At 44.6% G+C, this 72,089-nt stretch overlaps 1 protein-coding gene across 1 annotated transcript; it reads right to left on the bottom strand.

Moving 5' to 3' along the window:
- Positions 1-19,812: 19,812 nt before the first annotated feature.
- On the bottom strand, positions 19,813-58,685 carry SLC30A8 (solute carrier family 30 member 8). Its single transcript, XM_045006829.1, has 8 exons — positions 58,606-58,685; positions 41,647-41,843; positions 31,783-31,929; positions 29,821-29,974; positions 29,440-29,629; positions 28,908-29,013; positions 21,240-21,374; positions 19,813-20,843 (listed from the first exon to the last, which is right to left on the bottom strand). Exons 1-8 carry the CDS (start codon positions 58,683-58,685, stop codon positions 20,698-20,700), a joined length of 1,155 nt encoding a protein of 384 aa, XP_044862764.1. The 3' UTR covers positions 19,813-20,697.
- Positions 58,686-72,089: the final 13,404 nt, after the last annotated feature.

Consider the following 72,089-nt stretch of genomic DNA (forward strand, 5'->3'; position numbering starts at 1 on the left):
CCTTCCCCTACCCTGAAAACCCCAGGGGGTGGGGCAGAGGGGTTAGCTGTGCAGCCTGGCTGTGCCGTTGGTCAGTATCTGTGTATCTCAAACTTCCAGGTGTAGGTAATTTAATTAAAGTTGTCTGAAGATCTCTATTAGGTTTGTGAGTAGGATATCAAGCATACATTTGCATGTGTCTATTTTTGTCTGGGTTGAGGAGGGTGCAACCAAAAATTGTAACTCAAAGGGAGGGTGGGCTCAGCTCAAAAAGTTTGAAAACTGCTGGTCTAAGGAAATATTTCAGTGGAATAATTCACAGTCTTCTGTTCTCTACATTCTGAATATTCTTCCCGTTTTATTCTTTAGCCCCACATCTCATATGCAAATTCACCGCTACAAACTTTTATTATAAAAGCTGCCAATTACCTACGTAATGTTGTGTGAGGGCTTTAGCAGATGAAACAAATTCTCTCTGTGTGAACAAGATTAGGACAGTGCTTGTATGCAGTGGATTGGTGGACACATATTTTAGTTTGATTAGGAAGAGAATATCTGGAGTGCCCTTTTAGTTCAACATTAATATTCAAAGTATTCAACTGGCATGTAGTCCTGAGGCCTGAAAATACTGTCAACTTCCAAGAGTTTCCATAAAATTGTACTGGTTTCGGCAACCTCTGATTAAAAGTGTCACACCCCTGCTCTCTTTTTCTTCCCTCCTCATTGGGAATTACTAAAATAGTTAATCATTTTCTTTTTCATAATCAGCTTTTGTAGCCCTGTTTAATTCTTGCAGAGCCAAATCTGCTGGCTGTACTCATGTGAATAGTTCCATTGGTTTCATCTAGACCAGAGGTTCTCAAGCTGGGGAGCATGGAATGTATTCTGGGGGTTGGGAAAAGCTTTAGAAAAAAAACGTCCTGCACACATTTTACCTACCGCAATGAATAACTAGCAAAGCTGATTTCTCCAGACAGATCAGGTCCTCGATGGTGCTGTGCATTTTGATAGATTTCTGTTAAGCTTGCATAGCATTACACAAAGTCGTTGCCATCTGTACATTAATCCATTTGCTATGATGCGGTGTGCACATTTAATTGTAAGCATCGACCACAATTGAGTTTTACTTTTGCTCTTCTTACAATGGATCATTGGCTCTGTTTGAATCAATGCCTTACTGTTTTTAATATTTAGTGAAAGTTGCATGTTGATTTCTTGTATTGGTATATGTACTCGTATGGCGGGAGGGGCATATAAACTATTATAGACATAAAGAAGAGGGGGTGCAATCAAATAAGTTTGAGAACCACTGATCTAGACAATTTGTCTGAGTACAGACAGCAGAGTCAGACCCTCAGTGACACCATTGCCACTTCCATGGCAGTTGAAATGTCATAAATTGTATCATGAATAGCCGTCAAATCTGGACTGTGTGAAATGAGCCGGCTGATACCGGTGGATCTCCCCATAACACTGAGGTAGCTTAGTAATAAGCAATGTTTGGACAGGAAATGATTAAACTCTTTTGTAAGAGAGTGAAATTGGTCCGAGTTCTGTAGAAGCTTCCAAAACTGACTCTGGTGGTTCACTTGAGAATACTTCCATTACTTCTGGGGGAATTCTGCACCACTGCACTTGTGCAGAATTTATATCCCCTCCAGATTTCTTTGCTTCCTTGCAGAAAAATGACTTTTTGATGGGGAAGCAAAGGGAAGCCACAAGAGCAGTCATGCAACCCTTCCCAACAGTATGTATCGGGGGCCCAGGGCAGCTGGCAGAGAGGCAAATCACTGTGGGGTTGAGGACAGGACTGGGGAAGACCTGGCTGGTGGCTCCTACCCTGCACCGGGCTCAGCTGCTAGTCCCAGCTGGGCTGGCGAGGATGGGACCTCCTCTTCCTCTGCACAGCATCCAGGGCTGGGTCAGACCCACCCCCAGATTTCTCCCCCAGCTACAGAAAGCTCTACAAACTCCCCCGATCCCCGCTTCCTGCACCCATTGCTCCTCAGCTTCAGGGGGAGGGATCTCTGTACAGGGAGATGATCCTCCATGCATCCAGACCCCCTCATATCCAGATCCTCCTGCCGAGTCTCATCCCCCACACTCAGAACCCCCTCAATAAGCCCCACTGCCCCTGCACCTGAACCACCCAGGCGAGCCACCCACACCCCACTGAGCCCAACTCCCCCAGCATCTGGACCCTCCACTGAGCCCCCAACACCCAGACCCCCCTGCCGAGCTCTATCCCCGCCACACCCAGACCCCCTCACTTAAACCCAACTACTTTCATTAGACCCCCCTGCAGAGTTCCATTACTGTTGCACCCAGAACCCCACAACAAGCCCCAGTGCGTCCAGATCCCCGCCACACCCGGATCCCCCACTGAGCTGCCCGCACCCAGATTGCCCCACACAGAACCCCCTCAACCCACACCTGGACCACCCCACACACTAAGCCCCTGCACACTTGGATCCTGCCTTGCTGAGCCTCCTTGCCCACATCTGGTGCACCTGGCACAGCGAGGCAGGGCACTGGGGTGTTTCTGGGGCAGGCTCAGTCCTTGCACTGTCTCAGGGTTGTATGCGACCCGGGGAGAGGTGTCCCGGGGGCGGGGGGAGGAAGCTGCACAGTGATCTCCCACCTCTGGGCAACCAGTGGCCTGTGCTCCCCACATTTATTTGACAAAATTTGCTGAATTTTTCAGAATTTTAAAATATTGGGTGCAGAATTTTTACATTTTTGGCACAGAATACCCTCAGGCGTATTCTATAGAGATTTTTAAAAGCCAGGTCAGATAGCGCATAGTCAACAAGCATAAGGAACTGTGATGTACTTCGTTAAGCTTCAAGCTCAAATGTTAATGTCTAATATTAATTCTGATTAGCAACTTGCTACCTGGCTGCTGATTTAATGGTTTATAGACTTTGCGATAGTGCTTATTAATATAGTATCTGAGCACCTGATACATTAACAGATATAGTCTCAACTCCCCTCTGAGGTAGGCACTAGTACCTCCATTTTACAGACAGGGAAACTAAGTCACAGAGAAATTAACTGACTTGACTGAGGTCACACAGGAAGTCTGTGAGAAAGCTGGCATGAGAACCCTAGTCTCCTGATTCTATGGCCACTATCTTACCCACAAGCCCGTCTCTCCTCTCTCATTTCCAATATTGAGAAGAGACAGCCTAGACCAGTGCAACCAGGAGGTTGTCTTCGCAGCTGTCAGATTTGTTATCTCTGCAACCGCCTGTGCTGTAAATACCTGCTCTTAAGCATTCCATCTGCCATGAGAAATTCCCTTGAAATCAATAAGTAATGGGAGGTATATGCTAGGTGAAGCTGACAGCATGATCAAAATTTCATTTCTATTAAGAAAAAAAAATAATGTTGCCAAGTGGGTCTGCTTGTGGTAATAAGCAATACAGTTTGTAGTAAGTGTTGTAAGGCTCAGAACTCAAGATTGGAACCAGCTCAACATGGTCTTGTAACCATAATCTGTGCAATGGCCTATTGAATATGCCTACTGAAGTCAATAGAAACTCTTCCTTAATTTCAGCAGGAGCAGAACAGGACACGTATTAGGTCATTTTAAAGAGAGATGTATCAATGCTCTGCTGTTTACTGATATCTGAGTGAATTTCTGCTGGCTGTTCTCCCCTATGATAACAGATTTCTCTCTTAATAGACAACAAAATGCTCACTGTGGCATGACCTTCACCAAACATAAGAACATAAGAACGGCGTACTGAGTCAGACCAATGGTCCATCTAGCCCAGTATCCTGTCTACTGACAGTGGCCAATGCCAGGTGCCCCAGAGGGAGTGAACCTAACAGGTAATGATCAAGTGATCTCTCTCCTGCCATCCATCCCCACCCTCTGACAAACAGAGGCTAGGAACACCATTCCTCTCCATTCTGAGAATTTACCATTTATTCCTACCCTTTGTTGCATGTCTTTTAACCAGTTCTCAATCCATGAAAGGACCTTCCCTTTTGTCCCATGACAACTTAATTTTTGTAAAAGCCTGTGGTGAGGGACCTTGTCAAAGGCTTTCTGGAAATCTAAGTACACTATGTCCACTGGATCCCCCTTGTCCACATGTTTGTTGACCCTTTCAAAGAACTCTAATAGATTAGGAAGACACGATTTCCCTTTATAGAAACAATGTTGACTTTTGCCCAACAATTTATGCTCTTCTAGGTGTCTGACAATTTTATTCTTTACTATTGTTTCAACTAATTTGCCCAGTACTGACGTTAGACTTACCGGTCTGTAATTGCCGGGATCACCTCTAGAGCCCTTTTTAAATATTGGCGTTACATTAGCTATCTTCCAGTCATTGGGTACAGAAGCCAATTTAAAGGACAGGTTACAAACCCTAGTTAATAGTTCCGCAACTTCACATTTGAGTTCTTTCAGAATTCTTGGGTGAATGCCATCTGGTCCCGGTGACTTGTTAATGTTAAGTTTATCAATTAATTCCCAAACCTCCTCTAGTGACACTTCAATCTGTGACAGTTCCTCAGATTTGTCACCTACAAAAGCCGTCTCAGGTTTGGGAATCTCCTTAACATCCTCAGCTGTGACGACTGAAGCAAAGAATTCGTTTAGTTTCTCCGCAATGACTTTATCGTCTTTAAGCGCTCCTTTTGTATCTCGATCATCCAGGGGCCCCACTGGTTGTTTAGCAGGCTTCCTGCTTCTGATGTACTTAAAAAACATTTTGTTATTACCTTCTGAGTTTTTGGCTAGCCGTTCTTCAAACTCCTCTTTGGCTTTTCTTATTACATTTTTACACTAAATTTGGCAGTGTTTATGCTCCTTTCTATTTACCTCACTGGGATTTGACTTCCACTTTTTAAAAGATGCCTTTTTATCTCTCATTGCTTCTTTTACATGGTTGTTAAGCCACGGTGGCTCTTTTTTAGTTCTTTTACTGTGTTTCTTAATTTGGGGTATACATTTAAGTTGGGCCTCTATTATGGTGTCTTTAAAAAACGCCCATGCAGCTTGCAGGGATTTCACTTTAGTCACTGTACCTTTTAATTTCTGTTTAACTAACCCCCTCATTTTTGCATAGTTCCCCTTTTTTAAATTAAATGACACAGTGTTGGGCTGTTGAGATGTTCTTCCCACCACAGGGATGTTAAATGTTATTATATTATGGTCACTATTTCCAAGCAGTCCTGTTATAGTTACCTCTTGGACCAGCTCCTGTGCTCCACTCAGGACTAAATCGAAAGTTGCCTCTCCCATTGTGGGTTCCGGTACCCTGCTCCAAGAAGCAGTCATTTAAAGTATCGAGAAATTTTGTCTCTGCATTTCGTCCTGAGGTAACATGTTCCCAGTCAATATGGGGATAATTGAAATCCCCCACTATTATTGAGTTCTTAATTTGGACAGCCTCTCTAATTTCCCTTAGCATTTCATCATCACTATCACTATCCTGGTCAGGTGGTCAATAATAGATCCCTAATGTTATATTCTTATTAGAGCATGAAATTACTATCCATAGAGATTCTATGGAACATGTGGATTCACTTAAGTTTTTTACTTCATTTGATTCTACATTTTCTTTCACATATAGTGCCACTTCCCTCCAGCACAACCTGTTCTGTCCTTCCGATATATTTTGTATTTATGTATATTTTGAATGATTGTGTCCCATTGATTGTCCTCAGTCCACCAGGTTTCTGTGATGCCTATTATATCAATATCCTCCTTTATCACGAGGCACTCTAGTTCACCCATCTTATTATTTAGACTTCTAGCATTTGTGTACAAGCGCTTTAAAAACTTGTCACTCTTTATTTGTCTGCCCTTTTCTGATGTGTCTGATTTTTTATGTGAATGTTTCTTGTCTGATCTGGCCCTTACATTATCCTCTTCCATCCTCTGCTCCTGACTATAACTCAGAGAATCTCTATCAATAGACTCTCCTCTAAGAGAAGTCTCTGTCCGATCCACATGCTCCTCTGCAGCAGTCGGCTTTCCCCCATCTCCTAGTTTAAAAACTGCTCTGCAACCTTTTTAATGTTAAGTACCAGCGGTCTGGTTCCACTCTGGTTTAGGTGGAGCCCATCTCTCCTGTATAGGCTCCCCCATCCCAAAAGTTTCCCCAATTCCTAATGAATCTAAACCCCTCTTCTCTACACCATCGTCTCATCCACTCATTGAGACTCTGAAGCTCTGCCTACCTAGCTGGCCCTGTGTGTGGAACTGGGAGCATTTCTAAGAATGCCACCATAGAGGTCCTGGATTTCAGTCTCTTCCCTAGCAACCTACATTTGGCCTCCAGGACGTCTCTCCTACCCTTCCCTATGTCATTGGTACCTACATGTACCACGACCACCGGCTCCTCCCCAGCACTACACACATGTCTATCCCGATGCCTCGCGAGATCTGCAACCTTTGCACCAGGCAGGCAAGTCACCATACGGTTCTCCCGGTCATCACAAACCCAGCCATCAAATGTGTTTTTCTAATTCCACTGAAACAAGAGTAATAATAATAATCTCTGTTTATGGCTTGACCATGGTCATTTTTATCATCGTTCCTGCGTGTGCTTCTCTTAATGATCAGTATGATGGAAAAAATGTAGCCAGCAAAGCAAACAGGTGCCCTTTCCCATGAGTTTCAGTGGGAGTTCTGCACACAGATGCTAAAGTGCCCCCCCTGTTGGAATAGAGACCTGGGTCATGCTAGATTATGTGTCTACCTTACTACCACTCTGTGGCGACCAGTCCCCAAATGGCACTCTCAAGGGATGAACTCACAATCCTGGCTTTAGCAGGCCAATGCTCAAACCACCAAGCTATCCCTCCCCCACCACTGTTCCACTAGCCTGCAGTGTAAGGAGTTGCTTATAGGCTGGAATAGAACATTAGCATTACAGAAGTCTCTACGCATGTTAACTAGTAATCTGATTACATACTCAGTGACAAACAAAATCTCATCATAACTGTTTTGTCTCACTATGTGCATTCAAGGAACCAATGAGTGCATCCTCCCCTATTCCCCTAGGAGAGCCCAGTGTCCCAGGAGAGAGGCAAGGGAGAAGACCAGAATATACACTGTTCCCGTGTGTGCTTAGCAGTGGGCTCACTGATGTTGCAAGGTAGAAGGCATTCTGCTTAAGGAGTCAAAATGCCTGAGCAGAATGCCTCCCAGTGCTCCTACTGGAGCAGGGCAGATCTACACTGTCCCTTACTGTGTGTTCTGCCTAAGCGAACAGGTGAACACTCAGATACATGAGTTACCATGGCAAAGAATTTGTGCCCGACTACCACAGTCACTGTAGCAAGCGGTATAAGTGCTAAGTACCAACGGCAGCAAAATCCAAGTTGTGCAGCCGTATCCAAGTTGTATCAGTGAATGCAAGCAATTTCAGCTCCCTGAAATTCTATTATATACCTGAGTGACTCTAAGAGCAACCGAAAGCTATGCCCTGACTTTACAGGTCTGGGTAATCACAAGAGAGGCAAAGCAGATTTTCCAGATTCTTTGTGATTGAAAATGGAAAGGTAGCTTGTCACTTACTTGAAGCTGCAGCACCAGCAAAAACAGAGGCAGCAGAAGCAACATTCTGACCAGGCCAAAATTAGAACAACAAGCTTTCTTATCATCTGAGGGTTTGGTTACCATTGGATAGTCTCCTCTGGAGGATATTCATAGCACTTCTGATTTTTCAGCTCTAGCTGTAACAACTAGAGCTGGGCAAAGTTAATAAAATGTTGAAATTTCAATGAAAGTTTAAAATGTCAATATTTAAAAATCAGAAAAAAATCACTAATTTAATGAATTTTTCATTTTTTAAAATTTAGTAAGAATATGAGACTTACAAGAATTTTATAATAAAACAGAATGATTTCCTAATACCTGTAGGACATTATTCTTAACATCCAGGTATGTGGCAGAATGCAAGGATGTATTTGATTGTGTGAGAAATACCAGGAATATCAAGTCTTGTCTTCTGATTTAGGTCTCTTGGAAGCCCCAGGAAGCAGCAGAGTTATTGTATCTTTTCATTAGAAGATATTTCTCCCAAGTGCTTACTAGATGTTTGAGTTCAATAAGTGGTAATAAAACAAAAAACACAATTTTTAAAAGCCTGAATAAAAATAATTTCCTCATTCAGCTGATCTATTGTCTTTTCACTAATATCTGTGATGTCATAATCCTACTCGTCCTCCGGTGGCCTATAGATTCCTGGATCATCAATGTTTATTTTCAGTAAGTCTTGAAAATAAAGACTGGAAGAAAGCTAATGTTTTGCCCGTATTTAACAAGAGTACCTGGGATGACCTGGCTGATTATAGGCATGTCAGCCTGACATCAATCCTGGGCAAGATAATGGAGCTGCTGATATGGAACTCAAGTAATAAAGAATTAAAAGAGAGTAACATATTTAATGACAGTTTACATGGGCTTATGGAAAACAGATCCTGCACTAACCTGATTTTTTTTCTTAGATTACAGGGTTGGTTGAGAAAGGTAAGAGTGTTGATGTAATATAGTTAGACTTCTGTAAGGCATTTGACTCGGTACTGCATGACATTCTGATTACAAAATTAGAATGATATCAAGTTAACATGGCACACATTAAATGGATTAAAAGCTGGGTAACTGTTAGGTCTCAAAATTGTAATTGGGGAATCACCATTGAATGGGTGTGTTTCCAGTGGGGCCCCACAAGGAGTGGTTCTTGGCCCTCTGTTATTAAATTTATAAATTTATTAATGACCTGGAAGAAATTTATTAATGACCTGATAAAGTTTGCAGATGACAGAAAAATTGGGGGAGTGGTAAATAATGAAGATGACGGGTCACTGATACAGAATGATCTTGATCTCTTGATCAGCTGCACACAAGTAAATATGAATTTTAATCAGTGTTCTCTCTAATTTTTCCCACCCATGTGCAGCATGAATTTTGTTATGCGCACCAATACAGAGGTGATGTGGGCTGAGGACGAGATTTAGGGTGCGGGGGGGGTGAGCTCCAGTTGGGGGTGCAGGCTCTAGGATGGGGCAGGGATGAGGGGCTCAGGGCTGAGGCAGGTGGTTGGTGTGGGGGGGGATGAGGGCTCTGGCTGGGGGTGTGGGCTCTAGGGTGGGGCAGGGATGAGGGGTTGGGGATGCAGCTGCCCCAGGGCTGCGATGGGGAGAGAGAACTCCCCCCCAACTCTCTCTCCCCACAGCAGCATCTGGGCTGAGAGGGAGGGGTGCCTCTCCCTGCTGCGCGGGTCCAGGCTGGGGCTGGGTTGGGGCCATGGTAGAGGTGCCTCTCCCACGGCTGCAGCAGGTCCGGGCTAGGCCTGGGTTGGGGATGGGGGAGGGGTGCATCTCTCCCAGCTGCAGCAGGTCCAGGCCAGGCTGGGTTGGGGATGAGGGAGGGGTGTGGTTCCCCCAGCTGCGGCAGGTTTGGGCCAAGCTGGGTTTGGGCCAAGGGAGGGGCACGTCTCCCCTGACTACAGCAGGTCTGTGGATGGACCGGTTGGGTTTTGGGCTGGGGGAGAGGAATCCATATTGGATATCAATGTGTACAAATATCAATGTGTACATCTAGGAACAAAGAATGTAGGCCATACTTACACAATAGAAGACTCTATCTTGCAGATTTGGTGGTTGTGGTGGATAATCAGCTCAACCTGAGTTCCCCAATGTGACTCTGTGGCTAAGAGGACTATTGCAATCCTTGGATGCATTAAAACGGGATTCTTGAGTAGCAGCAGTGAGGTTAGTTTTCCTCTGTATTTGTCACAGGTGTGACCACTGCTGGAACATTGTGTCCAGTTCTGATGCCCACAATTCAAGAGGGATGTTGATAAATTGGCAAGGGTTCAGAGAAGAGCCACAAGAATGATTAAAGGATTAGAAAACCTGCCTTATGGTGATAGACTAAAGGAGCTCAATATTTAGCTTAAAAGAGAAGGTTAAGAGAAGACTTGATCACAATCTATAAATACCTTCCCGAGGAATAAATATTAAAGAATGGTCTCTTCAGCCTATCAAAGAAAGGTATAAAACAATCTGTTGGCTGGATGTGAAAGCTAGATCAATTCAGACTGGAAATAAGATGTACATTTTTAACAGAGAGAGTAAATTAACAACTGGAACAACTTACCAAGGGTGGTGGTGGATTCTCCATCACTGGCAAATTTTAAATCAAGACTAGATATTTTTTTCAAAAGTTATTCTTTAGAAATTATTTTGGGGAATTTCTACGGCCAGTGTTATACAGGAGGTCAGACTAGATGATCACACTGGCCTTGGAAATGATGAATCTATTAATTGTCCCAGAAAAAAATTAGAGGTAGACAAGACTTAAATTTCTAATGTTAAAATAAAAAGCAGACACCCCCCTCCACCAACATTTCACCCACCTTTATACATCATTAAGAAAAAGGAAACAAGTACTATCTCTTCTCTTTTTGCAAGTCACCTTTAGAATAATTCTGATGGAATCAAACTATTCAGTACCATAGCCAAGACTAAGACTTTTCCCACTTCAAATTTAAGACTGCATTGGCTTTTCTGGCCATCTTAATCTGTTTCTAGCAATAAACTGTTGTACAGCTAAACATAATACCACTCCGCATTGATTACGTTCTTTCAGTAATGTTTTGTTACATAAACTGAGAAAAATCAAATAAACTCCCTCATGTTTTGCTGCCCTATATTTAATAACTCAGCTAACTTTTAAAAAAATATATGTTCAGTGTTGTATTGCTCATTTAAACAGTTAGTGCTTTGGCAAGGGAATGTGGTAAATTAGCTTCTATATGTTATTCAGTGGCAGATCCAGGATATGATTGACTGCTGGGGTTGATCCAAGCCAGCATATCCACGGAGTGAAAATCCTTATGAACCATGAAGATGGTCTTCTCTGGAACAGAAATTTCATTCCACAGCTAATGCTGAAGTAGTTTCCTATCTCTTCTTTCATGGTGAAGTCTGGTGCCATAGGGGAAAATGAGAGCAACCAGCATCACTGCTTCTTGAAACTTTCAGATTGTACAATTCTCTCTGGACCCCAGACTCATGTCAGTGAATTGTGACATTCCCAAGTGGGACATTAGCATCAGGGATCAAACTCAAGACATTTGGATATCAAAGCAGGAACCTCTCTTGCCTAAGCTAAAAGAGCCATCTCTTAACTCAAAGCCAGTAGCAAATTCAAAGCTCTAGCTGGTGCAGGCAATAGAAGGAAACAGAGAGCCACATGGTATGTGTGGGTTACACAAGCAATGGGTGGGAAGAGAGCCTGCAATATGCCCTTGATCCAGTGTGGAAGCTGGGCTTGCACTTTGCTCTGTTGTCCCCTGAGACCAGTTGTGCAGCTTCACTCTGAGATGCCTGCCAGCAGCTGCTCCCAAGTAAAATAATCCAGGATAAAATCCAGAAGTTCAATTAAAGGAGATTTTTACTGGCAAATTTGCAGAAGTGGTGGGTAAACCATGAAATAAAACAATATGCTATAGACAAATGCTGTAAAACATACCACTGTGTTAGAACTTAAGATACACAGGAGTATTTAGGAGATACCTGAAAAATCCCACATGGTGGAGTAGAATCTTTTTCCCAGCCTAGGGGATCTCTCTGTTCCCCTTGAGTATGGTTTCCTGTCCCATGTTGTAGATTGGCGTATTGTCAGTAGAGCTCCATTTTCCTTATTTGCAAAGAGATTGTGAAGGTGCACCATCCATGCAGAACTTTCTCTCCATTCCAAGCATGGAGCATTTACAGGGTCAGGTCTGTCATTGGCAGATGAGAGAAAGGACTTGGTTGTAGGACTATAAATAGGATTCTTTATGTAGGCCTCACACAGACCCTGTATTCCCTTCTGGCTACTTGTATCTCCCAGACTAACTGTGCTGCCTGGTTTCAGGGCACAGGCTCTCCCTAAGTCCTTGCATGAACTAAGCTATCACGGAAGAAACTATTGACCATAGAATCATAGATTGTTAGGGTTTGAAGGGACCTCAAGAGATCATCTAGTCCAACCCCCTGCTCAAAGCAGGACCAATCCCCAAATGGCCCCCTCAAGGATTGAACTCACAACCCTGGGTTTAGCAGGCCAATGCTCAAACCACTGAGCTATCCCTCCCCCCAAATACAGGACCATGATACAGGACTCACAGCAAACATCTTTTTCCCTCCCACCAGACCTCCTTCAGATCCAGCAAGACACACATACCATCACCTTCCAAAACCCATCCTCATAAGTGTATGCTCTGCTCATAGAGGAAGGGTGACTTCCCTTATTCCCCCTTATCTAGTTTAAAAGCTTTGTGTCTAACTTTCACAGGTGCTGAGTACTTGCTAGTCCAATGCAAATCAATGGGCACTGTGGATGCTCAGAAATTCTAGAAATAAGGCCCTTAAATGCCAAACAATACCTTTGAGACAGACCTTTTTTTGTCAGGTATCACAGTTCCTCTGAGATCAGCCATGAAAAATTAACAGGGATTTCTCCCTCCCTCTTCCAGTAGTAAAACAGCCTTTTAAATACAAACTACACAGGTAAGAGATCTCAGGAATATTGAGGCAGGATGGGCTGGTGTGAAGGGTGCTGGCTTAGGAGTTAAGGGATCTAGTTTCTATTCCCGGATCTGTCGTTAACCTGGTGTAGGTCCTTAGGAAAGTCAAGTCGCCTCTCTGTACCGTGTTTCCTTTCCAATGCATTGTTGGTCTTCTCTATGGAGACTGTGAGACAAGGACTGTCTCTCAGTGTGCGCTTGTACAGTATCTAGCACAAACCTCAAGCTGCCACATAATACAAATAATAATATTTAAAGATCATATTGGCTCACAAGTTTAGTCCAACACCAGAACCGATCCAGTAAGAGTTATCTGTCACAGCCAGTGTTGACCTTCTGTCAGACTCCTGCTGTTTAAACTCAGCAGGTGACTAAAGGTTTCTGATTTCTGCTAAAATAATATCTTCCATAAATGTGTGTGATGGATCAGTTCTAAAAGTTCTTACAATAAGGAAAAGAAAAAGAAAAAGCCCAAACTTTTTCTTTTTAAGGGAACAAATTTAATGATTTCCAATAATGTATTTAATTGGTAAATGTAGTTTAGTAGGACAAGGGGAGTTGTTAACTTTCATTTCACTTTCAGCATGACACTCCAGCGTAATTCCCATTGGATGATCTATTTGCATATTTGGAGGTGAATAGCCTCCTTTGGGTTAGATTATACTTGTTCAGTTCATTTCTGGGCATTTCCCTGATGCTGATCACCATAGTATCTGAGGCCCGTAAAGTTATGTCTACATTGCAAAGAAAATTCTATGGCGCCAAGTTTCAGAGCTTCCTAGGTCAATTTACTTGGTTTCGTGGGGCTCAGGCTGCAAGGATAAAAATAGCAGTGACAATGTTCCCACTGGGGCTGGAGCCCAGGCTCTGAAACCCAGCAAGTGGCAGTAGGAGATGAAATCCAGCTGGGGAGACATGCCCATAGAGAAGAATGCAAGCAGGAGGCAACCAATTAACAATTCCCATGAGACTGCAATAATATTTCAGACTCAAAATATTTCTGGTTCAGGGCATTCCATTTTTTGACAAAAATATCAAAAAGCAGACACTTTTTATGGAAAATTCTGTTTAGTCAAATACCTAGTTTTCCAGTGAAAACCAGTTTGACAGAATTTTTTTGACTAGACCTAGTTTTAAAAGCCCAGTTGGGGGAAAATGGGAAGTGGCCCAAGTTTGAAAGATTCCATATGTGGGCTGCCGTAAACGTTGGCACTACCATAGAAAACTAGTGGGTGTCAAAATGCTACCAAATCCGAATTCTTCCTTCACACTGGTGACATTTACATCCATTCTGAACTCTCTCTGCACAGGTGTAAGGGACTATGCAAGGTGCAAGACAATGTGGGATCAGAACCTGGGTTGTTGGAAAGATTTTGTGGGGATGCAGAAAGATGAGGAATCATATGGGAGAAACTGAGATGTAAGCCTGCCACGGAGGGCCAGATTCTAATCTTCATCCACAGTAATGGCACTGAAATCCAAGGCTTTACTTTGGATTTACACCAGTGTAAACTAAATGAGAGTCTGGCTGTCCCCTCTTGATCATGCGCTTTTTACTCAAAATCACTTTGCTTTTTATTTTTTCATCTCAAATTCCATCTATTTTTCTGATTGCGCCAATCAGATTATGTCAAGTATCAGCGGGTAGCCATGTTAGACTGTATCCACAAAAACAACAAGGAGTCTGGTGGCACCTTAAAGACTAACAGATGTATTTGGGCATAAGCAGACTCGTTGTTTTAATCAGATTATGGATATTGGAGCAGATTTCATTAGGACAGGATTCATAGCTGTGTTATAAAAACATAGTTCACACTGGTTTCTGAGTACTCATCGGCATGTATGTAAAACCTGTGTTAGGTTTCCATTCCAGAAGAATACTGCTTTACTAGCGCCCTTGCTAGGATATTCGGCTGATCTCCAAATACCTCTGTGCCTGTGATATATTCTTGCTAGATGCTGCCCTTCTGACACAAAGTGGATAATAAACTTTCAAACAAAAATCAGGATTTTGCTAGAATCCACATATTTACTGAGTCAACTGCCCTTTAATGTCTCCCTCCTTTCTTTTAGCATTAAATACTGACACACAGGATCCTCCGGGTAATGAGAAGTAATGTAGTGTTGAATAACCCTTTACTCCTCAAGAATGGTGATGAGGCAGTTAGGCATCTGAGTGCCTTCAATTCCTTTTTGCTTACTGAGGTGGGAAAAGGGTGTTATTTTTCTTAGCTGAAAGAAAACATCAGCAGGCATTAGCGCACTGAACAGCTGCTTCTGTTGAAACTGAACAATTCTTGCCTGCTAGAACACTTCAGTAGGCAATTCTGAGCATTCTCTTGGCCTCTTAAGGTTTTAAATAATTTACATACAAATTAAATGTATAGTCTTTGCTTGAAGTGGGCCAATAAATGATGGCTGGAAGGGCGTATCACCCATCCTAAAGTCACATTATTATCACTCTGATATTGCCTCAGGGCCAGCTGAGCTCCCTATTGTGCTGAGCATTGTACAGACAGAGGGGGAGAAAGTCTCTTCCCTAAAGATCTCACAATTTAAATAGGCCCAGAAGTCAGAGTGATGGCTGTCAAGTGTCATTAGTGCATATGGTGGAAAAACAGTAGTGCCTATGATGAAAATGTAGTGCCAAATGTCAGTAGTGCCTATGATAAAAAAAATGGGTGGGGGTTTGTTTAGAGGAAATTAGCTAGATGGAAAGACAAAGGAGGGAAATGAGGAAAGGGGCAACAGCACAGGGGAGAGGAGAGGGAAAAGGAAGGGGGGAGCATGGCGGAGTGAGACTGAGGTGAAGAGAATGTGAGGAAGAGAGTGGGTGGGGCTTGAGACAAACAGCCAATTAGCACAGGGGAGAGAGAATGTACAGAGTCAAAACTACAAAATACAGCCTGATGACATCAGTGAAAATGGTATCCCAGACATAAACATTGCTTAATATTTAGGCTGCCACTTGCTTTCATTGGGGAAAAGGTCCTATGACTTGGTCTGTTCTCAGAGATTAGGAATATAGAAACTGCCACACTGGGTCAGACTAATGTTCCACCTAGTCCAGTCTCATGTCTACACAGCACACCTTGCAGTGCCGTGGTCGCTCTCTATTACCGGGAGACAACTCTCCTGGTGACAAAACCAAACCACCCCAAACCGGGCGTGGTAGCGTTATCGCTGGGTGCCGCAAGCGCTATCTATACTGGTGCTTTTCAGTGCTCAAACTTTTGTCGCTCACCAGTGTGTTTGTTACACCCCCGAGCAACAAAATTTTTAGCACAAAAAGCGCCAGTGTAGACAGAGCTTTCCAGCACCAGATGCTTCAGAGGAAGCTCAAGATACTCCCCTCACTCCCCATAATGGACAGGTATGGACTAATCTGCACATAGGTGAAGTTTCTTCCTGGCCTCAGTCATTAATATAGCTTTATGCCTTGAAGCTTGACAGTTTATATCTCTTAAAATATTTTTTACATTGTTTAAATGTAATTCCATCAAAATACCAGTACCTGGTTCTTTTTGTCACTGGGGGGCATGATGAAGAGTACAGCTTTCGATGTGTGAATATTTATGGTCATAATGCAAACTCCTTTGACCCCTCCCTTGCCTCCTTAACCTCAAGCCCTGCAGAGAGGGTTAAGTTTCAAACCCGAAGTTACTATAATAAGTGAAAGAGAGTCACCCAAAACAGTCTCTGTATAATGTATGAGCTGTAAAATGAGAAAGATGAGTGTAATGTATATAAACTTCAGTGTTACAAACTGAACTTCACAGAAAGTTAGCTAGGTTAAGAATCGGGCCACTGTGATGCTAGAAACCCTTCTGTTTCACAATACCTCCAGGAATGGATTCAGAGACATTGAATATGGGCTGCCTGAAGCCACTGTCCAAAATTAAAGCGGTGAAAGAACATTCTGGAGGTGACCAGAGGAATGCAAAGTTAATATAAGCAGAGAGAGCTAGAAATTGGTCCTGGAGTTCTCTCCACCGGTCTCTTTATAGTGGAGTAGTGTTTCTGCAGAGGCTCTCATCCCAAACGAATCAGAAAACATTCTGGAGACAACTCTGTAACAAGTCAGTATCCTGGAAATATCAGAATGGAAAAGGGCCATGGATAAACCACACTTCACTGTTTCACACTGGTGCATGAACAAAGTGAAACTGTCAACTGTGTCACCACCTACAATATTCATAGCACCAGATCAGTTTACATCTGAGTGAAAATGGGATCTCATCCTTCAAACCTTAATCATAACTCCCACTAGTTTTTATCTGCTTCTGCAAGTGAATGTTGGGGAATTTCTACAAAACTGAGTTGCTATCAACTTCCTGTTTTAGCTTTTGCTGCAAATGTGTGGTCAGTTCTTCTGGCTGGAAATAAGAGCTCTACTGTAGATAGAAATTAATCCAATCTGGCCTCAGCTCTTCCATATCGCACCTGCCCTGCCTACTATTATCCAGTACTGCATATCTGACTCTCTAGGATAGCCTATTGCAGAGTTTTTCAGCAGACTATGTCTAAGATTCCCAAAGGGGTCTGCACTTCCATTCGACATTTTTTAGGGGTCTGCCAATGAAATTTTTTTTGAAAATCACTGGTGCATTGCCAGCTCAAAATGAATATGGCTGACACCTGGCTTCTTATTTTCCCTCTCAAATCTTTGCCACCACTTTTCTCCACTTCTCTTTTCACTGCTATTATCCTTCCTATCATCAATGCTCATAACCTTGAATCAGCTTGAACTCTTTCCTCCTCCTCTTCCCACATATCCTGACAGTCACAAAATCTTACTGCTTCATCCTCCAAAACACAGTGACAATCTCTTTGGGGTCCTGCTTGCCAACACACTTTCCCATACCCTAGTCATGCCATTGGTCAGTTGATGTAACCTCCTCTTCTTTAGCCTCTCTAATTCTCACATTCCTTCCTTACAGAATATTGTTACCAAAATAATCTTCCTTGGCAGACCACACCACTTGCCTGTTCGAACCCCACCACTAACTCCCCTTTGCCCTTAAGTTTCTTGTCCTCACTTCTATGGGTCTACTAATCTCCACCTTGGCCTAGATCTCCAAACTTGTTCTTGCTATATCCTAACTTCCCATCCTGTTTGGGTTTTTTTTCCCACATCAATTGCCAAGATCTTTTCTGTAGTGCCCCTGGTCCTAATTCCTAATGGGTCAGGTCCACATCCTCACCTCATTCAAATCACTTTTAAAGACACTTCTTCTACCATGCCCACAAACACTAACCCAAACCAATTAATTGCCCTTTCAATCCAGGGTTCAAGATGTAGGGGTTCCTTTTAAACAATATAACACATAATCAGCTCAAGCCCCCACCCAGTAACCTGGGAAAATTACACACCACCCCGAAGCAATACTTCCCTACTCGCAAGCACAGAGTCTGAGTGTAGAAAAGAAACTTTTAATAAAAGGAGGGAAGTAACTCGACATGAATTTGGGAAAACACTGCAAATAGGGTTCATAAACATAAACCATGAGCAAAAGACCCATCCCCAAGTAAGTTGGGCAGTGTCCTTTTCCCCTCAGGTTCTTAAGTCCAGCAACCCAAAAGTCCCTTTAGCGTGCCCATCCCTCCTCTGCACCCCACTCAGTTTCTGTCCTTGGTCAGTGCAGACCCAGAGATCAAAGGTGCATCTGCAGAGTTCACCTCCCACCCTGGGTGGAGGTAAGGAGGCAACTTATTCGCTGCACCTCTCCACCAGCTGCCCTACTGGTCGCTCGCTCTGCTCACCGCCTCACCAGCCACTCCTTTGTCAGCTGAGTGTCAGTCACCTTCTGCTGCCACCTGCCTCTATCTGCTGTGATGTCTGCATATCAGTCTCTTACTGATTTTTCAGCTCTTTATAGGCTGGGCAGAAACAGTCCCATCTCAAGTGATTTCAGCTCTCAGTGATTTTTCAGCTCTGGGCAGAAACATAGTCTCATCACAACTGATTTTTAGCTCTGACTGACCATTTAAAATGACAACAAAGCTTCTAATGAAGCCTATTTAGCTCTATTCTTTGAACAGGGGGGAAAACAGGTCAAACCATCCTGGAGACTCCTAGGGAAAGTCCACACACCTCCTGGCAGGGATATCTGTCTCCACCCACCTTACTTTCCCAGGGCTCTGGCATTTGAGCCCCTGGCTTAACAAGGTCCTTTCAGCTGAAGGTGACCCCCCTCACTTGGGACAATTTAAGTACAGTCCTGCTTCCCTGTATTCCTACAATAATTACAACATTTTGGTAACAGCATTTCACTACCTCTGCTTTCAGTACTAAATTGATTTGTGCCCAACACCAGCCAAAATTGATTACTTTGACACTGCTCTAGGTGCTGAATTCTAAGCAGAGCAGGAGCAAACTGTATTTACATAAACACACAGAAAGTCTTCCCCCCCCAGCTAGCTGTCAGGGGAGCATTCATTCAGACCCTGCTTACACATATGTAGCCATTTGTTTCCAATATCCGTACTCACTATCTCCAGGCTTCCATAATTAACTTACTCTTGCTTTGACTATAAATATCTCAGTGCTGTGATATTAAACAAGATGCTGATCTTGAGCTGAATCATACAAGCTGGTGTGTGCTATTCCTTTGGAAACAACGGACTTGGTAATTTGGTAATTTGGTGTGTAACCAGTGACAAGGGAAGGATATCACAGAGAAATGCTTCAAATGCTTCAAAGGGATTCTGGAACTGGATGCAGCTATTACCTTGCAAGGCAAAGTAAAGAATAGCATTGCCCAGAGGAGAGTGCTTGAGCGGCCAACATGCTGGTAAGGAGCTGACACCCAACCAAGCACAAGCAAGATTCCCTCTTGCTGGTGGCAGGGCGAATCACAGTGCTGGGTACCCTGCACACAGTCACAGCTGGGGACAACTGAAGAAAGGAGGTGTGCCTGGCGGAAGACTGGGCGAAAGATTGACCTCAGCAAGGAAGAAGCTGTGCCCCCCCCCCCAGCGAGAGACTGAGAGGAAAGAGACATTTTAAATTATTGTATGCTCATAAAGTAGCCCTCAAACGGAGTGCTATTAAATAACTCAAGCATTGGTCATGTACTGCGGAGTCAGCAGAGAATGGAAACTGAGGACAGGTGCTGAAGAACTACCTGAGACCACTAGGGCATGCTGCATATACTCAGTTGGGTTAAACACTGAAGCTATATTTTATGGGCCCAAACATAACTTTAAATTGAGATTCAATGTCTTTCTAAAATACACGATAAAGGTCAGTTAGAAGTCATGGGTTTGCTGTAGAAATCTCTGGGTGAAATAATACGGCACGTGTTATGCAGGAGGTCAGACTAGGTGATTCTAACAGTCCCTTCTGGCCTTAATCTGTGAAACAACGGATGCTCTTCTTATCCATATAAACATTCCAATCTATCTTTTTCATGACCTCAATGATACCTTGTGGCAATGAGTTCCACAGATTGGTTATGCATGGTGGCGCAAACCCTGCCCCTTGATGGATTACTCACTATTTCTATACAACTGCTATGGAGGATACTCTCCTAATGCCACAGAAAAATACTTTAGTTGCTGTTGGATAACTGGCGTATAGAAAAATTCACCAAATATGTACAGAATGAATCATCTTGTGACTATTACATAATATGCTAGATCTCTTACTTTTCTTCGAATACAACACACAGGATATCCATTATGCACTGATCTCCTTTTTTATCAGTATTCTTCATGTTCACTTGCTGTCTCTCCTTTATCCTGAGCAGTGGTGGTGAGTTTTGCTAGGACATTAGTCAGATTTCAATCAGTCATTTAGGGGTAATTAGTCTGTGGATAATTTGAAGGCTGATTATTTTTTTTGTTATCCGTGAATACAAAGAGATACTCTTAAACATTACTTTAACTCCAGCCAGTTGTCTCTCGTCGAGAAAAATGTAGATACATGTTCTCGTAATTGAATGTAACCATTGACTCATATAATCCAGTTGACAAATGTCCCTAATGCTCCGTCTCTTCATGGTAAATGGCACCAATGAACAATGGTGAAAGTGCACACTGCACTCTGTGACAGAACTTGTCAGTTCAATTAATTATGGTTTGTTGCCTAGCTGAGTATGTGCAACCAGCACACTGTGCCCTTTGACCTGTTAAATGTGTAATAATAGGTCAACAAGGTGCACTGGCTGCTTCAATCCTTTGGATCTTGACAGAAGACACAGTCGGGCTTCTGATTTGCTTGTGGTTCAATCTGAATGGTGACGGAGTGGAAGGCGTAAGTGTCAAAGAGAACTTGAGTAACTTCTTTCAGGATCTGGTGATTGTCCACTGTGTCTTCTGTAGATGGTGAACAAAAATTATCACACTGCAGAAATGTAATACTTCTAAGAAACATGAGTGACTATTGAAACTATTTGCAAACATTTGGAGTGATTTACTTCTGTTTCCAAGTTACAGTTTAATAACTATATTGCAACTATCTGTTCAGTCTTGCTCAGCAAGCTTGTACCCTATGTTGTTGTAGCTGATGAAAAATTTTCAATATTTTTAACAACAATGTTCTACAAAAATATTGGGGGGAAGTTGTTGCTTTTATTTGTTTTTTTTTAACAAAAATACATTTGTTTTAATAAGCACCAGATACAGACAAGCAGTTGTATCCCAGTTAGGAGAAATTGACTTTACTAGGCTTCAGATGAATTATTATTTTTCTGTTTACAGAAATTTACTGACCTGTGACAACATGAGCAGATAGAATAACTTGATTCATTGTTAGAGACCAGAGATGAAGGTTGTGGATAGACTCCACTTTGTTGACTGCTAGAATTCTCTCTCTCACTGCATCATAATTAAATCCTTTGGGTGTTCCTGTAGAGGAGGAAATATGCCTTTTGATTAAATAAGAACTATATTCAATTAAAGGACACCTGGAGAGACCCCTGAATCTTTACTGAATTAGGTTTGGGTTTTCTTATAAAAACATGTGCCATAGAGTAAAGCTCTATTTTTCTGTTTACTGTGAAGTTAAATTCTGGCCCTAGTTACACAGTAATTCACTAGGGTGTAACTCAATGGAGCAAGTAAATGCAAATAGATTTTAAAGTTAGGCTTATGAAAGTCTGCTTTTATTTATGGGAGTATGCTGTTTATTAATATTCCATTAATCTGCTTTGACATCTTCAGGAGTATTTATATCATAGTATCTGAGCACCTCACAAGCATTGGTGGCTTTTTATCTTCAATAACCCTGTGAGGTATGGAAGTATTATCCCCATTTTACAGATAGGAAGATACAGAACAGATTAAGTGACATGCCCAAGGTCACACAGGAAATCTGAGATTAGACTTGAACCCAAATTTCCTAAATCCCACTAAAGTACCCTCTTCACTAGACCACTCTTCTTGTCTAATATGAAGGTCAAAGCTTGCCTTTGGGTGGGAGTGCAGGAGTGAGGACAATTCTATTGGAATTAGATATGGGTCTGAACCTCAGAGTCCAAACCAGAATCCAAACTTCCCCAGAGCCAAGTCTTTTTGGTTCCAGGGTTCTGAATTAGGGTTTATATGATTCTCCGCTTGATCCTCTATCTCTGTTGTGTCTAACCTGCTCTGTAAACTTCAAAGAATTATTTTAGGTACAATGTCATAAGACTATGTCAGACCAATGGTTCATATAGCCCAGTATCCTGTCATCTGACAGTGGCCAATGCCAGATGCTTCAGAGGGAATGAACAGAACAGCTGAGTTATTGAGTGATCCATCCCCTGTCCTCCAGTCCTTATTTCTGGCAGTCAGAGGTTTAGGGACACCCAGAACATGGGGTTGCATCTCTAACAATCTTGGCTAATAGCCATTGATGGACTTTATTGAACTGAATTTATCTAATTGTTTTTGAAACCCAGTTATACTTTTGGGCTTCACAACATCCTCCAGAAATGAGTTCCACAGGTTGATTGTATGTTGTATGAACAAATACCTCCTTATATTTGTTTTAAACCCGCTGTCTATTAATTTCATTGAGTGATCCCTGGTTCTTATATTATATGAATGGTAAATAACACTTCCTATTCACTTTCTCCACACCATTCATGATTTTATGGACCTCTATCATATCCCTCCCTGCCTTAGTTGTTTCTTTTTATAAATGGAACAGTCACAATCTTTTTAATCCCTCTTCATATGGAAGCTGCTCCATCCCCCTAATAATTTTTGTTGCCCTTCTATGTATCTTTTCCAATTCTAATTTATCTTTTTTGAGCTGGAGTGACCAGAACTACATGCAGTATTCAAGGTGTGGGTGTACCATGGATTTATAGAGTGGCATTATGATATTTTCTGTTTTATTATCTATCCCTTTACTAATGGTTCCTAATATTGCTAAAACTGCCACTGCACATTGAACAGATGTTTTCAGAGAACTATCCATGATGACTCCAAGACCTTTCTTGAGTGGTAACAGCTAATTTAGAACTGTTGTATTAATTTAGATGGAATATATGAGCTCCAGGTGTTAGCATAAGGCAGCCACTGTCCAACATTAAACAGTGTTAAACAAAATCTGGGGCTTGGTTTACAGAGGCCTCCGCGTACTTAGCACTATGGCAAACACACCATTAAAAATCAATTTTATTAAAAATACAGAAAAGAAGAAAAAAGAGTTAATATTTTACATTTCAGATGCTTTAAATAAGACTTTTATTTTAAGAACTTCCCTTGTTCTCTTTCCCTTTAGCTGGAGAGAGTTTTCAAAAAGAAAAACTGCTGTTGTTTGACCGTCGCTTGGATGGTATCAAAGACAGTAATAACTGTCCCTTTGGGGAAAAGAGAAAAAGTTAGTTGAGATGGGCTGGAGATGGCACTGCGGCTGTTTCTTGTTAAAATCAAGTCCTAGAAGGAAAAGCCCCCTTGTTTGACAGTCTCTTAGATCAGCGGTTCTCAAACTTTAGCAAGCCGAGGACCTCAATTTTTATTTAAAATGTTTTTGTGGATCTCCAAGCCACCCTGCTCAGCCCCAGGCCATGCCCCCACTCCACCCCTTCCCCCAAGGCCCCACCCCGATCCCACCTCTTCCCACCCCTGCCCATCCTCTTCCCCATCTCCTTCCACCCCCTTCCCCAAGCATGCCCTGTCCCCACTCCTCCCCTTGCCTCCCAGCACCTCCTGCATGCCGGGGAACAGCTATTCCGCAGTGTGCAGGAGGCATTGTGGAAGGGGGGGGGGAGGAATTGATCAGTGGGGCCTGTGGACCTCTGGAATACCCTCATGAACCCCCAGGGGTCTGCAGACCCCAGTTTGAGAAATGCTGTCTTAGATGGTATCAAAGATGGTAAAAACTGTCATCTCAGGTGGTGTTTGGGATTCAGCTGGAGCCAGTAGGGGTGGCAATGTCATCTGTCTCCGTTCCATTCTGGTCAGGACACCTCACTGGATGAAGGCCCAGTATCCCAGGAAACAGTGATGGTGGCAGCCATGATGGTGACGCTCACTCCAGTAGTTATCTGTTCTTTCTGAGTGTTTGATTTTTGTTGTTGTTCTTTTCAATTTTCCACACAGAAATCCCTTTCTCATAAGGGCTCAAAAAGGGAGTGATAGGTGGACTAGCCCATTCGCTCATTATTTTGTCCACCAATTAGGCCTAAGATCTGATATAACAAATTTTGGCTCATTAACTTCCAGTCCCACCTCTCTTGTTTAACAAGCATAATTTCAACACAGACCTTGAATCCTAACAACTTGGTCTTTCCCCCCATCAACATTTGTTATTATAGTTTATTTTAATACTTTGGAACATTTACATACTTTTTACAGTTGAGCTCACAATTCAGGCAAGTTTGTAGGCTCCATTGTCAGAAAACAATCCACCATTTTGTATGTAAAGTTGGGATTATTTTTCCAATGTGCATTACTTTGCACTTAACACTGCATTTCATCTGTTATTTTGTTGCCCAGTCACCCAGTTTTGTGAGATCCTTTTGTAACTCTTCACTATTGGATTTGGACTTAACTCTCTTGAGTAATTTTTTTACTGCTTTCCATTGAGAAAACTGACAATTTATTCCTACTCTGTTTCCTATCTTTTGAACAGTTACTGGTCCATGACAGGACCTTCCCTCTTTCTCCAGGACTGCCTGCTTTGCTTAAGAGCCTTTGGTGTCAAAGGCTTTCTGAAAGTCCAAGTACACTGTATCAATTATACCACCCTTGTCCACATGCTTGTTGACAGCCTCAAAGAATTCCCTTTATAAAAGCCATGTCATCATGTATAATAATGATATGGTCAATTCAACTCAGTTGTGCCTTTCTTACAATAGCTCTGATGCCAGTTATTTGTGCTTACACAAGAACTTCAGTGTCTTGTGTTTTGTTCTGTCAGTTTATCACAAGAATAATATGCTGTAGGGAGCATAGACTCAGCACAGTATGGTGCTGAGAGGAAGGGTCTTCATGAGAACTAACCACAAACTCTCTGAAGGAATCGTTTCCTGTGGGGAGAATGCAGGTTCGTCGGAATAGTAACATTTCACAGAAACTGTTCAATTTCAATGAAGGTCCAATGGAACGCAGGCAGTGATCTGATGAAACCCTATCTGCCAGCTGGTCAACCCAGTTCCTCGGCAGCCCACCTGGCAGGCTGATGGGGAGCCAAGAACCCAGAAGCCCTGGGAGCACCAGCTCAGGTGACAATCCTGGGGCTTCCAGCCTCCTGGCTCCCCTTCAGCCCACCAGGCTGAGCAGACCCAAAGGAACTATTATCCTCTGGGGTTCACCTAATATAGTCAAAGAGTAACTCAGAACAGTATGCAGTATCGTCAGTCTAAATGGTCTGGGGAAAAGCAGTCCATCGGCTGGCACATATGTATTGTGTTGATCAGGATGTGAGTAAGAACAATGGGCCAAATTTATTCCCAATGGAACCCACTGACTTGAGTGGAATTAACCTCCAAAGAATTTAGCCCAAAGTTCCTAGCAGAAATACATGAGATGGAATGGGTTAAACAGAGGTTAAGACTTGCCTAATGTCACATTACTGAGAGCGCAGCAGAGCCAGAAATGAAACCCAAAGTTCTAACTCCCAGGCCTTTGTGATAACCAACAGACCAGGCGTCCTCCACTTTCATTACCTAATATAAGAGAGATGACCTGCCAGGTACAGTATTCTGGATAGACACATATGACACTTTAGGAACCTAAATCCCCAAATCTGGCCCCACTCAGTTGCTGCTGAACCCTGTAGGCACCTAAACTCAGTTGGCACCTATGTTTTCGCAGTATCATTTCCTTAGGTGCCTATGTTTCTGCCTGTGTGCATGTGCACTGCAGCCTCACTCTAGGTGTTCGGACGCCTAAGACTTAGAGTGTTGCAAGAACCAGAGAAAGATAGGTGTTGCTCTACCTAACTTACCTGTGGGGACCAATCTGGTATGTGTGTTCAGAGCTCGCCTGCCATATCATGCCTCTCTAGGTGAGCTCACACAAAATGGAGGAGCTCCCCCTTCATAACATAACCTTTAGTACAGTGGTTGGGGTACTCACCTGGGATGTGGGAGACCCTTTGCCTGAGAGGGAGATGGGATTTGAACAGGGCTTTGCCATTTCTCAGGTGAGTGCACTAACTGCTGGGCTGTGGGATATTCTGATGTGGGCTTCCCTCACCCACTGCTGTAGAAGCTGTTCCACTGTGGGTTGATAATTTTAAAAAGCCATTGGGGCAGGGGGAACTGAATAATGGGTCTCCCATGCAGGGCCGGCTCCAGTGTTTTTGCTGCCCCAAGCAGTGGGGGGAAAAAAAAGCGATCAGCGGCACTTCGGTGGCAGTTCTACCGCTGCCACTTCATTCTTCGGTGGCAGGTCCTTCCCTCTGAGAGGGACTGAGGGACCTGCCGCTGAATTGCCGCCAAAGAGCCGGATGTGCTGCCCCTTTCCGTTGGCCATCCCAAGCACCTGCTTGCTGCACTGGTGCCTGGAGCTGGCCCTGCTTCCGTGCAAATATCCTAACCACCAGGCTACAGAGTCAGTGTCTTGTCCACTCTCTGCATTGATTCTTTCATTATTTATTCACCTTAACCCCTGGGCTAACAGGTGTGAGGGAGGTCTTTTTTCTTTCCCCTTGCAAAATTTTATTTTGCAAAAAATGGCATGGGTGCCTAACCCCAAGAGAAGGTTTGCAGCTAAGTATCCCAGAGGGAGGCACCTTCCTCCAGCCTGGATTTAGGCAACAAATTCACTGAGAGAGTGGGGATTAAGACATACTCTTGCTTTGGCATCTCCCGTTGGCTAGTTTAGGCAGGGAGCTGCCTAGCGTGGTGGCTTCTGTGAATTCCATTCTTAGACACCTATCTCCTTCCATTCATTATATAGGGAACCTAGGCACTGAACTCAGGCTTTGTGAAACCCACTGATTTTCTAGGAGCCTAAAATTTAGGCTTTGCAATTGCCATGTCTACATTTTTGTGACTCTCACTCTAGATTTCTACCCCATGACAGGTGAACACAGAGGCAACCTCTGGGAAAGCTTTATAGTATGACTATACTGATAAATTTCTTTACTGAAACAAAAACGTATACAAAAAGGAAGAGACAATAAAGACATATGAAGCCATAAGGTATGCAGCGAGTCAGGTTGGTTAAAGCATAGCAATCCAAAAATCTACATCACAACAGTTCCTCATCCCTTTAAGGCCTATGTCTTCTGTAGTTGACGCAATAGCTGCGTCATATCGCTTAGCCCCAAGAAAGCAAAAACTTGTATCTGTGACTGCTACTCTGACTTTCAGCCTTGGCAAATCAAATATCAGGCCCACAGCTGACACATCTAGGCAGTCTCACTACCTTAATGAAAAGGTGCTTAGAACTGTCCATTTTACCTTGAACTCTAACCTGACTTTGAAAGCTGCCTGGGTTTGCTCTTTCGGATCAATGTAACCAAAACCTTAGCAGTGTTTTATAGCTCTGCTGCTTGATAAAATGTCAAACCTGCAGCACAATTTTTATGATTTATTTGTGGCTCATGATTCATAATGGAAATACACAATGCACAAAACAAAGAATTCACAAATGCCATGGGGTTATGGGAGACAATGGCATGCATGTGAAAAACAGAGAGAGTTGTAGAAATTCATCATGGTTTCACTAACAAAACAGCAACACACAGATTCTTGGAGAAGATTCAATGGAAAATTGGAATATACATAACTCTGTCATTATATCATCTAAAATAGTTCTAATTAGAATTATGATTAGCATATGCTTCAAATTATGAAAATACTGAAAATTACATCAGTGCACTGCTATGTTTGGACAAGCTACTGTTTGTTATTTAGCCTGCTGTGGGTATTATGCAGTGTGTTAATAAAGGGCAAGGTCCAGCTATGATGGTATGCTTTAAGGAGGCAGAGTGCAAGGGATTTTGGATCTCAAAAGGACTAGAAGCACGCTAGAGGGGTTATGCAAGATCAGAAAGTGTTAAAGCATTTCTACGTTTCTGACTGCAGCTGCTGATGGTAGCCCACATCTGATTATATATGTTACCCTAAGAGAATTATACTAGCATCAATGTAGTCTAGTCCTGAAAGCTAGGGGCCAAACTATGTTCTCCAATATGTTCACATAACTCCCACTGCAGAATTGAATGTAAATATCTGAGAAATTGAAATTGGAGAGGGTCACATGAGCAGAATTTGGCAAATTATTTTCTAGGTATTTTCACAGACATGCTTTTTCCTTTGCTGTAGTATAATATACCATCTAGTATCCATCTGAAGTGCTCTAAGAGTTTATTTTAAAATACTTTGAGTTCAATTCAGATTTTCTTGTACAACATCTAATACGCTAAGGGTCAGATTTTTTTCAAAAAAGTCAGCTGTCCATTTGCACTTCTAATCTGCTTGCACAATTGCCATGAATGCATGTACTGATTGGCTGTTTGAGCACCCAGATGGCCAGGTCATGTGTAAATGGCTATTCTGAACATGTGTATACCCAATTTCTGCACACAACTGTAGTAACTTCCTGCAAGATTGTAATTTAGAGATTGATTTTCAAAAAGTCAGGCATACAATTTCAACAATTAACATTTTTGAGTTTTCTACATAATGCACATGTAGAAAAAATGTATTTCTTCCATGAAGAGTGGTGAAGATTTTTTTAAGTAATAAGTGCCTAAAGTTAGTCTCCTAAATGTGTATTTAGGCACCCGGCTGAAATCAATGGGAGACATTCTCTGTCCAACACTTCTGAAGATCAGGGGAGGTATTTAGGGGACTAAATATGGATTTAAGACTCTAACTTGAGGCACCCATTTTTAAACCCCTGGCCAGTGTTGGTAAGTATTCTATAGAGAGACAGAGAGAATAGAATAATATTGATTCCAGAAATAACGACTGTACATAGAGAAGTTCTTACCTTCCATCAAAACAAGCAAAATGTCCCTTAAAATGGTGATGGTTGTTGCCAGCACAAAGATAGAGAACACAAATGTGCAGACTGGATCAGCTATTTTGTATTCTGGCTAAAAAAATATAAAGCACATCACTTGATTAACTCCATCACTTTCAGTTTCTGGCTGACATTTTTAACGAGTTAATCAAAAACCAATATAATCCATTTATCTAACACAGTAACCATTGCTGATAGTCTCGACCAGTAGAGTCCCAGTACAGCCGGGTTAACAGACAATTTTCTGATTGCATTATTCTAACGATAAAGGAGAGAAAGACACATAACAATAGATTCCTTCTGGCTTAAACCCCAAGATAAAAATTGTTGTGCTCTCAACAGCCATTTTATTCCCAGAAATGAACATAACTGTCCTTGACTAAATTACAATATATATCATTAAGACAGAGAAAATATGTACATAGCATCTAATGACGGTGTTATGAAAATAACTGCATCATTAATTGCTATGAAGGTGAGTAAACCCAGTAAAACTGACCTTAAAGAATATTATAAGTGCACTAATTAGCACACTAATGCTCTGAAATAGATCTCCAATGGCATGTACAAAAGCTGCCCTCACACTGGCATTGGCCAAAGCTGGCTTCTGTTGAAGAGCTGATATATGTTCATTGGCTTGTGCTCTGTGACTATGTCCAGGCCCAGTTTGGTGCAGAGTCAGACTTAATCTGAAAGAGATACAATGCTGCAAATATCAGTGAGATCATCCTGTCTAAGAGAACAACAAACACTTCAGTCTCACACTCCTTAATGCAAAAGGTAAGCAATAGCAAGCGTATGTGTAATATATGTAGATATTGTCCACTCCAGGAAATCTCAAAATGATTAAGTATTTTATATACAAAAAAAGACAACTCACATGACATTGGCTATCACTGCACAACCAGAAGTAATGAGCATCACTGTAGCTTCAATCTCATAATTTGGTTGCAGCAGTCTCATGGTCGCCAAATATGTCAACACGCCAGTCACCACCCAAATGATTAGCATCGACATCAAAGCACCCAGAATTTCTAGGGGTTAAAACAATTGAATTTTAAGGGCATTTTAAATAAAATGCAAGGAATTGGCTAATGGATTAGCACTAACTCTTTCCCCATTAGAAAGCAGTTCTTATGTGTTTGCAGATCCTAATATTCAAATCATGTTGGGATCAAATAAATCTGGTTTCCCCGGGGTTGACACTTGTTGCAGATTTACGGGGATGGTTTGGGAATGATGGATTCATACATGTTCCCATGGGCTTACAGAGTGTCTGCTGGTTCACAAAACAGGAAGGTGACATACACCTTGGGATTTGTGCCCAATTGCCCCAGAAAACACCATGTGAAACTGAAATGAATTGAAGCCTCAAGATGTCTGCAGATATCCAAATGGAGCACACAATTGCACAAACCTTTAGTAGACTGTACATGAATGCAAGTCCTGTTTCTGTACAATGGTGAGTGCCCATGTGGGGTCAGGGCGAGGCAGTGGGGAAGGAAGACGGATGGGATAGGGCAGGGGGGAGAAATGGGGATGACTGAGTGCCAGCTCCTTACTTGTGGGCATCCATGCCAGAGGTGTCCAGAGAAATGGGGGGGCATGTGTCCCCCCACTAGCTACAGCTACGTATCGCCTTTGGGGAGGATAAGCATGCTCCAGGCTGCAGCGTGCCCGGAACTGCCTGCGGCTGACAGCTCCTGCCTGCCTGTTCATTGGCTTGTGCTCTGTGACTATGTCCAGACCCCTGCTGGCCATGTCCAGACCTTGAGCTCTCAGCCAAAACAGGAGGCTGCCCTGTAAGGCCCATCCAGGGCTGCCCAGAGGATTCCGGGGTCCCGGGGTCTTCGGCGGCGGGGGGCCCTTCCGTTCCGGGACCCGCCGCCGAAGTGCCCGAAGACCCGCGGCGGGGGTCCCCCCGCCACAGAATTACCGCCGAAGACCGGGCTGCACTTCGGTGGCGGGTCCCGCTTTGGCGGTAATTCGGCGGCGGGGGGGGCCCCCGCCGCGGGTCTTCGGGGCACTTCGGCGGCGGGTCCCGGAACGGAAGGGCCCCCCGCCGCCGAATTACCGCCGAAGACCGAGCTGAACTTCGGCGGCGGGTCCCGCTCCGTCTTCGGCGGTAATTCGCCGGCGGGGGGTCGTTCCGCTCTGGGGCGGAAGGACCCCCCCCCGCCGGCGAAGAGCGGGAGCGAAGAAGCTCCTGCGCCCGGCCCCGCAAGAGTTTTCCGGGCCCCCTGGAGCGAGTGAGGGACCCCGCTCCAGGAGCCCCGAAAAACTCTCAGGGGGGCCCTGTGGGGCTCGGGGCCTGGGGCAAATTGCCCCTCTTGGCCCCCCCCTCTGGGCGGCCCTGGGCCCATCTCTGGGGGGAGAACTGGAGTGGGGTGGAAATTTGTCCTGTGGGTGGCTTCCCAGCTATGGTTCCCCATGGCTCAATGGTTGGGATCACCCCTACCCCTGACTGTCCGGGAACACGTGTCGATGGACATGTGCCTAACTGGGCAGCTACAGCAGGCAGGTTGGTGTATATATTGCATGGATGCAGCCCACATAACACATAGAGAGCTGCATACGCGGCCCACAATGGTAAATAGGTTGAGAACCACTGGTCTAATAACTTTGGCTGTAACATTCTCCAGTACTATATTCTTTTCTTCTTTGAGGTTCCATGACTTGCTGTTTTCCAGTTTCTGATGTATCCTGGGAGCTTTGAGAACATTAATAGATTAGTCTCACAAACCCGCAGACCTGTGCCTGATCTCAGAATACTTTCCCATGTACATGCTATGACGAATTACCTTTTCTATTTCACATGGTCATATGACAGTACATTTGGTACCTGCTCTGTGCCATCCAAAAGTTAACCTTTTAGTGGAAGGTTTAGATGATAACCACAGTGAGCAAAGGCTAATTAGGAAACTTGTCAAGTCAACCAAGATGTGTGCTGCATCAGTTATCACAGCAAGACTTCCTGAAATTTGTCCACCTGTGTAAAACAAATACATGCATATAATAGGACATGTATCCAAGACCTTATTCGTTATAATAAAACTAAGGAAAACTTCATTTACAATGATAATGTATGGCATAACTTTAAACTCTTTACAGACTAGAAGAAGTTTTTATCCCATTCATGCATTCAAATATTCCTAGTCCTGAAAAAAGTTGCATCTTAGGCCTGGTCTACACTAGTGGGGGGGGGGGGTCGAACTAAGGTACGCAACTTCAGCTACGCGAATAGCGTAGCTGAAGTCGAACTACCTTAGTTCGAACTACTTACCCGTCCTCACGGCGCGGGATCGAAGTCCGCGGCTCCCCCGTCGACTCCGCCACCGCCGTTCACAGTGGTGGAGTTCCAGAGTCGACGGGAGCGCGTTCGGAGTTCGATATATCGCGTCTAGATGAGACGCGATATATCGAACTCCGAGAAGTCGATTGCTACCCGCCGACCCGGCGGGTAGTATGGACGTACCCTTAGTTTTACTGAAGCATACAGTGGCTGGTAAATCTTCAACATGTTGTAACTCATTAGAAATGTGGTTTAATTTCTATTTTAAAGTGGGAGAACAACTGCAGTCTTAAACATCCTGAATTACAATCCCATTATGCCCCTAATATCTCCTCACAAATCACTGACGTTTTTGTCAACACAATATGGCCCCGATCAAACTTAGCAACACTCATGACTCAAAAATGGGTAAAGACGGCTTTGTTTGTTTCCTGACCCAGGATGAGTGGTTCTCTGGCATAATGTAGAGCAAGGGTGGGCAAACACATCTGGGTGGGGAAATTGTATGCAGGACCATGAACCTGGGCTGGGGCAGGGGGTTGGGGTGCGGGAGGGAATACGGGGTGTGGGAGGGGTGTGGTATGCAGGAAGACACTCAGAGCAAGGGGTTGGGGCAGAGGAGGGCTGCAGGGTGCAGGAGGGAGCTTGGGGCAAGGGGTTGGGATGCAGAAGGGGGTGCAGAGTGCAGTGGGGGCTCAGGGCAGGGGTGCAGGGAGGGGTGCAGAGTGTGGGGGGGGCTCAGGGCAGGGGGTTGGGGGTTTAGGACAGAGGGTTGGGGTGTAGCAGGGGGTTGTGGGCTCAGGGCAGGGGTGCAGGGATGGGTGCAGGGAGGGGTGCAGAGTGTGTGGGGGGGCTCAGGGCAGGGGGTTGAGGGCTTAGGACAGAGGGTTGGGGTGTAGCAGGGGGTTGTGGGCTCAGGGTAGGTGGTTGGGGTGCAGGAAGGGTGCAGAGTACAGCAGGGGGCTCAGGGAAGGGGGTTTGGGGGCAGGGTGCAGGAGGGGTTCGGGGTGTTGGCTCCGGCCTGGCACCACTTACCTGGAGCGGCTCTGGGGGGGCAGCGGCGCGCAGTGAGGCTGAGGCAGGCTCCCTGCCTGTCCTGGCCCCGCGCCACTCCCGGAAGCGGCCAGCACCATGTCCCTGCAGCCCCTGGGAGACAGGGGGCAGAGGGCTCCACGCGCTGCCCTTGCCTGCTGGTACCTCCCCTGAAGCTCCCATTGGCCGCGGTTCCCCATTCTTGGGTGGCAATCCCGCAGGCCAGATCCAAAGCCCTGACAGGCTGTAGTTTGCCCACCCTTGATTTAGAGCAACCTAAATGGTCCCGCTATTGGGGGTAACTTTCCTGGCTAATGCACTACCCCGGTGAAGTGGGCTAGCAAAAGGATCTGAGTCCTCGCTCCCACTTCCTTTACCAGAGGCCTGTCTGACCTCAGAGGCTCCTCTTCCACTCTCCTGTGTGGCAGAGTCCTCGTAACCCCAACAAGGCTGGGCCCAGGATTCCTAGGGGGCTCGACCCCCAACCTTGTCGTGGTCACTTAGGGTAGGGGCTAGGGTGACCCCACTCCGGGGTGCTCTCTCTGCCCTGATGCTTCCCTGACCCACTAATCATTAAATACAGTTCAAAGCAAATACAATTTATTAAGCAGCAATCAATTAAAAAAAATAAGGAAAAAATGAGAAAGGTTAAAGGAAAACACATCAGCCCGTTCTGTGGCACAGAGGCAACACAACCAGCATCTCTGGAATGTCAGAGAAGTTCAGTCTGTTCCTCACAAGTCCCAGGCCTCCTTCTCAGGCCCTGGCTGTGCTGCAGGATGCTGCAGGTCGGACACTTGTCTGGCGGCTCTAAGTGGCAGGACCCTTCTTTCCAGTGTCGTCTCCGCCCCGTCGGAGTTACAATCCCCCTCCAAGTCTGGCCTGCAGGGCCCCTTTGCTGGGGGTGTCTCCCTGTGCTGGGCCCGCTGCCGAGGGTCCCCCTCGCTCTCCCAGCTGCTCACTGCACTCGGCTCCGGGACTGCTCCAGCCCCAGCTCCACACTGCCTCAGCACGGCTGCTGCTGCTGCTCTGCCTTCAGCTCCCTGGGCTGCTGCTCTGGCCCCTCTGGCTCTGGTTGCTACAGCTCTGCTCCCAGGACAGGTCCGCTCTGTGGGCTGCTTCTGTGACTCTGCTCCCAGCCCTGACCTGCTTCCTGGGCTGCTTTTCTGCCCCTCTGGCTGGCATGGCTCTGCTCCCCAGCTCAGCTTGGGCCCCTGCTTTCTCCTTAGCTCGGCCCCACTCTGTCTGACCCAAGTAATTCCAGCTCGGGACCCCCCTGGCCTCCTGATTCCCTGATTAGCCTGCCCACCCTGTCAATCAGGCTGACCTGGAGCATTGGCCTCTCCCCATTTCCCCTGGGGACTGTCAGTCTCAAGTCCTGATTTCCCATCGACCCTTCCCCTTTCTTTTAGTACTGGGAGCTAGCCAACAAAAACAAGAGTCCCCTTACATAAAGGCAGTGAACAACAGTAAATAGGATTTAAGGAAGAATCCAATAGAAAGCTAGTATGTTTGGTGCCCTATTTATGTGATATACAGTATAGTATTTTGGGTAGGGGAAGGGAGCATTACATTTGCCATATTAAACCCATCATTTTTTATATATAGGACATGCTTTAAGCTAGTCACACTATAGACTATAGGCTGATCTAAATTATGCCAGAGAAACTAAAGGTTGCTCTAAATTACACCAGCTGCCAATGGTCACATGGGGCAAATATGGCAACCAGGGATCACAGAGATGGAACCATTATGTCAGCTCTGAAACTGATGACTTAGTAGCATAGAGCTGTGTGTGGCATAAAACGCACAGTAGGGTGGCCATAGTGCTGCTAACACTCAGGGCCTATTACTTCAGTCACATCACACTTTTTTTTTACCCTTTCTGAATCAACTGATTAATTCAGCCATGCCCAACTCACCTATTGATCTTAACCACACCCTGATATGAATACCAGTAAAAAGTCTGGAAAACATTACAAAAAGCAACATACCATTTTCAGACTTTATGAGGAAATCTGACCCCTAAGTATATCTCCTGATTGTCTGTGGTTCTCTTAACACCCACAAGGTGGCAGATACCGGTTCAAATTCCTCTCCACATGGTAGGTGAATCTTGTTAATCTGTATGCATGGCCAGATTTTCAAGTGCTATGTGGCTAGACAACATAGTTACTGTTCAGAAAATAGCTTGCTCCACAGGTGGTACTAGGCTTAAGTCTTTGTTACCCTGCAGGTGCGGCTAGGTTAAACTGATACAAAGTGATATGTTTCATCTGGCAAACAGTGTTTTCTCCAACAAGATCCTTCCCAAATAATTATACTGTAAGTCACACATATAGGACACAGAACATTCTTCTGTTCCTTATAAGTGTCATTTACTGCTGCCTACAGGTTACTTCCCAAAATGGAGCAGCAGGGATTCATTGCAGTGAAATGAAAGAACACAACAGAACAGAGATTATCCAAAATGTGAGGGGGCTCTGCAGGACAGCTGGTCCGCAAATGGATTTTTCCATCTGGCAAAAACACCAAAAAAGAGGGGGGTTTTTTTTGAAGAAACAAAATCATCCTGAATAGGAACAAGAAGCCAGAATCTGAAGTTTGCCACAAAACAAAATCCCACAAAAAACAAAGCAAAAAAACCCGCCACAATCATTTCAGTCAATCAAAATATTTTGATTTGATAAAACCAGAATGAAATGTTTTGAATCTGACTACTTATTTTTACATAAAGCAAATTTCAAAATGAAACTTTTCCATGCCAAGATGTTTCAACATTTCCAAAATGTTTTTCCATTTTTCCCCATAACAATATTTTGTCAAATGGATATTATTGCACAAAAAATGAGGTGTAATCTAAACAGCATTTTCTGACCAAAAACTGTTATGATGAAAATTTTTGATCAGTTTTACTCTGCATGAACATACCAACTTTTCAGTTGTGATACATCACCTAAAGCTGCACTATAGATATTTTCTAGGTAGATATCTATTTAACACAGTGACATGCAACATGTTGCAATTATAAGAAGCTGGAATATGAGATGTTTTTCTCTTAACTTGGCATACAGACCACAAAATGCTGCAACATCCTTTTACGTTTTGGATACTTTACTTCCATTCTGTGTTTTTTTTCATACAGAATTACAAGACCCCCCCACTCTGCTCAGCTTGAAATTCTGAAAGATGATGCCAAAGAACTATTAGACATATTGCCCAAGATGATGCATGCCAAGAGGTGTCTCTTTGAAATCTCCTTGTGCTGGTCCCAGCAATGTGGGCATGGCTTCCCTTTTAATTACATGATATAGTTAGGCTTCTATCTACCTCAAGGTGCCAAAATGGAACTGAAATCTTTCAGGGATTGTCCCAAATCCACATTTTGTCATTAATTGCAAATATCCCCATTTGAGCACCCTTACCTTCATAGATTCTAAGTCCGGAAGGGACAATTGTGATCATCCATGCTGACCTCCCGTATAGCACAGGTAACTGAACTTCCCTCATATATTTCATAGAACATAACTTCTAGAAAAACATCCAATCTTGATTTTAAAATTGTCAGTGATGGAGAATCCATCATGACCCTTGGTAAATTGTTCCGATGGTTAATTACTCTCATTCTTAAAAACGTCTTCCTTCTTTCCATTTTAAATTTGCTTAGCTACCACTTCCAGCCATTGGATTGTGTTAATACTTTTCTCTGCTTGATTGAAGAGCCCATTTAAAATATATGTTCTACATTGTGACGGGGTATACCTGCCTTGCACTGGACAAGTTAACCCCATATTGTGGGCTGAGGAAGCCACACCCTGTCACCACTGCTGGGCATGCTCCAGCTGAAGCCTCAGTATAAAAAGGAGCAGCCCAGCTCAGTCTGGGCTGATCACTAAGGGGAAAGGACACACACTGCAGACTCGTTCTCAGGAGCTGGTGGATCCCCAAACCATGGAGGCCAGGTGCACTGAGACCCAGGCAGATACCCGGCTGCCCATGGAAGCCAAAGAGTGGATGGAGTCATCGGGAGCTTCACCAGCTGATGACCCCAGAAGACCGGTGGACAACTGCACAGGAAAACAGGGTAGGAAGTTGCCCAGGGGAATTAGCCTTTTTCTGGTTGTAGAACTGGGGCAAAGTCAGCATGTTTTGGATGGATTCCCGCTGACCGAGTGGTGAATACAGTCACTTCTGACAGGCCCTCCTCCTACGCTGGCTGCAGCCCATTCCCCCCTGGCCACTAGGCCTTACAGCCCTTCATAGGAGGGCTGCCATATTGACTCCAGCCACTGAGCTGTGCAGCTTTGCAAAGGAGGGCCACCATATTGACTCTGGCTACTGAGCCATGCAGTCCTGCATAGAAGGGCCATCTTATTGACTCTAGACATTAGGCCGTACTGCCCAGAGGCTAAGGGCAGTTTCTTGGACTCAGACGTGGGGCTGTAACATCCCTTCCCCCTCCCCCTGCCTCGTGACACCCATTTCTTATAGACTGCTTATAAACGGCAATCAAGTCACCCCTTAACCATGTCTTTGTTAGATTCAAGGGACTCAATCTATTTAGCTTATCACTATAATTCATGTTTTCTAATCCTTTAATCAGTCTTCTGGCTCTTCTCTGAACTCTCTCCAATTTATCAACACCCTTCTTGAATTGTGGGCACCAGAACTGGACACGGTATTTTAGCAGCGGTCACTCCAGTGCCAAATGCAGAGGTAAAATAACCTCTCTACTACTACTCAAGATTCTCCTGTTTATGCATCCCAGGATCACATTAGCTCTTTTGGTGACAGCATCACATTGGGAGCACCTGTTCAGCTGATTGCCCACTATGATCCCCAAATCTTTTTCAGAGCCACGGCTTCCCAGAATAGACAACCCAGTTCCAGTTTCTCTGTCCCCTCCCCTGCAGAACCCAGCCAGAGGGCCAGATGCCCATACCCCTCAGCCCAGATACCCACACTCTCTACCCCCCAGAGCCAGCTGCAGGATGTGCCCCCCAGCCCAGACACTCACATGCACCCTCTACCTGCCCAGTGCCCATGGATCCAGAGGGAGAAACAGCCTGATGCTGGGTCTTGGGCTTATGTGGAGTTTCCTGCACATCGCCTCCTTCCTTCACGGCATGCTGGGAACTGCAGCTGCTGCAAACCCTCCAGCTCCTCCTCCCGCTCCACTGGCAGTGTCTTCTATTTTCAAGCTGGATTCTGCTGGGTCCAGCAGCCTCTAGTGGTGGCCAGCAGCTTTGCAGCCCATTACTGTGGGGGAAAAGAAAATTCTGCACAGAACATTAATTTCTGTGCAAACTCTGCATTGTGCAGTGGTGCAGAATTCCCCCAGGAGTAATCCTCATTTCAGCTGCTTATCACAGCTTTGCCTACAGGAGTATTTTGCCCTTTAAGAGGGGATGGGAGGATAAAATGTTCTTTATTTTCAAGAGTAAGGCTTGTATTATAGCTATAAAGTTTATTTCTTTGTAGCCATATTCCCAACAAACGGCTTTGTGACTGATTATTACTCACAGTGGTTGTTTATTGCTTTGTATACTACAAAGCAATAGAAATTGTCAGTCACTCAATGGTCAATCATCTAGCACATGCTGTCTAGCCTAATGATTAAAAAAATAAATATATGGTTCATAATTGCAATAATCCCCATAGACTGCTGTCTGTAACTGCAGTTAATAACTGGTTTGTCAGAGTTTAATGGTCTGAAACAAAATGGTTTTCAAGCCTGTTACTTAGCTGTCACTGCAAAAATCTGAATGATTCATTAAGCAAAAAGAAACATTTTGTTAACATATCATCTGTCCTTTCAATTATCCTCTAGCAATGCTGTATTCACCAAATTTAAGCCTGCTGATTACATAGCTTTGTTAATAAAGCATTACTTCTGTCACTGGAAATTACCATATGGAGATAAATAGCATGCACCAAATTTCACCCAGTGAAATTCACCTGACCCACAAGTAATTTATGCAAGGAAAGTATGTGTGGGGAGGTGATGAAGAAGTTGGGGAGAAAAACTCTCCCTGTAATGGACAACGAAGGTAGAAGACAGCAGGGCAGTCTCTCAGTGACCACAGCTCCAGCCAGTAGTGTAGACAGATGTAAACAGAGTTGCCAACTTCTCACTTGGGGAATATGGAGTGCGGTTTAAGTTAGTTTACATACTTTTTTTTTTACCACTAAACCATTGGCTTCAGCCTATAGGCAAGACGGCTGGAGAAGCAGACAAGCCCTGTACTTGCATGGGGCTTAAGGGGTACGAGGTCTACATAATCGTGGATCCCATAGTCCTTCCCTGGCTGTCCTCTACAATACTATGTGGGGCTGGTGTGGAAAAATCCCTTTCAAGTGCACAGGTCTCCCTCCATGCTGCCTCACGCTACCACAAGACAAGGCTGATGTGGCATGTATGGCGTTATACTGACCTCACACACTACATCTCTCATGCACAACACCACATCTCCAAAATCTCTCACTGATATAGAAGATGCTTTCCCAGGATTTAGAAAAAATATTTGCATCCACTGCTGTGAGGTACATATATATGGTATGGAGAAAGAGATGGGATTTGTTTTACAGGGGGAAATTCAAAGCAGCATCATAAAACTATTTAAGGGCTGGAAGGACAGATTTCTGAGGAAAGATTTAAGGAAATAAATATATATAACTTCGCTAAACAAACAGCTAAATAGAAGGAGGTGAAGGAGGGATGAAAACATAACTGCCCACAAGTATCAGTGAAGTATAAATATCAAGGAGGGAGAGGCATTGCTTAGAATGATTCCAGGGGCTACAAGTGCTATGGGAAAGAGCAAAGGAAAAGTTAGGCTGACTATCAGGAGACAGGTCCTAGGAACAAGGCCTCCTAGACTGTGTAATAATTTACTGCCAGCTGGATCCATTTTAGAACTGGTTGGAACATTTTCTACAAAATGAAACTTTGCCAAAAAATGCCATTTCATCAAAACTGAAATGTTGGGTGGAGAGATACCAGTTTAGACAATGTTTTCACTGAAGAGGGAGAGAGATCAACTCTCCCACTCTATAGTCTGGTGGTTAGGGCTAGTGAGAGGTGAGAGACCCAGGTTCAACTCTCTGCTTTGCCTAATTTGGGGTAATCTGGGTCTCCCACATGCCAGGCCTGTGCTCTAGCAACTAGGCAACACGCATGCCTCTTCCCAAATTGAACAGCTTAGGTTTTGATCTGAATATGGACATTTCAACCTAACTCCATTTTCATGAAAACCTTCAAATGGGTTTGTTTCATTTCCAATGCAGAACAAAAACAACATTTAAAAACCTTCAAAAGTTGCTGAAAAATGGAATTGTTGTCCTCTGGCCACCTCCAATCCACTCCAATGATTGCTCTTTGCCTACAGGGCTGTACCACATCCCAGTTTGGGGTTTTCACCATTTGAACTTGTGTATGGCCGCGAGGTTAAGGGCCATTACAGTTGGTGAAGCAGCAATAGGAGGGGTTTACGCCTTCTCCAGGAACTAACATTCTGGACTTTGTAAACAACCTACAAAACACCCTCCGAAACTCTTTAGCCCTTGTTAAAGAAAACCTAAACAATGCTCAGGAAGAGCAAAAGGCCTGGTATGATAAACATGCCAGAGAGCATTCCTTCAAAGTAGGGGACCAGGTCATGGTCTTGAAGGCGCTCAAGGCCCATAAGATGGCAGCGTCGTGGGATGAGCCATTTACGGTCCAGGAGTGCCTGGGAGCTGTTAACTATCTCATAGCACCCCCCACCTCAAACATAAAGCACTCCAATTCTCCAAAGACAAACCAACAGTCAAATCTGAAGCTTTTAAATCCACCCTGATGTAACTCCATTGACTTCAGTGGAAAGACACAGATGATGAACATGACCCTGGAATTTACTCAAAATGCTTTAAGACTGTTGTATTACACTCATTTTATATCAGATCCTACTGATGGGTGACCCTCAAATGTTTGCAGACCTGCCAGGCTTGGATAAACCTATCAAATCTCTGAATCGTATCCAAAGTTGATAAGGTCTGGAAATAGGAAAGGAGGCTGTCTCATAAGAATTCCAGAGCTTCCTGATTTGAACCAGCCTTAAACTGTCAGGCCAGTCTATTATATGGATTATTCCCTCCATTCGGGATCCAGCCTTAATCCTTAAATGACAGTCCCATGAAAGTTTAAAGAAATTCACTAAGAAAGATAACAGATTTTTTTTTTAATTGGAAAAGATTGGGATTAGTTATTTATCCCAGCTGGTTCGCCCCTCTATAATGAAGATCACAATAGGTGCAGAGAGAGTGACAGCAAAAGGATTCAAACATCACTGACCTTGAGAACAATATGAAATTTCCTTGATGGCAACACACAGTTGTACTCACCTATAATTTCAGCAATCATGAAGATGAGACAAATTATTGATGCTGCATAGAGCTTTCGCTTGGCTTGACATTGTTCTATTTTTCTGCTCTCATAGGCTGTTGAGTGGCTATGGCAGTGGTAAAGTGGATTATCTTCAGCATCCTCTGATTCCTCCTGGCATTCTTCTTTGTTTAAATAATTCTGCTGCAGTCCCATCCTAGGAGATTGAAAGAACCAGAAGATTTCAAAGCTATTTCTATTCAGGGGTACACTCCTGCAATCCCACACCTCTGTGCCTAATCACTGAAGTCAAGAGCCTCATTGAACCTCAGTTGGACTACTCACATGAGAGGTTTACGCACATGAGTAACGGGTACGCAGGGTGAGGTTCGAAGAAATCGTGGATCTTCAGTTTGTTCCGCATGGGATTTCCATTTTTATGCCCTGCTTCAGTGCTCTTTTCATTACACACCTAAGTTAGTCATGCCCAGTGCAGCCTTCATAAGATGTGCACATTATGAGCTGAGCAAAAACAAAACAAAAAGCTCCGTGCAAATGTACAGCATGACTTGCAGAAAGTCAGAACTCGGGCAAATCCAAATCAAATTTAATGGAACATTCTCAACAAGGGCTAGATCCATAGAAAAGTTCAATGTTCTACTCCCAGCAATTTTGATAGGACTATGAGTTTAAAAGGGGCCACAATTCCTTTTTTATAATTGAAAAACTTCACTTATCCCACTCTCTTCATACTCAAAAATAGCTGAACTGTTTCTCAAACCTTCCCTGTATGCACACCCCAAAAAACATCTAGCTTCAGGCAGAGACTAAGCATGGAAATTGCCAGCCCAAAAGATGAAAAAGGATGAGTCACTATAAGCAGGGGATGCTTGGTAGCCTGGTCCCCATCTATGCTACTCAAGTGGCATAAAAGGAGCAAACATTCAGCAGAACTTGCTGCTAGAGAATCCCCCCAACATACAGCAGCTTCCTAGTAAATTTAGAGCTGCCAGAACACCTCAGTCCTGTCCCCTCTCAAAGCCTCCAACATAGGGGATACCAGGGGATGGAAGGAAAGGGGTATGGTTAGGATCCACTGAACTGCAGCTGTCCTCAGCTGCTGAGTGGCCCCTGTGGCCCTTGTGCCAAGCATATTCTAGAGAAGTCCTGAGACTGCTCTAATTTAGGGGCCAGGTGGCTCCAAGATGGTTTTGTAAGTGCCTTTGTTCTCTACTCCTTTATTCCTGCACTGAGCAAAGCTTGGATGGAATAGACACTGGCCCAAGGGGTTAGAATAGAATCCACTATATAACTTCAACTACAGTATTTATTGCTGCAGCAGCTGCTTCTGGTGTAATAAATCCAACAATAAAACTCCCTTGCCATATTTCCTGAATTGCTATTGTAGGAGTGCGGTATGATAATCAACTATTTCTTCCCAATGCTACATATATAAAGTTTATAAAATCATACGCTCTACCCATCTACAGTCTATGAATGTTGATGTGCCACATTACTGTCTTGGAATGTAATGTAATGAAAGTCTTGAAATGTAATGAACTGCCCTATTGTTTTGAGTCTGAAATTAGCTCAGAGATGTGATGCAGACCTGGGTTTAACGGCACTCTGGTAATAACAGATTGTTTTCACATTCCCTGCACTGAAGGATTTGTCACTGGGATTAATATGTGTCTTGTAGATTGAGTTAAAGGGCCCCTAACTTCAGGAGGTACATAGATCTTACTGATTTTATACAGCTTTTCCTGTGCTGTTTGTGAAACAGTAAACCTGCTGTTCAGGACAAAAACCCTGAAACTAATTGTACTCATCACATGGATTATTTGATCAAATAACTTTTCCAGTAACAAGGCAGAGGGACAGATTCTTTGCCCGGGTTCTTCCCCCTTTGTGTTGGCTGAGTGGTGCAGAGGGGCTGGAAACTGGCCATACCTACCCAAGAGAGAACTTCTCAGTGGGAGGAAATCAGCTGGTGGAACCTATGCTCCCTGCCTGCCTGCCTAGCATAGGGGGCAGGTCAGGATGTGAAGTGAAACAGGAAGGCGGGGCATAGTACAGCACAGCTCTTTCAATTCACAGCTGGCATCTAGTCCCCTAGGGAATAAACTAGCTGTAAGATAGAGCAACCTAGGGGCTGCAGTAACTTACATCAGGGCTGGGATACTTTGAAAGTTAAGGAGCTGTAACACTGACAACTTCCCCCTCCCCTGCCTTCACCAAGTGGATTTCGGCAAAGGAGAGACTCTGGTGTAGAGTATCTGTCAGCCCATTTACCAGGAAAGTGGCAGGAATTTTCCTTGCTCTCTAAGTCCAGTAATTATCAGCATGGGTTTGATTTGCTACATATTCTATGCTCCCCAAAGTCAGTTGTTTTTTTTTTCCCTAGCAGGGCTTTCTGAGGTGAGCACATACCAGGTCCATGAGTCTCTTTGCTTGCCTAGCCTAGACAACCTAGTCCCTGTACATGTTTCCACAGAGATTATTTGGCAGAGCAAATGGCCAGATTTATTGCCCACTGAGTGGAGATGCTTTTTCCTTGTTGTCTTCTCCTCTTCTCTATTTTCCCAGAACAGCAAATAAATTGTGGGTGAGCCATCTGGGAACAGGACTCACATCTGGTGATGTGTTGCCCTGCCAGCCAGCACCCTGAGGGCCAGCTCTCTATAAGAATCTGCCATTATTTTGTGTTTATATTCATCTGCTTTCTCATGTTCAACTGTGTCACTCGAAACACAGTGTTTTGCTGATGAATTAGACCCAGAAGGTACCACAAATTGATTAATTCCAGATGGCTGAGTTAAACAGTTTCCTCGCTTTCCCCTTGAGCTCACAGCATGCAAGTTTCTCTCTCTCTCTGGAGTTAAATCCCAGCACTCTTCTGTATTTTGTGTGGGAAAAAAATTAATTTCCCCTTAACCTGATTTTCATTGGCTGGCACTGAAAGTTAAAAATATCTTGAGGACTTGAGTCGCAATTTGCTTGGCAGTTTGCTAGAATGGAGATGCCAAAATTACCTCTGCACATTTCTCAGTCACCAAACCCTTCTTATGCTGTCAGGAACTGGGTCACTCTTTGTGCTTTTTTTCTTCTTCTTTTAAATCTTCAAAGCACCTTACAAAACATCAGCTAATACAACCTCAGACAATCCCTATGAGGTTGGTAAGCACTGTGGTGTAGATCTCGTTGAACAGATCGGTAAACTGAGAGTAAAGCCAAATATTGTCACATTTATGCGTCTTAAATTAGACCCCTAAGTTAATGGCCTGGTTTTGAGAGGCACTGAGCATCCACCACTCCCACTGACGTCAGCCAGAGTAAAAGACAACATAATCTGGCCAAATGTATTAGAAAGACCCCGGCCAACTGCAGCGAGTAACAGATTCCTCAGTAGCAGCTCCCCGCTAATTAAAATAATCTAACAGACAATTTTTTAGATGTGGAGAACAAGAGCTAACAGTGCACAGATCAGTGTAGGCAAACCATAAATCTCCCATATGTGCTAGAGTGAGACACAACCTTCGAGCGTTAGCTCCCTGAACTGACACATTGCAAACAGAGTCCTAAATTAAAACAATCTTTTCTTCCATTTCAAATTCTTTTTTCTTTGTAGGAAAGGCAATAAGGGTACATGTCATGGAGGGACACCTACTGAGTCACACAAGGAAAGAGTGACTAAGAATACATTAATACATACCGCAGAACCACTACAAATCATTAACAAGTGTGATTGTGGCTTCCTTGTCTTTGTTTTCATGGGATGTGTGCAGTGACTTGCTCTACAACTGACAGGTACAGCTGCTTTCCTCACAGGGCTACATTAGAACTCCAGTGAGGGGAATGAAACCAGAACCAGCAAACTTCCCAGAGAAGGAACACCTTCCCCACAAAGGAAAATCACGCTTTATCTGTGTCTGAAATAATAATGAAACTACCTTTAGAAATAACACATCAAAACTGTATTCATCTCCTTTATGTAGGTACCATGCTGATCTTAACTGATGTCATCCTAAACTTGGAAGGTTTTAAAGAGATGAGGTGGGTGAGGTAACTTCTTGTCTCTCTAATATCCTGGGCCCAACATGGCTATGACTACACTGCATACAACCTTGGATGTTTCTAAGGCCTTGTCTACACTACAAGACTATTTCGAATCTACTTAAGTCGAATTTGTGGATTCGACCTTATGAAGTCGAATTTGTGTATCCACAGTAAATACACTAATTCGAATTTCTGAGTCCACAGTAACGGGGCTGGCATCGACTTTGGAAGCAGTGCACTGTGGGAAGCTATCCCACAGTTCCTGCAGTCCCCGCTGCCCATTGGAATGCTGGGTAGAGCTCCCAATGCCTCCTGGGGGAAAAATGTGTCGAGGGTGCTTTTGGGTAACTGTTGTCATTGAACCGTCAATCACGCCCTCCCTCCCTGAAAGCTCCGGCGGGAAATCTGTTCGCGCCCTTCTCTTGTCAGTTACAGCGCGTACGCCACAGCACTGCGAGCATGGAGCCCGCTGCGATCATCGCTGCACTTATGGCCGTTGTCAACTCCTCGCACCTTATCGTCCACCTCTTCCACAGTCAGCTGCTGAGAAATCGGGCGAGGAGGCTCCGGCAGCGCGGTGAGGACAGGAATTCACAGAGTGGTGCAGACCTCTCACAAAGCAGGGTACGCCGCGCCGTGGAGATCATGGTGGCAATGGGTCAAGTTCATGGTGTGGAACGGCGATTCTGGGCCCGGGAAACAAGCACGGACTGGTGGGACCGCATAGTGCTGCAGGTCTGGGATGAATCACAGTGGCTGCGAAACTTCAGGATGCGTAAGGGCACTTTCCTTGAACTCTGTGACTTGCTGTCCCCTGCCCTGAAGCGCCAGGACACCTGGATGCGAGCAGCCCTGAGTGTGCAGAAGCGAGTGGCCATAGCCCTCTGGAAACTTGCAACGCCAGACAGCTACCGGTCAGTAGCGAACCACTTTGGCGTGGGCAAATCTACCGTGGGGGTTGCTGTGATTGAAGTAGCCCACGCAATCGTTGAGCAACTTCTCTCAAAGGCAGTGACTCTCAGAAACGTCCAGGACATCATAGATGGCTTCGCCGCGATGGGATTCCCAAACTGCGGTGGGGCTATAGATGGGACTCACATCCCTATCCTGGCACCAGCCCACCAGGCCAGCGAGTACATTAATCGAAAGGGCTACTTTTCAATGGTGCTGCAAGCACTGGTAGACCATAGGGGACGTTTTACCAACATCTTCGTTGGGTGGGCGGGCAAGGTTCATGACGCGCGTGTGTTCAGGAACTCTGGTCTGTTTAAATGCCTCCAGGCAGGTACTTTCTTCCCGGACCACAAAATAACAGTTGAGGATGTGCAGATGCCTACAGTGATCCTCGGGGACGCAGCCTACCCGCTAATGCCCTGTCTCATGAAGCCCTATACAGGCGCCTGGGACAGAGAGAAGGAACTCTTCAACTACCGGCTGAGCAAGTGCAGAATGGTGGTGGAGTGTGCTTTCGGACGTCTCAAGGGGAGATGGCGGAGCTTACTGACTCGCTCGGACATCAGCGAAAAGAATATCCCCGTAGTTATTGCTGCTTGCTGTGTGCTCCACAATCTCTGTGAGAGCAAGGGCGAGACCTTTTTGTCCGGATGGGAGGTTGAGGCAAATCGCCTGGCTGCAGTTTACCCTCAGCCAGACACCTGTGCCGAGAGAATATCCCAGCGGGAAGCGCTGTGTATCCGGGAGGCTTTGAAAGCAAGTTTCCTCGGAGAGCAGGGTAACCTATGACTCTCCACTTGCTTTCAAGAGAAACTGACCCTGGGCCTGTGTCTGTATGTGTCGATTTCGATCTGCGGTTACATACCCCGTTCTCCAAGTTTCCCCCACTTCCAAAGCACGTTTTAAAGCAAATTAATTGTAACACTCATTATTAATAAATCTTTGTTTTACTTTGCATTTCTGTTCAGGTGTTGAAACATGGATGCATACTGTGCTGGGCACGGTGTGCACTGATGTACAGACCGCTTGTTCCATAGAGGAATGACATCCTCCTGCTCCTACATAGGTCTCTGGGGTGGGGGACGGTTGCAAGTGGCTGTGCATGAAGGGGAGGGTTTGCAGGAAGGGGTGGCTTGGCAGGAAGGGGCGAGTGGTGCCTTCTTTGGATAGGGGTTTGGATGACGGCAGTGGGCTGCGGGTTTGGGCGTAGGAAGGGGTGAGGGGTGTGGGGGAAGGGTGAGTATCTGTCCGTGGATGAGGGCTCTTGTTGGGGCTCAGGGCAGCGGAGAGGCTCGTTGCTACGGTGGAAGTGCATGGTAAGGGCAGCATGCCTTAACATTAAGGGGGTGGCAGGCGCTAGGACCCTGGACAAGCATACACATCACAGAATGACCCGGGGCAGCATACACCACACAGAGTGACCCTGGTGCCTACTGACTGCAGTGTGTGTGTGCCCTGCAGTTGATCATGCCTCCAAGTCTGTACCCTGGTAATGTAGGCTATACCGTGCAATTATAAATCCCCTCCCCCCCCATACACAAAAAAATCCTCTGACACGAAAGACGTGACCGAAACAGTGAATAACAGCAAACAGCTTTTAATAATCTAATACACAGTGGGGGGATGAAACTTGGATTTGGGACTGGGTGAGCCTGTAAGGGAAGAACTTCTACAAATTTATAGCGGTGAGAGGTGTGTGGTACATTAGCGCTATGCAGTGGTGCAGTGACAGTTCTCACAGCCCCTACCGCCCCTCCGTCTTGTACTTTTGGGTGAGGGGGGGGCAGGACTTCTTGGCGGGGGAGGGCGGTTGCAGATACACTGCAGGGGAGCTCTGTCCTCCTGCCTGCGGTCCTGCAGAACATCAACAAGGCGCCGGAGCGTGTCCGTTTGCTCCCTCATTAGGCCAAGCAGCGTTTGAGTCGCCTGCTGGTCTTCCTGCCACCACCTATCCTCCCGTTCGATGTGTGTGCGATCCTGTTGACATAGGGTCTCCCTCCACTGTCTCTGCTCTGCCGCCTCGGCTCTGGAGCAGGCCATCAGTTCCGCAAACATCTCGTCCCTAGTCTTTTTCTTTCGCCGCCTAATCTGCGCCAGCCTCTGCGAGGGGGATGCCGGGGCAGTCCGGGAAAGAGCCGAAGCTGTGTGATGGGAAAAGTAAGTGATTTCCTTGAACAGATACATGTTTGCGAACAGTGAACACAGTCTAGTCAGTTTCTCTGAACAAGACCATACAGGGCAACAAGTCTCACGAGATCTCAGGACAAGTTCGAGATTTCGGAATACGCTCTCATTGGCTGCAGCATTGCACAGGAGAGCGGACAAGTGGGGAGAGACAGCTGAATCCGTCTAGCAGACAGTCATGGTAAGCCTTACAGTACATTCTGCTTATCAGTTAATGGATAGCTGTGCCCTCCCGCTAAAGGCAATCTGGAAATCATATACTCTGACCCTTTTCCAGCCACTCCCGCCAGTGCACGGGAAAGATCAATGTATGCTTTTCCTATGTGGCCTACAACACGTGGCTGTTAAGCGAGGGTCATTGTTATGCAAAGTAAAAGTCAACCATTCACAACAGTAACAATACACTAATTGCCCTAATTAGATGCAGCATTTCATGAACGAGATCACCCTGAGGCGGGTCCCTCGGAGTCACAAAGAGCGGATGCTAAGGGAAGCCCTGCAGAGACCAGGACCATATGCGGCCATGCTTGTGGAGGCGATGATTCCCATGTACATAAGGATGTCCTGGCGTGGAAGAGTGTGCTTCCACGGAGCACCCAACAAGGCACCTCTCCCCAGGAACCTCCTGCGGAGGCTTTTTGAGGACCTCTATGAGACCTTTGTTGAATTGTCCCTGGAGGATTATTGTTCAATCCCTATATGTGTGGACCTACTTTTCATATAGTTTTTCATTGAAAATTTTATATATAGTATTTCTATTTTTTTATACCTGTTTTATAAAAAATAAATGTTTACATGTTTATAGCACTTACCGCCTGATCCTTCCCCTGATTCAGAGTCCGGGTTAACGGCCGGGGAGGGTTGGTAGGGGATCTCTGTGAGGGTGATGAAGAGATCCTGGCTGTCAGGGAAAGCGGTTTTGTGTTCGCTGTCGCCTGCGCCGTCCTCCACAGACCCTTCCTCATCTTCCCCATCGGCGAACATCGAGGAGGAACTGTCCAGGTTCACTATGCCATCCACTGAGTCCACGGTCACTGGTGGGGCAGTGGTGGCAGACCCACCGAGAATGGCATGCAGTGCCTCGTAGAAGCGGCATGTCTGGGGCTAGGCTCCGGAGCGTCCGTTTGCCGCTCTGACTTTTTGGTAGCCTTGTCTCAGGTCCTTGATTTTCACGCGGCACTGCATTGCATCCCGGCTATATCCTTTCTCTATCATTGCTTTGGAGACCTTCTCGAAGGTCTTTGCATTCTGCTTGCTGGAGCGCAGCTCCGAAAGCACAGACTCCTCGCCCCACACACCGATCAGATCCAGGACTTCCCAGTCTGTCCATGCTGGGGACCTCTTTCTATTCTTGGATTGGCCGGACTCCTCTGCTGGAGAGCTCTGCATCGTTGCAGGTGCTGCGGAGCTCGCCCCGATGTCCAGCCAGGACGTCAGATTCAAAGTGCCCAGACAGGAAAAGGAATTCAAATTTTCCCGGGTCATTTCCTGTGTGGCTGGTCAGAGAATCCAAGCTCGGACTGCTGTCCAGAGCATCAACAGAGTGGTGCACTGTGGGATAGCTTCCGGAGCTACTAAGTTCGATTTGCATCCACACCTAGCCTAATTCGAGCTAGCCATGTCGAATTTAGCGTTACTCCACCTGTCGGGGTGGAGTACCAAATTCGAACTAAAGAGCCCTCTAGTTCGAATTAAATGGCTTCCTGGTGTGGACGGTTGAGCGGTTAGTTCGAATTAACGCTGCTAAATTCGATTTAAAGTCCTAGTGTAGACCAGGCCTCAGTCATTTGGGGTCATATTTTCAGCCTGCCTATTCACAGGTCTCTTCTTGCTTCCTCAATGGTGTGGGTGCAAAACAAAGCAGGTAAATATTTGCAAGCTAGATATAAACCAGCTGGCTAACATCTGTACTAGACATCTAATTCACAGTCATTATGCCTGCAATTATTTTGTTTAGTTAGGTTTTGTGGGCTGGCCACATATGAAATTTAACTTCTCAGCTCATAAAATCCACCTAGTCATGGACCAGGATCCTATTGTGCTAGGCGCTGTACAAAGACAGAACAAAAAGACTATTCCTGCCCCCCACAAGCTTACAATCTAAGTGTAAACCAAGAGACAACAGGTGGATACAGACAGATTGTTTAGTCTGCAGAAGAGAAGAATGAGGGGGGATTTGATAGCTGCTTTCAACTACCTGAAAGGGGGTTCCAAAGAGGATGGATCTAGACTGTTCTCAGTGGTAGAAGATGACAGAACAAGGAGTAATGGTCTCAAGTTGCAGAGGGGGAGGTTTAGGTTGGACATTAGGAAAAACTTTTTCACTAGTAGGGTGGTGAAGAACTGGAATGGGTTACCTAGGGAGGTAGTGGAATCTCCTTCCTTAGAGGTTTTTAAGGTCAGGCTTGACAAAGCCCTGGCTGGGATGATTTAGTTGGGTTTGGTCCTGCTTTGAGCAGGGGGTTGGACTAGATGACCTCCTGAGGTCCCTTCCAACCCTGAGATTCTATGATTCTATGAGATGAACTTGTGTTCGCCCTTTCTGGTTGCTGTAGCTGCCTGTTGTCTCTTGTTGTGTACTTGGATAGTAAATTCTTTGGAACAGAGGCTGTCTTTTCATTGTATGTCTGCACGGTGCCTATGCACAATGGGGCCACGATCCCTAACTGGGGCTTCTAGGTGGTACCACAATACAAATAATAATAATAATTAATGATAATAAATTAACTGTCAAGATTATAATCATAGACTTTATATCTACTAATAAAAAGATAAACTCCTCAAACTTTCCCCTCCCCAAAGCCAAGGAAAAGAGAGAGGCTCTGCAGTACTCCCTGATATCTGATTTTGGCCCAAAGAGGGAATGAGTTTGATGTTTAAGGGCTCCTGTGGTAGATGCACAACCACCAAACAGTGCTGCCTACTGGTTAGGCAGGTCTTTGGCAGGGTGTCTCCCTATTGAAAAGCACAGCCTGGTCCTTCACTGCCTCCATCCCAAAGGTTTCCAGTTCTCCCCTTTAGAGCAGAGGTTTTACTGGGGGCTGAGCCCTCAAACTGTCAAGACCTTTTCCAGCTGGTCTTCCACCTTGGTGAACACTCTAGGTGTCATAACGTCCTCTCAGAGTGGATATGGGAACCCTGGCCCACTCTCTCCACCAGGCTCCAGTCCAAGGCCCAGTGGTGGGAAGCTACATCCGACACCTTGTGGTGATGAGACTGGCCCACTTCCTACCACAGCTCCCTTCAGCTTCCCAGAATAAATCACTCCAATCCAGTTTCTAACTTGCATACTAAGTCACCTGCTTCTCCTTTGTGGGTTTGCATCGGTGTTGTCAGGTCTCAGGCAATGAGCTTCGGGGCAGAACCTCTGCTCCTTTCCTCTGCCCCCTTCTGAACCGCTCTGTTTCCATTTCTAAAGCCCTGCCTCCAGCTGGTGCAGGCTTTGCAGATATGGCTGGGCTGCCAGGGCCTAGAACTGTTCTGTAACCCCTTGCTCTCCAGTGTGGGGTTTGTTTATCCCATCACAGCCCCTCACAGAGAGTGCCCTACCGGCAGTCCTCTCCTTTTAAATGAGACTTGCTATGATTGCAGCTGCCACAGACACAGAATCACTTTCTTGGAGAGGAAGTCTGTAGGCATAAAAGGGGAAGTCACATTTTGAACATCTCTCTCTTGATCTGTGTGGGTCTTATTGTAAAGTGTCAGGTGCTACAGATACTAAGCATGACCTAGATAAAGGGTTTGTTGCAAGGAAAGTGGAAGTGTGGCCAGCTCTTGTCATTTTACCAAGAATCTCATGATATTTTAGTGTTTTTCTTAAAGCCCCAGCTCCTGGAGTCAGGGGATTACATGAGAATCACAGCTTCTATGTAATAAAAAGACATTTTTAGTCCTCACAGTTAGAAAAGAAAGCTTGAAAATGTGCAACCTTAGGGCTCCAAAATCAAGGGACAAATCCATAGGAATCCAAAATTCATTACTTTTGAAATCCCAGGCATTTTAAGGCTATCTCATGATTCTTGGGGCCTGACATGATTTTTGCACGATTGGGGTTGGCATGCTGGTGCTGTCTTCATGGCCACCCAAACCATCTGCAAACTTGGGTGCTCGGTAGAGATGCTCTTTACTAGAAGTTGGATACAGTAGTTTTGGAAGTCTCAGGGAAAATTTTGAGAGGTAATTTAACATTAAATTAACCCACCAAATGAGTGCTAAAGCATGGTTGATGACCCCCTTCCCTCCTTTTCCCGCCCCCCATATCAGAACAGCTGCATGGGGTGGTGATGCCTGTGATGCCAGAATACAGGGGAATTCCTGCCCCCTTACACATAGAAGAGTCAGACATGGGACACTAGAGAAGCAGGCTGGAAGCAAGATCAGAGAGCTGGCAATCAAACACATCCACTGGACACAAGACCCGCTTAAAGGGTGTGCAGAGGCTGTGGCCACTGATCAGCAGAAAGGTCTGGCACAAACGGCTCGTTTGAAGAGAAACCCTTGATTCCATGAGAGCTTTCATTGAGCTTCACTTCCGCAGCAGAAAGTTAGGATAGGAGGAACTAAACTTCCCCCACATCTTTGTTATGTAAAATGAGTCCATGTGTAAAAGAGTCATCTCACTAACTTTCCTCAGAGTCCTTAGGCCAGACCTTTGCACAGCGGTGTGAGCAGGGTGGGCAGGAATCAGTTACAAGCCTGAGGCCTTGTCTATATATGGCGTTATTCAGAAATAGCTATAGCACTTTAAATTCACACCCCATATTAATCCAAAACAACTTGCAAGTGTCAAGAAGCCTTAAGCTTTCTTCTCAGATCACCTGTTCTTACTGCTTGTGGTATCCCCTGCCTCCGAGAGCCATTTAAACCCTTTTATATTCCTTGGGTTGGCATTGATAGGATTCACTTGTCCTGACAGCAAGATGGGTTAGTAAAAGCAACTCTGCAGCTCTATGCAAAGTTCTAGCACCTGATATCAGGGCAACTCAGCAGAAGAATTCTGCATTTTCACAGAGGATCTTAAAACTTACCTCCCATCATATACATTGTGTATTAGTCTACCCCTTAGGGGTGGATTTGCTCGTGCAACTCTAAATTTCAGACTTTCTCAGGGCAACCAAAACTTACTTTAACGTTGTCTCTTTATTTACTGTTCTTTGTAGATTGATGAAGCCTTGAGTCAAACTGCTAGAATGCTATCCGAAATCCCATTGTAATCAATAGGATTTTGCACAGTGCAATAACTCTAATAAGCATAATAAAATACATAACAGGAAACACATTCATCAGCACTGGATTGGGTCAACAAGTCATTGATATAACGAGAGCGTAACTGTTATACTCCTACACAAATGACAGTATTACCAAGTAGGATATCAAATTGTTCAACTTGCATTGATCTGATGTCCGTATGTGACTCATGTGGCCAAGATTTTCAAGTGACTAGCAATTGTGAGTGCTCAACTTGAGATACTTTAAAGGAACCTGATTTTCAGAGGGTGGATGCCGAGCACTTCGTGAAAAACAGCTCCCTTTAAAGTGGCAAGTTGGGCAAACAAAACTCAAGGCGCCTGGGATCACTAGTGTCTGTTGAAAACCTGGGCCTATAGCAGCAGTTCTCAGCCTGCGGCCCGTGGCTACATGCGGCCCAATTAGCACACAGCTGAGGCCCAGCTGTGTGCTAAAGGCCGCTGGGCCGCGTGGCGGGGTCCAGGTTCCGGGATGCCTGGCCCCACGTAGCAGGGGGTCTGGGGTTGGGGCTGCCGGCCAGTCCCGCGGGGTTGGGATCCAGGCTGCCGCCCAGCTGCCCTGCCACACGGCCTCACATGGCAGGGTCCAGGTTCCCGGATGCCTGGCCCCACGTAGCAGGGGGTCTGGGGTTGGGGCTGCCGGCCAGTCCCGCGGGGTTGGGATCCAGGCTGCCGCCCAGCTGCCCTGCCACACGGCCTCACATGGCAGGGTCCAGGGTTGGGACTGCCATCCAGCCCCACATGGCAGGGTCCAGGTTCCCGGATGCCTGGCCCCACGTAGCGGGGGGTCTGGGGTTGGGGCTGCTGGCCAGTCCCGCAGGGTTGGCGTCCAGGCTGCTGCCCAGCTGCCCTGCCCCACAGCCTCATGCGGCAGGGTCAAGGGTCTGGATTGCCATCCAGCCCCACAAGGTGGGGTCTAGGGTCCCTGATGCCCAGCCCCCCGCCCAGGGTTCTGTTCCTGGCCCCACTCTGTGGCAGGGTCTCTAGGAGGGAGGCATAGGGGTCTGTGGGAGGAGTTGTGGTTCTCAACCTGCGGTCCAGGTAACACATTTTGGGCCGCATATGTGGCCCCCAGTGATAAATAGGTTGAGAGCCACTGGCCTATAGCAATATGTTCTCTCCAAAACTCAGTGGAGAGAGAGGTTCAGGTAGCCAGACTTCCTAACACAAGTATGATGACCAGGATTTTGTCATCAGAATAATATCATAATAATAATGGTAGGGGGGAGGGATAGCTTAGTGGCTTGAGTGTTGGCCTACTAAACCCAGCAGTATGAGTTCAATCCTTGAGGGGGGCATTTAGGGAACTGGGGCAAAAACCTCTCAGGGACAGTACTTAGTCCTGCTGTAACAGCAGGGACTGGACTCAACTCAACTCAACTCAAGACCTTTCAAGGTCCCTTCCAGTTCTATAAGATAGGTGTATATCTCCATATTTTAAAAAAAAGTGTTGTAAAGAAGTAGCCAATTTCTCTGCAAAATAAATGCTTTTGAAAGCAATACAGCTGGGTTGTTTCTGCTAAACATACACACAAAGAATTGAAAAATACAGTAATACATCCCCAGGACTAAACTACTCAGTTTATTACACCTAGAAACTGTGCACACAGCCAGTCTATGCAAATATATGCTCATAATATTGTTACCCCATCTTCCCTGCACCTACATTTGTTTCTTTCCTCCACTCTTTTGTATGTTGTCACAGATCCCAATAATAGACAGAGCTCAGTGTAGGCAGCCCCCTGTGCCTCTGCTGAGCCCCACTGATTTCAGTACTTTGCAGGATTAGGGTCAAAGATTATAAACTCCTCAGGGTATGGATTTTCCCCCCACTATAATAACAACTAGTTTGTGTATAGAGCTATTCAGCAGTTGATCTCAGAGGAGATTGGCATCATTATCCCCATTTTATATGCAGGGAAACTGAGGCACAGAGCAATGAAGGGACTTGTCCAAGGTCACCCAGCAGGTTAGTGACAAAGCTAGGAATAGAACCCACATCTTCTGAGTTACAGCACACTGCTATATCCAGTAGGCTACACTGCCTTTCATAGCCAATCTGGGAGTTGTGGATAGTTCGCTGAATACATCTGCTCAATGTGCAGCAGCAGTTAAAAAAGCTAAAAGAATGTTAGGAGCCTTTAGGAAAGTGATAGATACTAAGACAGAAAATATCATAATGCCACTGTATAAATCCAAGGTATGCCCACACCTTGAATACTGTGTGCAGTTCTGGTTGCCCCATCACAAAAAAAATATCATAATTGAAAAAGGTACCTAAAAGAATAATGAAGATTATTAGGGGATTTGAACAGCTTCCATACAAGGAGAGGTTAGAAAGACTGAGACTGTTCAGCTTAGAAAAGAGATGACTAAGGGGAGACATGATAGCAGTCTATCAAATCACGAAGAGTGTGGCAAAAGTGAATAGGGAAGTGTTATTTACCCCTTCACATCACACAAGAGCTAGGGGTCACCCAACAAAATTAATAGGCAGCAGGTTTAAAACAAATATAAGGAAATACTTCACACAATTCACAGTCAACCTGTGGAACTCGTTGCCATGTGATGTTGTGAAGGCCAAAAGTATAACTGGGTTCAAAAAATAATTAGATAAATTCAGGGAGAATAGGTCCATCAATGGCTATTAGCCAAGGTGGTCAGGGATACCCATCCTCTGGGTATCTCTAAACCTGCAACTGCCAGAAGCTGGGACTAGATGACATGGGATGGATCACTCAAAATTGCTGTGTTCTGTTCATTCCCTCTGAAGCATCTGGTACTGGGTACCCTCAGAGTAAGGATACTGGGCTAGATGGACCGTTGGGCTGACTCGGTATGGCCGTTCTTATGGGCTGATACAGCGTCTAGCACAATGGGGTCCCAAGCTGGTGGAAGTTTCTAGTTACTACTGTAATATAAGTAACAAGCACTTGTCCATGAAAAAATTTACAGGTTAAAAAACAAGAGGTGCAGCACAGAACTTGCAGCTCATGGAGGGGAGGGGCTAAAATTGCTTTAAACCACCTCTACGTTGTCCTAATCCTGGGCTGTTCTGCAACCGTAGCACAATTTAAACAGCCCTGAGGACCTACGTCAATCTCCCAAGACCGCGTGCTTTAGCCCCACCCCCAAAATGCCCCATCCATCCCTCAGCCCTTTCCTGGCACACCCCCTAACACCAGGGCTTGTGAGGGGGTGATCGGAAGGCAGCCTTATGGCTGTCTTCAGTAGTTCCTTTGCCAGAAAAATATTCCCTCAGTCAGATCCAGGGCTTTTAGAGCCCCAGTGCGAAGCAGCCAGAGGGAGGGTGAAGATCTCCCCCAAGCTGTTTTATCTGAATTGTAAACCACCACTGAGATTCCTTGGTAATGGATAATGAGTCACATAACATATGGGGAGTGGGATTTTATTGCTAATGTATATGTTCTTTTGGACAGCGTCATTTATATTTATGCAGCCATGTAAATAATATTAAAGCAATAATCAAATATTTAAAGCACTAAGATACTGTGGTGGTGGGCACAGTGGAAAAACACAGAGCTAGATTTTCATTACAGTGGACAGGTTTCCTACCAAGTTTCTGCCCCACATATTTTAAGAGAGCCAAGCAACAAATAACCTGAAAAGCAGTGAGATAATGAAAATGTCAAGAGGTGCTAAACTGTAGCAGTGCTGCTATTTTATTTAAAATATTTGCTGCTCCTAAGCATGAGGAAGAATGAAAATACGTTTCAGGATAAAGGTATTTCCTAGCAGACATCTGTACTCATTTTTTGAAAATTCCAAACAAAAAAATATTACCATTTAATTCACACAATTAAATACATTTAAGAATAAATACCCTTCAATTCTCAACTAATATATAGCCCAGTCCTTCATTCCCTGCCCATCAGAGCTTTGGGAGGGCAGGGAATACAGAATATGGCCCTAAATCCATTTACAAGGATTACCAAGTAAAGGCTTGCTCACATAAACCCTTACTCCCATGAGTAATCCTCAATCACATGAGTACATGCATTGACTTCAAGTCCAGTTGGCTAGTCATGTGAGTAAGGCTTTGCAGGATCAAGCCCTTAATGCCATCACATTTCTTTAACACCTAATAGATTATTTAGACATTTAGGCATGAAGAAGCCTGGACTCAAACACAATGTCAATAGCACTATTATGATTCAGCCTAAAAGCACATTATAATCAGTAGGATTTTGCATACTACCATAAATCTACTAAGCATATAAAATACATTGTAGGAGACATTGGCTTCAACGGTAGATTGGGTCAATCCATCACAGATGCAGATGCATTAGACTAATTTCTAGTATCTTAAACCAACATTTAATAAGAAAGTTTGGAAGGGGAAAAACCCCCACCAAACCCCAAACAATACCATAGTGCAATGTGTATCCCTATATAGAGTCCAAGACTCAGAGAAGTGAGTGCTTCAAATTCAGTAGTAATGTCTGCAGATTAACTGGCTCATTGTACCTTCAAGGGCAAAGCAATATAAAGTGAAATAGACACAGACAGCTGCGTTACCTGTCTAGAGCTAAGGAGTACTTCTTGGTGCCTCTGTCAGCCACAAGACAAGTTCTTTCAAGACCTTTTGCGGTGGCCATGATGAAAACTTTTTTCCTCAAATGCTCCTTCCCTTTTTGGAAGCAGGCAGGGGTAAAAATGTTCTCACAATGAAGGAGAAATCTTCGCCAAAGGTTTAAAAACAACACATTTGAATAATCTTGTCGATAAATCCACTATAAGGGGAGCTGCTGTCTTACGACTAGTACCATCACCAATTCACCCAACAGTGACTTGCTGGGTTTCTGATATTGGAGGTTTTGTGGCACTTTTTTCCCTCCGATGATATGATGCAATCCTTGTTGCACACATGATGAGAAGCCTAGCACTTTGCCCTAGATTGCTGACTCAGCCTGGCGCACGCAAACACACACATGCACAGAAGAAAAGTGATTAAAACAGCCTGATTTGCCTGTAACAGTCAAACCACTGTTTCCCACCCTGCCTGCTCAGCCTGGAAAGAAAAAAAACAACCTCCTTTTGCCCAGGTTGGCGCAAACCTCCTTAATCTAAGTGACTGCTGTAAAGATCCCTTTCTCCCCTCCTTCTCCCCCACTGGAATTTCACTACAAATGTTTAGAAAAAATTCGGGGACAAGAAGAACTATTCATGATTGCAGTTAACAACCTGAAACAGGTTACTGAGATCTATATGTGAACAGAACACAGCTGCATTCCCTTTCTCCTTAGGACTTATTATTTCTATTTCAGTAGGGCCTACAGGCCTCAACCAGGGACTGGCGGGGGGGCCCTTTTACTAGACACTGTACACATATGGTATCTAAAAGACAGTCCCCTACCCCTAAAGCATCGCCTCTTTCCTTGGCTACTTCCATAGCTATAATGCAGCTATCAATGCTCTATTTAGGTATCATCGAGAGTCAGCATATCCGGTCACAAAAGATTTTCCTTTAAAAATAGGTGAGATTTTTATAATTTACATAGATAAATAGATGATCCCACAGCCTGTCATGAGACAAACTCAGCAATAATAAATCCCCCCTTCTGTGTCTGCAAAACAGTGCCCGGAGCAGGAGCAAATGTTCTGGAAAGCAATAAACCTTTAAGGAGGTATTTTTTCCCACTCCATTAGCATCATTCCTGTCTAGTGACAGGAGACGAATATCATCATTATTTATTATTTGCATAACCGTAGCTCCTAGGAGACTTAAATCAACGACAGGACCCCCTTGTGCGAGATGTTGTACAAACACAAAACAAAATGACAGTCCCTGCCCCAAAGAACTGAGAGTCTAAGTAACAAGTATTTCAGCTTCACTATCACTCTCCCATCATTCATCGCTGTTAAAACATGTGTTTTTCCCCCCAGTACAATTAAATGGGTGGAGACACCATGATAATAAATATTAAATCAATCTAAGAAATACATGAAGGATGCAAAGTGAAGCACTCAGAAGTGAGAAAGGGGCAACCTTCACTCTGCCTCTCATGCGTATGTATTACGACCTACTCTTTAGTTATAAAATCTCTGGTTATTAGCTCCACAGGATTGGTACATTATTCACCTGCTGCTGACCTGAAGGGGGATCACTTATATCCTCAACCTAAAAGTGATACCTAGGACCTTACCAAATTCAAGGTCCATTTTGGTCAATTTCATGGTCATAGGATTTTAAAAACTCATAAACTTCATGATTTCAGCTATTAAGATCTGAAATTTCATGGTGTTGTAATTGTCGGGGTCCTGACTCAAAAGTGAGTTAGGGAGGTTGCAAAGGTTATCGTAGAGGGGGTTGCAGAACTGCTACTCTTACTTCTGCGCTGCTGCTGGCAGTGGCGCTGCCTTGAGAGCTGGACATCGGGAGAGTGGTGGTTGCTGGCCAGAACCCCAGCTCTGAAGGCAGAGCTGCCGCCAGCAGCAGCACAGAAGTAAGGATGGCATGGTATGGTATTACCACCCTTACTTCTGTGCTGCTGCCTGCAGAGCTGGGCCTTCAGTCAGCAGCTGCCGCTCTCCAACCACTCAGCTCTGAAGGCAGTGCAGGAGTAAGGGTGGCAATACTGCAGCCCTCCTGAAATAACCTTGCGACCCCCCTGCAACTCCCTTTTGCATCAGAACCCCCAATTGGAGAAATGCTGGTCTCCCCCATGAAAACTGTATAGTATAGGGTAAAAGCACACAAAAGACCATATTTCACGGTGAGAGACCAGATTTCATGGTCCGTGGTGCATTTTTCATGACTGTGAATTTGGTATGGCCCTAGTGATACCCACAGGTCAGGGCTGATGCACATTGGTGGGGGAGAGTGGGAAAGTTTGCACCACTGTTCTGCAGAGAAAGGAAGAAACTTTGCCTCTGGGGTTGGCAGTCTACATTTTTACCGATGCACTCAAATCCAACACAACCTCTAGAGATAAAACGAGCGCCTGCCAGATGCTCTCTTTCAGATAAAGAGCAGCACAACTCATCATTTCCAGCCTAACTGCCATGCCTCACACTGGGATTTCCCCCAGAACCCAGCACACGCTCTGTGGGATGGTGGTGTCGTGCATGCTGTACAAGCCTCAATTGATTTTTACAGAGCTAGAGAGCCACAAATTACCTACAAACATATTGTACTGTCAGCTGTCCCAGTGTTTTCCCCAATAAATAAGGCAGCACTTGAGCCTGAGAACAGGGAGATCTGGTTAATAATGACTTGGCCATGTTTCTTTACACCTGCTGGCAAATAGAGTGAACAAGTGAACATTGCCTGTAACTTTTGTTTCCATCATTTTGCAAAGGGGTCTCAGGCCTCAGACGGATGCTAGGAAAACAGCCATAGATTATTCACTTTATTTAATCTAGACCTTTGTTTTATGTCTACTGTTGTCTGTACTGATGGTCATACCTCTTAGGAAGTGGGTTGAGAAGCATGTTATAAAGAAATCTTTTCAGATTTTTTTCACAAAGGCAGGGGTGTTCCTCTTTATACAGAATCCAAAGCTCATCAAGACACAGACAGCAGCTGCCTGTGGAAATTCTGCTTCAGAGAAATTATTCAGACCATCTCAATAAATTCATCTCCCTCTTTCAGTAATAATGCATTTTGTTTTTCTGAGTCTATATTAAAAGTGTCACAAATCCAATCATAGCAATTCTAATGACCCAAGTCAAGGACATTTCTCCAAATTTGCATGCAACAGAGATAAGTGAGACATCACACTGGCTTTTGCAAATGAAAGTCCCTTATCATTATTATCATCCAAAATCTCAGGCAGTAAAAGAAGCATATTCTTGATTCCATTTCAACTCCAATCAAGCATGCTTTAAAATACAAAACTTTCATCCTGTCATGATGGGGGGAGATATTGACAGCTTAAATGTACAGTGTAAAATTCAGTGCATCTGTTAATAGAAAATGCCAGGAAAGTCAATCAATTTTACTCAACGTGAGACATCTTACAGATCATCTGCAAGTTTTTCTTTGCCATTCTGTGTCAGCAATTCATATGGCTCTCTTCAGGATTGCCTTTAATGTGGTGATCCAGGCATTTTCCAGCTTGATTACTGTGATCCTCTTCACCTACTGTAAGTATGGAACTACCTGTTAACCTACGTGGAGCTCTAGTGACTTCAGCTGTCTCTCCATGTAGCTGTCATTATAGGACTGGGGTCTTAGACAGGACAAATCAATAGAAATAGGGGTGACATTTTTGTGTGGCATTGGCAATATAGGGGCCCAAAGTATGAGACTATCAAAGAGAATGTCTCCATCCTGATGTAGTGCCAATTTAAAAATCATTAACAGGATGCTAATGTTTAATATTTTAAAGTATTGAATTTTTAAACATTAACATTTTTCTTCTGATTTCTTTTTGTAATCAGTGCTCAGAGGATGAAAACTTTTGACAGACACTTCCACTGAGTTCCCACACTGCCAGGGCTACCAATGACCCCTCACTTCCACAAAGGCGACTGCCGTCAGCAGCAAGCTATGAAGTATCTATTTTAATTAAAACTAGAGATCAGCTTGAATTGCAAAGTTGGGACACATATCGGAACTTCACCAAAGCTATGGCTGGATTTCAGGTTCTACAGATTAGTTATAGCGAGCAGCACTCTTTAACCTTTCAGATTCATAGAATCATAGAATCTCAGGGTTGGAAGGGACCTCAGGAGGTCATCTAGTCCAACCCCCTGCTCAAAGCAGGATCAAACCCAACTAAATCATCCCAGCCAGGGCTTTGTCAAGCCTGACCTTAAAAACCTCTAAGGAAGAAGATTCCACCACCTCCCTAGGTAACCCATTCCAGTGCTTCACCACCCTACTAGTGAAAAAGTTTTTCCTAATGTCCAACCTAAACCTCCCCCTCTGCAGCTTGAGACCATTACTCCTTGTTCTGTCATCTTCTACCACTGAGAACAGTCTAGATCCATCCTCTTTGGAACCGCCTTTCAGGTAGTTGAAAGCAGCTATCAAATCCCCCCTCATTCTTCTCTTCTGCAGGCTAAACAATCCCAGTTCCCTCAGCCTCTCCTCATAAGTCATGTGCTCCAGCCCCCTAATCATTTTTGTTGCCCTCCGCTGGACTCTCTCCAATTTATCCACATCCTTCTTGTAGTGTGGGGCCCAAAACTGGACACAGTACTCCAAATGAGGCCTCACCAGTGCTGAATAGAGGGGAATGATCACATCCCTCGATCTGCTGGAAATGCCCCTACCCAAATGCCATTAGCCTTCTTGGCAACAAGGGCACACTGTTGACTCATATTCAGCTTTTCGTCCACCGTAACCCCTAGGTCCCTTTCTGCAGAACTGCTGCCCAGCCATTCGGTCCCTAGTCTATAGCAGTGCATGGGATTCTTCCGTCCTAAATGCAGGACTCTGCACTTGTCCTTGTTGAACCTCATCATATTTCTTTTGGCCCAATCCTCTAATTTGTCTAGGTCCCTCTGTATCCTATCCCTGCCCTCCAGCGTATCAACCACTCCTCCCAGTTTAGTGTCATCTGCAAACTTGCTAAGGGTGCAGTCCACACCATCCTCCAGATCGTTAATGAAGATATTGAACAAAACCGGCCCCAGTCTGCTTTTCTGAAGTCCAGGGTCTCTGTTCTACAGCACCGACCCTTGGGGCACTCCACTTGATACCGGTTGCCAACTAGACATGGAACCATTGATCACTACCCGTTGAGCCCAACCGTCTAGCCAGTTTTCTATCCACTTTACCGTCCATTCATCCAGCCCAGACTTCTTTAACTTGCTGGCAAGAATACTGTGGGAGACTGTATCAAAAGCTTTGCTAAAGTCCAGAAATAGTACATCCACTGCTTTCCCCTCATCCACAGAGCCGGTTATCTCATCATAGAAGGCAATTAGGTTAGTCAGGCATGACTTGCCTTTGGTGAATCCATGCTGACTCTTCCTGATCACTTTCCCCTCCTTTAAGTGGTTCAGAATTGATTCCTTGAGGACCTGTTCCATGATTTTTCCAGGGACTGAGGTGAGACTGACTGGCCTGTAGTTCCCTGGATCTTCCTTCTTCCCTTTTTTAAAGATGGGCACTACATTAGCTTTTTTCCAGTCATCTGGGACCTCCCCCCGATCGCCATGATTTTTCAAAGATAATGGCCAATGGCTCTGCAATCTCATCAGCCAACTCCTTTAGCACCCTCGGATGCAGCGCATCCGGCCCCATGGACTTGTGCTCGTCCAGCTTTTCTAAATAGTCCCGAACTACTTCTTTCTCCACAGAGAGCTGGTCACCTGCTCCCCATACCGTGCTGCAGAGTGCAGCTGTCTGGGAGCTGACCTTGTCTGTGAAGACAGAGGCAAAAAAAGCATTGAGTACACTAGCTTTCTCCACATCCTCTGTCACTAGGTTCCCTCCCTCATTCAGCAAGGGGCCCACACTTTCCTTGACTTTCTTCTTGTTGCTAACATACCTGAAAAAACCCTTCTTGTTACTCCTAACATCTCCAGCTAGCTGCAACTCCAAGTGTGATTTGGCCTTCATAATTTCACTCCTGCATGCCTGAGCAATACTTTTATACTCCTCCCTGGTTATTTGTCCAATCTTCCACTTCTTGTAAGCTGTTTTTTGTGTTTAAGACGAGCAAGGATTTCACTGTTAAGCCAAGCTGGTCGCCTGCCATATTTACTTTTCTTCCTACACATCGGGATGGTTTGTTCCTGCAACCTCAATAAGGATTCTTTAAAATACAGCCAGCTTTCCTCAACTCCTTTCCCCCTCATGTTATTCTCCCAGGGGACCTTGCCCATCAGTTCCCTGAGGGAGTCGAAGTCTGCTTTTCTGAAGTCCAGGGTCTCTGTTCTACTGCTCTCCTTTCTTCCTTGTGTCAGGATCCTGAACTTGACCATCTCATGGTCACTGCCTCCCAGGTTCCCATCCACTATTGCTTCCTCTACTATTTCTTCCCTGTTTGTGAGCAGCAGGTCAAGAAGAGCTTTTCCCCTAGTTGGTTGAACATGGCATTCTTTGTAACCACAATCCGGCACCAGGATGGTATGTTACCAAAACAAACTATGACCACATATAGATATCATGGTAGTCAGTGACCTGACACCTTAAGCAGCAAGAGCACATGCTCCTAAAGAAGCAACTTTGCTGGCAGTTTGTAAGTAGCAGGCCTGTACAAGCAGGCTTGTTTGTAAGTAGCAGGCAGTTTGTAAGTTGCATTTGGGAGTGACCTCAGACACCTGCTTCCAGCACTAGTGGATATCAACTGGGTTGTTCAGGATGGCTGAAGGGAAGTGGTTTAGCATATTAAGCTGGACACTCAGAGCCAGGCATCCAGGGTCTCAACACCCATCATTGCGGACAGATTTTCCAGAGATCAGCTTCCATTTAGGCACCTAAATAAACACCAGATTTTCAGAAGTGCTTAACACTCAGCTGTTCTCACTGTGATGCTGACACCCAGATTAGCTTCAATGTGCTCAGCTCTTTTGACAATCTGGCCAGTTCTTTTAGTGCCTACATGGAAGCTGAGCAGTTTTCATAGATCATAGAATATTAGGGTTGGAAGGGACCTCAAGAGATCATCTAAGTCCAACCCTCTGCTCAAAGCAGGACCAATCCCCAAATGGCCCCCTCAAAGATTGAACTCACAACCCTGAGTTTAGCAGGCCAATTTGAAGATCTGGTCAGTATGCAGGGGTGTCGTCATCCCAGCCATGTATTCCAGGCTGTTGGCTAGAAGAGAGAGAGGTGTAGCTGAAAAGTAGATGATAATGGTTCTTTCAAATGCTATTGCCATAGCATGTGTCAGCATTTCTTATTAAAATATATTTTTTTCTAAACACTTAATCAGTCAGTCTCTCTCTCCCCCCTCAATCTCTTTCCCTCTCCTGCTTCATTTTGCATTGTTATTGCAATGGAGTTTTTTGCATATTTTTGTTTTTATTGTGTGTGGAGCTGATTGGGGAATTAAGCCTGTAATTGCATTGCTAACAAGTATTTCTTAGGTACATTTATTTTTCCTTGGGGAAAGGGACTGTTAGGAAAAGAATATACATGTTTTGGCAGCAAAAGAGATAATTATGACATTTGGTAAATAAGTTATTACCTGGATTTTGTTTTAATTGTTTTCTTCTTCTAATAAAATACGGAAACTTTATTGCATTATTTCTTTTATTATCACTTGCAGAATACATTTTGTTCTCATGCTACTTAAATTTGTAAGTACATTTCGGTAGTGAAGATATATTTTACCCTAGATGTTGAGAGCCAGCTTGTTAAAGACACAGGGAGCTGTGCATTATTTCTCACTGGTGCAAAACTAATTGGCTTTTCCCAGCCATTGCACAAATATTTATTTTCCGTTTTATCATCCTTACAGTTGCAATTTGAATTAGAAAAGGACATGGCAACCTGGCGAAAGCCTACACAGGTGGCATTGTACTTTAAGGCTTCTCAGCAACCAGGGTACCTCAAGCTAGTCAGGCTGCTGTTGATGTTTAAACTGTGTCCATTTCACACTGTGCATTTTCCAAAGCATGTTTCCATTCACATTAAATGTCTTGTAAACTTTCCTTTTCAGTAACACCTAATGCCTATGGCCCAAGACTGCTCTCGGTTAAAAACAGTGTAAGTTGAGGAGTATCTCCACTGAAATCAATGACATTTGCTATAGCATAACAGAGTAGAATTCGGCTCCTAATGCATATACTTGAATGGCCCAAGATCCACTGGGGAAGTTAGAGCCAGATTATGACCGGCCGGGAATCAATACTAAAGGAGCCAGCCTAAGTTGCCCTGGGGCTCAGAGAGACTACTCCACACTAGCTTTAGGCACTGATGGTTCCACCCTCCTCAGGGTGGCTACCTTCGCTTGCCTCTTCCTCTAATGATTTTATCAGCAAATGCTATAAAATTCCAACAAAACAGCTACAATGCAAAGTGAGTGAGGCAGTGGTCCCATAGCAATAGCAGCATAGGTTTACACAATGAAAGACTATAATGCATTGCACATGTACAAGGGAGCAGAGTCATGCCTAAAGAGACAACTTTAACCTCAGCCTTTTCTGATTTTTGAGTGCTTCACTTTCCAAAATTAACATGCTTTTACCAGTTTTTTAAAATGGAATTTCTTAGGTTTTTCAAAAAGGAAACATAATAGACAAAATAAATTTCATTCTGTGGAGCTATTTGCTAGACAGCACTAGAATGCTCTGCCCTACATGAAATGTACATACTGGTCCTGAGCCAGTGCTCACTGACCTCCACGTGTCCCAGATTGACTCCAATGAGCTTTGGGTCAGGCTGTCATAGAGGCGGAGCCTTGCTTCACTGAGTGCACACTTTGTGCACTGAATGAGACCGGCGCCTTCTCAATATATTCCTGTAAAGATTGCCTGTGCATGTCTTCACATATGCACCTCAGTAATCTTTTGTTCCTAGTTATGTTCTGGCCCTACTCTGACAGCAGGCAGAAGAAGACTATGATGTCATTCTCATCCGTGTTATGGGAAGACAAGCTACAGCAGATGGGGGTGTTGGATTGTGCCCTGAATATGGCCAGGTTTTCTGATGATCCCCTTGATCTTGGGGGAGATCCTTAGCCATAGGCCAGCAGCCAAACAGGCTGGGTTTCCAGCTTACTAGTCTAACCTATCATCTGGGAATGTCATTACCTCTGAAAGATCATCACTTCATCGGGAAGTCTTGCTAGCCGTGGGAGAGATGGTCTCAGGCAGGGTGGAGAGCACTGAAAAGCAAGAACAGAATTTTAAACTTGCTCCAAGATTCAATAGGTAACCGTGCAATGATGGCAGAACTGAAATAATGTGCTTGTTCTGTACCAGATGGAATTTTGATGACTATGGATTCACCCCCAGGTGTAGTGTGTTTTAATAATCAAAGCTTGGAAGTCATGGATACAGCATTGCCAACCCCAATAATCAATAATCAATCAATAATCATGAGATTTGTTTAAAATCAGGAAGTTTTATAAAATACATTTTTGTTTTTTTTTTAATTTGTTTTCTGGTTTCTTAACCTTTCACAGAATGCTCAGGTCACATTCACAAGCTTTTCTCTGCAACCACGAGGGCTAGAAATGTAGAGGAGGAGTGTTTAAAGGTTCTTACATGTTCAGATGACTTCAGGAGCTGGGGCTTTATGAAAACCACCAAATATCATGAAAATTGGCAACATATGAATGCATTGATGTAGCTAGGTCTGCATTCCATAGGATGGGATGCAATCTCCTAGCCAGACCCAGGAACAATGGTGAATTTTGCTGCTGCTATTGGGTGTCTAGCATCAAGGAGCAGTCCAGGACGACACCTCCATGATATGTTGCACACTACAAGCAATAGTCCTAGATCACCCTGAATTTCCTGCTGCTGGTGTGGCTGATTCTGGAGGCCCATGGTAGATAGTGAGATTCATTGGTACCCTGCCAGCATGAAAGAAATGGTGCACTGTAAGCTGGAGCTATCAGGTTGTGACAATAGTTAATGCATTCTAGTTTGGAGAAGCCACCACACACACACACACAGTACAAGTTCTAATTTTAATGGCATTTTCCACATGCATATAAGTCATAGCTGCCTACCATATGCCTGTGTCCTGCCTTCAGTCTCTGGGCACCCTTTACATTGTGCGTATACAGCATCTGGAAATTAAATGAAGAGTTAAATAATGGGTCTCTCATGGCTGGGGCATAGTGAAAATCATACAGTGATTTCGTATAACTTTTTAATACAATAAAGTGAAAAGAGACTGAATTCTGGTCTTACGATATGATCTTTTCAGCTTGGTCCCAAGTCAGCAACAAACAATTCATAATCCTTTATTGTAGCATTGTCATGATGACTGTAATCAAGTCCCTTGGCTACCTGATGATATCATGGATAGCATGAAACTGGTAAATACTGATATTTTTCTATTTAATATGACATTTGAAGAGTCTATTAAAAGCCTGTTGATACATTTGGCACCAGCTTCCTGTTTTCAATGTATTAAGGTTCTGGAGTTACCATTATAGCATTATCATTTGAGCTGATATAGAAAAATAAGAGTTAGTGTCTCTGTAGCAAGGGTGTGTGGCCTCCCTCTGATATTGAGAGGGAGGAACCACCACCCACCCCTTGGTGGGTGAAACCAGGAAGGCCAGGCCTGCCACACGGGAAGCGGAGGGGTGGGACAGGAAGTACAAAAGGCAGGCCCTGCAGCTTAGTTGGGCTGGAGCTGCCAAGGGAGACAGCTGTCCCCACCCGCTGCTGGAATGGGAACCCAAAGAGAACCTTTGCTGCACCAAGGACTCACCAGACCTACGAGAGCTGCCAGACACCCCAGACACTGAAGAGCTGCTGGGACTATCACTGGGGGTGTACCCCAGGGAGATGTACCCCAGGATCCAGGTACACCATGAGGGGAGGGAGGAAGTAGCCCAGGGATAACTGATTCTAGTCTGGCTGCATTGCTGCCTGAATCCAGGTCATCTTGTTGCGGCTGGATTCCCCGCTGACCCAGTGCTGGAACCCTCTGCCCCCGTCAGGGCCCTGGGCCTTACCCTCTGCTGCCAACCCCACCCCTAAGGTGGCAGCCTCCCCACTGTTGCCTGATTTTATGGGATTAAAATAATATTGTTTATATAATATGGGTTATAGGCTCACCAATTAATCTGATCAAAAGAATTTGCAGAGACCCTCGAGATATATGACAAGGAAACTCACACTGAGAAGAAAAGGCAGCTCTAAGCCTTTTATTGAGATAAATAGAATAGTAATGGAGTAGTAATCAAATAATCAACCAATTACAAAAGCAATGATATTGTTCTAGCAGTACATGCGGTATTATATGCTATAAAAGATTCTCGATTAATATATTTGCACCCTTCCTTGATAAGAGACAAAGGACTAGCCTTGCCTCTGGCATGTCAAGTGAGTTTGATGGTCAAGGTTCTTCAAGTCTTGAGTGGGAGGCAAAGAACTTAGAAGAAGCTGGAGCTAAAAGCTATAGAAAGACTTTCTTCCATGTCCAAACTTAACTTCCTCACCCACAAAATGTTAGGGTACACTTTACTCTATAGGCTGTCATGCTCATGCATCTTCATGACATATTCGTAACAATTAGAAACCATCAGCTCATCCTCACCTCTGTTATTTCTGTCCTAACCGGTTATTTCCATGTTCTTTGTGGTGTACCGGTTAAGTCTGAAAAAGGCCATGAACTTGTGTGGTCTCACCTACCAACTTGCTTTAACCTGCCCACTTATCTATGTGAAAGGTCACAAACATATATACTGTATGCAAGCAAGCAAGCAAACTAGCTCTATAGGCTACACCATGTAAGGCCAGGAGGCCTGTGTTGGTCTACAGTCTGCCAGAGCTAGTACATTAGACTCTTTACTGCTCGGCCCTGCTTGAGGGCCAGAGCCCTAGACAGTCGTGGTTCACCCTGCCTGAGGGCTTGAGCCCAAGAGTCTGATTACTGCCCAGCCCAGCTCAGTGGGCCTGGATGCCAGTGACAGCTAATTTCCCCCTTTTCAGATTGCCTTTCTAGGAACGGGACAGCAAGGGGGCATGGCTTCCATCTGAGATTGACAGGGAAGGATGGCCACACACTCCTACAGTCTCCATGATAAAAATAACTCCCCATCACACCCAGGAGTTTCCAAACCTAGATTTAAAAAAAGTCATTGCAGGCTGACATTGGGCAGGGAGGTCTCAGGGTAGCAATACATGTGTTATTACAATAGTCAGATGCACCCTGCAGCCTAGAGCCTGTGCACCACATAAATCCACTTAAACACTAGAAGTAGGGCTTTAAATGCTGCATGGCCCTTAGGCTGGCCTTCCACCTAGGGAGGAGTGCTACCCAGTTGAAGTAGGTGCCAAAGTACAGATTTAAGTGCCTAGCTGGTGAAAAACGTTGGAAATTCCCTCTGCCAATTAACCCCCAGCTCCTCTCACAGGCTAAAGACAGTTGCAGGTAGGGTCCCATGAGACTACTTTTCCTCAGGGAGCCATATTCGGATTGGTATAAGGGAAGGCGTGCAGGAAGTAGCCCTCAGCTTTTCCCTCCACATCTATGTATGAAAACATGGGAGAATTTTCAGAATGCCTCCATCCAATTGCCTTCTGAAACCCTACCCTTTGTGCATTTCAGGTGGGAGGTGCATTCCATATATGCCGTCACAGAGTTCCCAATCCCCTCTGTGGGGTTTTCCTGCAGAGGGATTTATTTGACGCCAAAGGACATACCTGTAAAAGGTCAAAAGATTTCAATTATTTTTCATGGGAAATTAAAAATAATTAATCATGTCCTGTAATTCTTTTTTTAATTTTTTGACATTCATGAAACCCAAACCCAGGAATTGTTTTTTGTTTTCCCAAAAAGCTTTCATTTTCCAGTGTTGGTCAAAAAATGGAAAATTATAACTAAAATGAAAATTTTCTGTGAAAAATTTTGTTGTGGTCAAGAAGCCATTTTTCATCGGAAAAACAATGTTTTGATGAAAAAATTGCACCCTGCTCCGATTACATCATCCACCAATGAAATGTAATCACCTCTGATGTGGCAGCTTTTGAACAGCCATAGAAACATTTAGTTTAAGATGGGGACTGAAGCAGTATCAAACTCAGACAGTAGTAATTTCTGGAAAGCAAAATGTTCTTATGTCAAATACAATAGACCATGACAGTGCTTTTAACTTCCACTTTGAATGTCCTAGTCTGCATTGTTCTGCGTCACAAAGAATTTATCTTTATTTTTTGTTGTAATAATGTCAGTATGGCTAAGCAGTGCAACATTTCATCCTGTGACATTGCAAATAACAATGGTTCAAGCCTGCTATATTAAAGGGCAGCATATAGTGCATTCTAAGGCTAAATCTACAATTGGAATAGTTGTTGTCCTTTAATATGGCAGTTATATAAGGAACAGCCATAAAATATCGATTTTCCTAACACCAAATTTGCAGTAGTTTTATGTTGTTATAAACTTTTAAGTGCCGTGAGAGATAATTTAT

Source organism: Mauremys mutica, chromosome 2 (assembly GCF_020497125.1).
Source record: "Mauremys mutica isolate MM-2020 ecotype Southern chromosome 2, ASM2049712v1, whole genome shotgun sequence".
NCBI classification, from domain to species: Eukaryota; Metazoa; Chordata; order Testudines; family Geoemydidae; genus Mauremys; species Mauremys mutica.

Coding starts and splice junctions, on each gene's coding strand:
- SLC30A8 (XM_045006829.1), bottom strand. CDS start 58,685: ATGGCCACCGCAAAAGGTCTTGAAAGAACTTGTCTTGTGGCTGACAGA. Junction 31,930..41,646: donor CATGATTGCTGAAATTATAG/GTGAGTACAACT, acceptor TGTTTTACACAG/GTGGACAAATTTCAGGAAGT. Junction 21,375..28,907: donor TTTGCTTGTTTTGATGGAAG/GTAAGAACTTCT, acceptor CCTCCTCTACAG/GAACACCCAAAGGATTTAAT.